This window comes from Carcharhinus amblyrhynchos, chromosome 9, assembly GCF_965287045.1.
Source record: "Carcharhinus amblyrhynchos chromosome 9, sCarAmb.v2.hapA, whole genome shotgun sequence".
Taxonomy (NCBI): domain Eukaryota; kingdom Metazoa; phylum Chordata; class Chondrichthyes; order Carcharhiniformes; family Carcharhinidae; genus Carcharhinus; species Carcharhinus amblyrhynchos.
Window position 1 is genome coordinate 112016266 of NC_137332.1, and position 72089 is coordinate 112088354.

At 45.9% G+C, this 72089-nt stretch overlaps 1 protein-coding gene and 2 pseudogenes across 1 annotated transcript; 1 reads left to right on the top strand and 2 right to left on the bottom strand.

Annotated features, from left to right (window-relative positions):
• Positions 1-13440: 13440 nt before the first annotated feature.
• Positions 13441-13607, bottom strand: LOC145348784 (U2 spliceosomal RNA; annotated as a pseudogene).
• Positions 13608-21404: 7797 nt separating this feature from the next.
• LOC145348206 (nuclear factor 7, brain-like) lies at positions 21405-38016 on the top strand. The gene is made up of 6 exons (XM_080196417.1): positions 21405-21893; positions 21982-22077; positions 22171-22404; positions 22936-22958; positions 24059-24174; positions 37466-38016. The coding sequence occupies exons 1-6, from the start codon at positions 21423-21425 to the stop codon at positions 38014-38016; spliced, it is 1491 nt and encodes a 496-aa protein (XP_080052543.1). The 5' UTR covers positions 21405-21422.
• Positions 38017-68390: 30374 nt separating this feature from the next.
• On the bottom strand, positions 68391-68567 carry LOC145348791 (U2 spliceosomal RNA; annotated as a pseudogene).
• Positions 68568-72089: the final 3522 nt, after the last annotated feature.

Genomic DNA, 72089 nt, shown 5'->3' on the forward strand with positions numbered 1-72089 from the left:
GAAAACACCGTCTCAGCATTTACCCTGTCAAGCCCCATTGGAATCCAATATATTTCAACGAGATTCCCTTTCATTCTTCGAATCTCCAATGAGTTGTTGAGTTCCAGAATAAAGGGTCTAAATTTAAATCATGATGTCCCATTGAATTGTTCAGTGTGACTCCCACCCTGATTGAAAGTCTACCCGCGCATGCGCAGTGAATGAGATGAGGCCATGGAAAGGGTGTCAGGGTTGGAAGATGATTGAAAATCCAAATGTTTGATACAAGTTTTGCCTTGCAACAAGTACTAAAGTAAAAGTAATTAAATTGTTTAAAATTGGAAAGACATAGCCAATATAAAGTTATGCGTTCATGCTCGCAGATATTCCTCATTAACGTTTTGGACATGTATGTGTAAAATCTGGTGAGCATGCTGGTTGAATAGTAAAAGGGATGATTTTGGGATCGGGTGCAATCAGTGGGGAGGATATCGCACATTCCACATGTTCACAGACATTTACAGAAAACCCAATTTTAGAAGCTATTGCATTTTCCCTTACTTAACCCTTTTAATTGCCATTATTTCTATGTTAACACCATCAGTCTCTCGAAACTCTTTATATTCCTTATTTTGCCCCTTTTCAATGTTACTTCCGAATCGCCCCACAATATTTACCTTCGTCGTCTGTAACCTTCCGGTCTGAACAAGTTTCAAATTTCCCCGGATTCTAAAGGCTACTTGCTACACTGTCTTTCCAGCCGACCATCCATCTACCCTTTGCCCTTTCCGTACTCAGTAATACACGGGGGCTATTCTGAAGATTGTTACCTTAGTGGTTCCTCGTGGCCAACTTCAGACACCAATGCACTCACACTGGGGAGGGACAATTCAACTGCTCCGTGTGTGGGAAGAGAGTCACTCGTTTTTCCGACCTGTTGATACATCAGAGAGTTCACACCGGAGTGAAACCATTCACCTGTCTGTGTTTGAGATGAAATTCACTTATTCATCCAACCTGCAGAGGTATCGCCGAATTTACAAGTGATAGTGTTTTGGATTGTGCGATTATCGCTGCTATTAAATACATCCAGGACTGGACCATGTTTATTCTGGTGGACAGGATTTGTTTGCTAATAAAGTCTGTGGACTGGGAAATAGTTTGATATTGTGGAACCATAAATCATCTGTCTTTTAAGCACAACATCTGGTCTTTGATATCTCCGTGATAGGAAAATTTGGAGGATTTATGGGGTATGTGGAATCCATCTTTGAATTCAGTTACTGGATCAGAATCTGTATTAAAACGAGAACTGGAGACAATCATATGTTGAAGGGAATTGGATAGAATGGAGACTAGAGTCATGGCTACAGAAAAAACATGGCAGGCATTAAAAAGTTCAGAGTGTAACGTGCTTAGAAAAGTTAGCTGGGGGGAAAGAGGTTGTAAGGTAGTTGTGCTGACTCAGGAGCACAATATTATCTCAATTCTGTCCATGAATCAAATTAGGAACATATTTCCATTTCCTGAGTCCTAACTATATTTTTAATTGATTAATAGGATGTGGACGTCTCGGTTTAGACCAGTATTTATTTCTAATCCCTCATACCCCTTGAGAAAGTGGTGAGCTGCCTTCTTGAACGGCTGAAGTCCCTGAAGGCTAGGTACACCCCTGTGTTGTTCGGAAGGGGGTTCCAGGATATGACTTCCATCAAGTGAAAGTGATGGAACTGCGATGCATTTCCAAGTCAGGATGTTGAGTGATTTGGAGAGGAACCTCCAGCAGGTAGTTTTCCCATGTGTCTGCTGCACTTGTCCTTCAAGATGGTAGTCGTCATGGGATTGGAAGGTGTTGCTGAAGGAGCCTTGGTGAATTTCTGCAGCGCTTCTGGTAGATGGTACACACTTGTGCGAAGGTGCACTGATGGTGGATGAGTGACTGTTTGTGGATGAGGTGCCAGTTTAGTGTCTGTTTTGTCCTGGATGGTATTATGGAGTGTTTTTGAAGCTGCATTCAACCAAGAAAGTGGAACGTATTCCATCACATTCCTGACTGGTGGACTATCTTTAATACATAATTGCATTTTGGTGACCGATGTTATCAGAGGATTTCCAGCATCACTTGAAACTGTCTCCTCTGTCTCCAAGTTAATCCGGCCCCTGCCCAATGGGCACCTTCCATCCTTTGGAAACATTGCTGATGATATGAACATGCCCAGTACCCGGAGCCAAAGGAGGGAGTGATAAATCCTGGCTGGTGCTTTGAGTTTACCTGGTGGAATGAGTTTTGTCAGCAGGTGGCAGCGGTGCAGTTCTGTAACAGTGAAAAATGGGCTTTGGGGAGGGAATACGCAATTGGATCCGGCTGCTCTACACAGACATCAGTAGCGCAGTCTCAGTCAACGGGTGGGAAACAGATAGCTTCCAAATCAGGTCTGGAGTCAGACAGGGCTGCCCTCTCTCCTCCGTCCTTTTTGTGTGTTGCATTGAACCCTTTGCCGAGGTCCTCAGAAGCGACCCAGGCATCAAAGGGGTGACAATCCCAGGCAGCGGAGGCACGCAGGTCAAAGCCTCCCTGTACATGGATGACGTGGCTGTCTTCTGCTCGGACCCATCGTCTGTTCGCAGGCTCCTCCAGGACTGCCAGCAGTTCCAGCTGGCCTCGGGAGCCAAAGTCAACCAGGGAAAGAGCGAGGCCATGTTCTTTGGGAACTGGGCCGACAAATCCTTTGTCCCCTTCACCGTCAGGGCAGAGTACCTGAAGGTGCTGGGGATATGGTTCGGAGCGGCAGGGGCATGCATCAAAAACTGGGAGGAGCGCATCGCGAAAGCCAGGCAGAAACTCGGCTTGTGGGAGCAACGCTCGCTCTCCATAACAGGGAAAAACCTGGTGATCCGGTGCGAGGTGCTGTCTGTGTTGTTGTACGTGGCGCAGGTGTGGCCTATCCCCAAATCCTGCGCTGTAGCAGTGACGCGGGCCATCTTCAAGTTTATGTGGAGATCAAAGATGGATCGCGTCCGGAGGGAGGCGATGCACAAATCTCCAGAGAACGGAGGGAAAGACGTTCCCAACGCCGCCCTCATCCTGATGGCCACCTTTGTGTGCGGCTGCATCAAGCTGTGCGTAGATCCTCGGTACACCAACAGCAAGTGCCACTACTTTTTGAGGTTCTACCTGTCCCGAGTGTTGCGACGGATGGGTCTGGCCACACTGCCGCGGAACGCTCCGAGTAGTTGGACCGTACCGCAGCACCTGTCCTTCGTAGAAAAATTTTTCCGCAAACACACCTTTGACCACACGGCGATTAAACAGTGGTCAGCGCGTAACGTCCTTGGGGCCCTGAGAGAAAAGGAGACGGTGGATCCTGTCGGATGGTTCCCTGAGCAGACTGTCAGCGTCATCTGGCAGAACGCCTCATCACCAGAACTGACAAACAAGCACCAAGATCTGGCTTGGCTGGTGGTGAGAAGGGCACTCCCTGTCAGATCCTTTATGCACGCTCGAGGTCTCAACATCACCGCACGCTGCCCTCGAAGCGGCTGCGGGGCTGACGAGACGGTCGCACACCTCCTTCTGGAATGTGCCTTTGCAAAGAAGGTCTGGAGTGAGATGCAGTGGTATTTGTCGAGGTTCGTCCGAGCAGCTCGGTGACGCAGGACTCTGTGCTCTACGGGCTGTTTCCGGGAACGCACACCGAGACAAATATCAACTGCTGCTGGAAGGTCATCAACTCGGTGAAGGACGCACTTTGGTCCGCCCGAAACTTGCTGATCTTCCAGCTGAAAGAACTGTCCTCGACCGAGTGTTGCAGACTGGCACATTCCAAGGTCCAGGACTACGTGCTAAGGGACGGGCTGAAGCTTGGGGCAGCCGCCGCAAAGGCACAATGGGGAAAGGCCACACTGTAAGGCCTTTTAACGGAGGCAGACCGAGGGCCCAGGAACTGCAGAATACCCTCGACCTGCGTAACTGTGTGCCAATCTGACCACTAACGGCACACAGGAATCTATTGAGGCATGTATATATTTTTAAGAACTGAAATGTAATTCTTATAATTAGTACAAATATGTAAATATTTGAGACATGGATATAGTTTTTTAAGTATTGAAATGTAGACACTGTAATTTGGACAGATCTGTAAAAATGTTTTGATCCCACATTGCTTTGCTATTCGAAGCCCTGTACATTTGCAATGGATTACTTGAGATTTTTATGAATAAAGTATATTTTTGAAAAAAAAAGTGAAAAATTGAATTCACGCAGAATCTCAACTCATCCCAGAAACTTACTGCACCCGCAATGAATTAATTACTGACAAGGACAGGAGCCCCGAGTTGCCACAAATGAAAGAAATTTCCAACTTTTCCTTGAGTTGAAATTAAAGTCAGTATATTCCACTGAGCACCTCAACTTGATACCCTGGAAGATCACAATATTCCCAATATCTATCCCAAGATGAGGGAGAATTCCACATTTCTCCGACACTTTGATGTGAAAAATTACTTCATGATTTGACTGCCGAAAGTCCTCGCTCAGATTTTAACGATGATGGCAGAACTCTCCGTGGTGTTGCCGAGGGTGAGGGCATTTTCCAAAATTGAGGAGAATTTAATCCGCTCAGAATGACAGAAATTCCAATTTCAACGACTTCCCAGATTTTCTCTGTGTTGAAATGAATGTTAGTAAATTCCGCTGGGCTGTGTAAGCGGTGCTCATGTCCCCCAGGACAGATTCTCTTTCCTGTGCTCCACACAGGAGCTGTTTAACACCCAGGCAGTAACAATAAAACCCAATGTTCAACACTGTCAGATATATGAAACATTTTACACCAGAATCACAGACAATATCTCTGCAATAAAACAAAACATTGATTTCCAATCCACATTGATCTCTCTGCCTCTACCTGCCTGTTAATGAATCTGATCCATCGCCAAGCTTCACAGCCTGTGGTTTTCCGTCCTGGATTAGCGCGAGGAAAGGAGAGATGTAGTTACTCCGAAGAATGAAGATAGATGGGTGACAGTGAGAGGGGCTGGGAGGAAGCAGTCAGTACAGGGATACCCTGTGGTCTTTCCCCTCGGCAACAAGTCTACTGCTTTGGATACTGTTGAAGTGGACGATCTACCAGTGGTAAACTGCGGTGACCGTATCGTCAGCACTGAGTCCGTCCCTGTGGCTCAGAAGGGAAGGGGGGTGGTGGGGGGAGGGGAGCAGGAGAGCAATAGTTCTTGGGGACTCGAAAGTTAGAGGGACAGATAGGAGGTTCTGTGGCAACGAAAGAGACTCATAGATGGTATGTTGCCTCCCGGGTGCCAGAGTCCGTGACTTCTCGGACCGTGTTTTCAGGATCCTTGACGGGGAGGGGGAACAGTTCACAACTCATGGTACATATCAGTACCAACGACTTGGTAAGAGAAGGGACGGGGATTTAAAACAGGAATTTAGGGAGCTAGGGTGGAAGCTGAGAGTCAGGACAAACCATGTTGTCATCTCTGGTTTGTTGCCAGTGCCACGTGCTACCAAGTTGAGGAACAGGGAGAGAGTGCAGATAAACACGTGGCTACAGGGATAGTGTAGGAGGGAGGGTTTCAGTTACATGGATAATTGGAGCACATTCTGGGGAAGGTGAGACCTGTACAAACAGGACGGTTTGCACCTGAACCAGTGGGGCACCAATATCCTGGGAGGGAATTTGCCACGGCTCTTTGGAGGGGATTTAAACTAATTTGTCAGGGGGATAGGAAAACGAGCTGTAGTCCAGAAGCCAGTGTTGAGTGTAGTGAGGTACTGAGGAGGGTATCAAGGTCGCACGAGTGTACAGGCAGACAGGAAGGTGGGCTGAAGTTCGTCTACTTCAATGCAAGGAGCACCCAGAATAAGATAGGTGAACTTGGAGCGTGGATTGGGACTTGGGGCTACGATGTTGTGGCTATTACGGAGACATGGTTAGAACAGGGACAGGAATGGTTGTTGGAAGTTCCGGGTATAGATGTTTCAGTAAGAGTAGGGAAGGTGGTAAAAGAGGTGGAGGAGTAGCACTGTTAATCGAGAATAGTTAAGCGGCTGCTGAAAGGCAGTTCGAGGGGAATCTGCCTCCTGAGGTAATATGGGCTGAAGTTGGAAATCGGAAATGAGCGGTCACGTTTTTAGGAGTTTTCTGTAGGCCCCCAAATATCAATAGAGAAGTGGAGGAAGAAATTGCAAAACAGATTATGGATCGGTGTGGAGGTCACGGGGTAGTTGTCGTGGGTGACTTTAACTTTCCAAATATTGATTGGAGCCTTTATAGGTCGAATAGTTCGGATGGGGCAGTTTCTGTACAGTGTGTGCAGGAGAGTTTCCTGTCACAATATGTGGGTAGGCCGACAAGTGGTGGGGCCACATTGGACTTGGTACTGGGTAACGAACCGGACCAAGTGTTAGATTTGTTTGTGGGAGAGGACGTTGGAGATAGTGACCACAATTCGGTGTCTTTCATTATTGCAATGGAGAGGGATAGGGCCATACGGCAGAACAACGTTTGTAATTGAAGGAGGGGTAATTATGATGCGATTAGGCAAGAATTAGGGAGCATAAGATGGGAACAGAAACTGTCAGGGAAAGGCACAAATGAAAAGTGGAGCTTGTTCAAGGAACAAATACTGCGTGTCCTTGACAGTTATGTCCCTGTCAGGCAGGGAGGAAATGGCCAAATGAGGGAACCATGGTTCACAAAAGAGGTTGAATGTCCTCTCAAGAGGGAAAAGGAAGCGTATGTAAGGATGAGAAAACAAAGTTCAGTTGGGTCGCTTGAGGGTGACAAGGTAGCAAAAAATGAGGTTAAAAAAGAGTTTCGGGGAGCCAGGAGGAGGCATGAGAAGTCCTTGGTGGAGCGGATCAAGGAAAACCCCAAGGCTTTTTACTCTTATGTGAGAAATAAAAGAATGACCAGGACGAGGTTAGAACTGGCCATGGAGTCAGAAGAGATAGCAGAGGCGATGAACTAATACTTTTCTTCAATGTTCACTAAGGAAAGGGACCATGTTTTTGAGGATGAGAGTATGATACAGGCTGATAGGCTGGAGGAGGTAGATGTTCTGAGGGAAGATGTATTAGCAATTCTGAAAAACCTGAGGGTCAATAAATCCCCTGGGCCAGATGGGATATATCCTAGGATTCTGTGAGAGGCAAGGGATGAGATTGCCGAGCCTTTGGCTTTGATCTCTGGGTCCTCAATATCCATGGGGATAGTGCCAGAGGACTGGAGAGTGGCGAATATTGTTCCTCTGTTCAAGAAAGTTAATAGGAATGACCCTGATAATTATAGGCCGGTTAGTCTTACTTTGGTGGTTGGTAAGTTAATGGAAAAGGTCCCGAGGGATAGGATTTATGACCATTTGGAAAGATGCAGCTTAATCTAGTATAGTCACCACGGATTCGAGAAGGGTAAGTCTTGCCTCACAAATTTGATTGAATACTTTGAGGAGGTAATTAATGTGTGGACGGAGGTAGAGCAGTTGATGTTGTATGCATGGATTTTAGTAAGGTGTTTGATAAGGTTCCCCATGGTCGGCTCATGAAGAAAGTAAGGAGGTGTGGGATAGAGGGAAATTTGGCCGTTTGGATAAATAACTGGCTATGTCATAGAAGACAGAGGGTGGTGGTGGATGGAAAAGTTTCAGACTGGAAGCCAGTTACCACCGGTATACCACATGGATCAGTGCTGAATCCTCTGCTATTTGTGATTTTTATCCATGAGTTGGAGGAGGGGGCTAAAGGTTAGGTCAGTAAATTTGCTGATGACACCAAGACTGGTGGGGTAGTGGATGAGGTGGAAGGCTGTTGTCGGCTGCAAAGAGACATTGATAGGATGCAGAGCTGGGCCGAAAAAAACGGTAGATGACGTTTAACCCTGATAAGTGCAAGGTGATTCGTTTTGGTAGATCCAATTTGAATGTGGCTTATAAGGTCAACGACATGATTCTGAGGAATGTGAATGAACAAAGAGATCTTGGGGTTCATATCCACAGATCTCTGAAGGTTGCCACTCAAGTGGATAGAGTCATAAAGAATGTCTATAGTGTGTTAGTGTTTATTAATAACGGGGGTGGGGGGCGGCGGTGTGGTTGAGTTTAAGAGTAGTGGGGTTATGCTGCAACTATACAGGACCTTGGTGAGACCACATTTGGATTATTGTGTGCAGTTCTGGTCACCTCACTATAAGAAGGATGTGGAAGCATTAGAGAGAGTGCAGAGGAGATATACCGGGATGCTGCCTGTTTTGGAGGGTAAAACTTATGAGGAAAGGTTGAGGGAGCTAGGACTTTTCTCTTCAGAGTGGAGGAGGATGAGAGGCGACTTACTCAAGATGATGAGGGAAATAGATACTGTGGACGTTCAGAGACTATTTCCTCAGGTGGATGTAGCTGTTATTAGGGGGCATGACTATAAGGTTCATGGTGGGAGATATAGGAGGGATGTCCGAGGTTTCTCTGTCATATTTCTCTTTCTGTGGTTCCTCTGGGTAAGTGTCTCAAGCCATCAGCACTGTGTGTCAAAGCAGTGAAGGGATCTGTCTCGTCTCGTCTGTCATTCTAGGAAATAGTTTTTATCATCGTTTATCAGGAAGACGTAAAGATATTAGAGAGCAAATGTTAAACGGCAGATATTCGGTTTGGTGGAATTCGACTCATTAATCAAGAGGAGGGGGCTGTAGAAACTGCGAGTCTGTGCTGGATAAAGGAGGGAGTGTGGTGATCTTACTGAAATATTCATGGTTCAGAGTCTAGATCGACGTAGGTGTAGCTTTAAATCTAGAATAGGGAGGGTGACAAGGCAGTTTGGATTGAGTGAGGTTGAGTTTTTGAGTGACTCCAGTGAAGTAGTGAACCAGTGAACCCACCGCTCAGTCTGTGAATTTGATCAGAGACCCAATCCATTTTCAGAGCTGATTTTAAGAACAATATCATAGTCCAGTTTCCCACTGGTCTGCAGTGTGGGATAATGTTCCGTGGCTCCTGAGGAGGGAACAGGAGACAAGAAGTCCTCCTCCTAATTCTGGTGACTCGGGGCCGTGGGATGCATGAATATTCAGTGGGGATGAGAGAGAGCAAGGAGAGTCGAGCAGCAGTGAGAAAGACAAGTCACCTGCTGGTCACAGAGAAATCATTAAAAACTGCCTTCATTCCCACAGTGTGACGCAAATTCCTTCAGAACCAATGAATGTGTTTGCGGAACAATCACTGCTGTAATGCAGGAAATGTAAAAAACAATTTCCAAATAGCAAGCTCCCAGAAACAGCATAATGATGAAGTTTGATGATGTTGTTTCAGTGTAAATATTGGGCAAGAAACAGAGGGAACAAACTGCTTACCGAATTTCTGATGGGAATTTCCAGTGGTCAATTAAGATCAGTGATTAGAATATTCTGTTCCTCTGAGTGGGGCATCGCAATCCAATGGAAGATCAAGTTTGCATTGAGTCTTCAGGTATGAGATTTTTGCCTATGTGAGTACACTGGCTATCTACTTTGAAGCTGCTACACAATTGCAAGGGCTGGATCTCTGCCTTTCTATACATTCTGTTCAGTCATCGGATTTGCGATTCATCTTCCCACAGTTATATGATTTTTCCTTAAATTTAATGTTCGCTTTAACTTCTTTCGTTAACCACAGATGGTGGATCATCCTTTAGGGATTTTCTTGCCTTGAATCTACCTCTGGATTTGTCACAACTACTCAAGGTTGATCCCTCTCTCTCTATGTTTAGTTTGAAGCCCTCTTTACTTCCCTTGTTAAGTGAATTGCAAGAACACTCATCTCAGCATAGTTTAGGTGTAGATCATTCAAACAATACAACCTTAGCATCCCCAAAACTGGTACAATGCCCATGATCGAGAGGCATTCCTCCCACACCAGACTTTGAACATTCATCTCTGCAATCTGCAATTCCCTCTGCCAATTTGCAGCTCAGGTAATCATCCAGAGATTATTACCTTTGAGGTCCTCCTTCTTAGTTAGGTACTTAGCCTCTCATGCTGATTATGTCATTACAGATTTCTGAAATATCCCTGTTAGCATGACCCCATTTGTCCACTTCTGTCCCCAACAGAAGCAGCCTGGAGGGACTGAATGGCCTACTCCTGTTCCTAATATTTGTGTTCCTGTAATTTAAATATTATTTGGCATCTTACAGGCTCACATTGTGTACAACCTGTGCGGTGACATCTACATGCTGCTTCATGGAAATATCGCTTCCCACCCGATCTCCCTGCAGCTTTCTCTCCTCCTTCTTTGTTCCCTCACTCCTCAACCTTGACCTTTCCCCCCTACTCTCTTTCTCACTGTCTGTCTTCCCTCTCTTAAATTCTAACTCCCCACCACCCCTCGATCCACTCGCTTTCTCTCACTTCCTTCTACTCACCTCTCTCCCTCTTCTCCACCCATCCTTCCCCACACCTATGCTGCCTTATTTTTCCCCCTGGCTCTCAACTCTCAATATGCCCTTCTCTTGCCCGATTTAGCTTCCTCTCTCTTTCTTACCTCAATCTCTCTCTCCCATTCTCCACAATCACTCCCTCACCCTAACTTGCAAGAATCTGTTCTTCCCATTCTCTATCCCGAGTCTCCACACACTCGCTCTTAGTTCCTCCCTGCTCTCTTTCTACCTTTGCATACTATCCTTTCCCCTTTCCTCATCATACAACTATACCTCTTCCCTTCACCATCCCATCTCTCTCGCTATTGTTTCCCTCTCCACCACTTTTTTCCCTGTCCTATTTCTTTCCGGTCCTCTTTTACACATTTTCTCCTCTCTCGCACTCTCTCTCTCATACACCATCATGTTGTTCCTCCCAAGGTCCTGTTCGCACCGCTTGCCCTTCTTTCTTACAGTCCTCCGCTTTTGTGTTCACCCTTCTACTCTCTCTCTTTTGCACACTCTTCCACTCTCCCTGCCATGCCAAACCCTGTACCTCCCATCTTATTATGTCACAACATCCGACACTATCTGCCACTCAGTTGCTCTGTATATACTGCCCTGTGGTTCTCACCCACTACCCCAATCTCATCTCATTGTTTCTCTTGCTTCCACAAACAAGCATTCCCAATCGCATCTGACCTCCCCCTCATCCTGCTCTCCATTTCCCTCTTTACACTCTAGCTCCCTTCACTCCCTTTCACTGCTGAGCTGTTTTCTCTTATCTCAACTGCACCATTCTACCTCCTTCTCTTTCCCCCTCCCTATAACCCTGTCAACCCCCTCTCGACACTTCCTTGCCTCTCCCTTCTGTTCTCTCCACGTTTCTCTCCCTTCCACCGCTCACCATTCCTGGCCTCATGCTCCCCTCCCTCTCATTTCCTCTCTTCTTCCCCTCAAAACCTCTCTTCCTCATTTCTCACACTTCCTCCTCTCCCCACACCCTTTTTCTAAATCACTGAGTGTGTTATTTTAACTTTCCCCCAGCTCCAGCCTTTCTCACTCTGGATCCGAAGACAGCGAAGCCCTGGCTCATCCTGACTGAGGACTGGACCAGTGTGAGACTCGGAGACAAGCTGGAAAGATTTGAACCCTCGAAGATATCCTGGAATCAGAGAGATTCACATTAGGGAGACATTAGTGGGAGGTGGAGGTGGGGGTGAAGACAGTGGATTGTGGGAGTAGCCCGAGAGACTGTGAACAGGAAAGGAGGAATCGACATGAGCCCTGAGTCCGGATTCTGGGCTGTGGGACTAGAGTATGGAAGGGGTTATTTTGTCCTCACCTCCCCCTCACCAGCGCCCCTCCTCCACCACCACCACCGCCCTCCACCTCCCCCACCTCCCCCCGCACCACCCCCCCCCCCCCCCCCCCCACCCCTCCACCACAACTTCGAATGTGAATTCCTGGAAGATCGGAGTTTTCCTGGACTGTGAGGGTGGACAGGTATCATTTTGCAATGCGGACAACGTGTCCCATCTCCACACTTTCACCCAGACTTTCAGTGAGAGATGGAACAGTCCGAGGTGGAATATCGACGGGAAAAACTCGGAGCCACTGACAATCTGCGGGATTAAAGGTCGCTAACAGATCCATCCCATAATTTCACGCCGTCTCCCTGCCTCCTGCCAGCTGTAAACTGATGGAACCTGTTCGTATTGTGGTTATTATATAGAATTATAATTTACACTGGGGGCTCCATGATTACATTTCTAAAATGATTCTTCAAACAAAACAATCTGTGAACCGCTGGAATAGAAACAGTTTTTCTCAAAGATTCCACAGTTCATCACTAAATCCAAGAAGCAGAAACTCAACACGTTGTTTGCGTCTGTCACTGAGTGAGGGAGGCGGGATTCCGGTGAATGGAATCCGGTGAACGGAGAAGCCGAATGGCCGGAGCTCCTGTCACTCTGAGTGAGGGAGGCGGGTTCCCGGGGACTCGACAAGCCGATGGGTCAGTGTGGCTATCATTTACATTGAGGGGGCGGTTCGGGGAGGGACTGTCGATTGGTCGCTATAACTGTCAATCAGAGAAGAAGCGGGTGATCTTGGCATCGGAATGGGCCCGGTTAGTGAGACTGAGGGAAGCGGGTTTCATGAAGCTTAGAAGGCGATTAGTTCGAGCTCCTATCATTCTGAGCCTGAACACCGATTTTTGGGGAATCTGAAGGGCGATTGGTCAAACTGCCTGTCAGTCATCGTGAGAGAGGCGGGATTTCAAGTGTTCCGTAAGACGAATGGTTGTTGTGTCTTTCATTCAGATTACGGGGCGGGTTTCCAAGCAGTGGGGAAGCCGATTGGTCAGAGTGACTTCAGGGAGCCGATCCGCGACATGAGGAGGTCGATTGGTCAGCGCTGCTGTCACTCAGATTAAGAAAGGCGGGATTCCAGTTATCCCGGAAGCCGAATCGCCCTACCCGCTGTCATTCAGAGTCGGGGTCGGGACCTCTGCCAATTAGAGAGGTGGAGTGACCGGAGTGCCTGTCACTCATCTGAAGGGAGAGGTGTTTGCGGAAATTGGAGGTGATTGGCTGCATCTCTTGTCCCTCTGTGAGGGAAATAGCTGTCTCCTGGTGTTCTGAACTGTAATTGGTGAAGGCCGCTGTCAGTCAGAGCTTGTGGGGCGGGTTTCTACAGGTCCCCGAAGAGAATTGGTTGACTGTGCTGTCACTCAGATGGGATTCGGGGGCGGAACTCGGCAGATCGGCAGTGAGTTTTTGATTTGATTTGGTTCATTATTGTCACATGTATTAGCATCCAATAAAAAGTATTCTTTCTTGCGCACGAAACACAAAACGCATACCGTTCACAGAGAAGGAGCGGAGAGAGTGCAGAATGTCGTGTTACATCAGATCTAGGGTGTGGAGAAAGCTCAACTTAATGCAAGGTAAGTCCCATTCAAATGTTTGATGGCATCAGGGAAGAGCTGTTCTTGAGTCGGTTGGTTGTGATCTCAGATTGTTGTATCTTTTTTCCCGACAGATAACGGTGGAAGAGCTGTTTTTGAAGTTACCGGTCGATACGTGGAGTGAACGGAGCAAGCCCCGATTCCATCTCCCTGCTCCAAAAATCAATTTAATATATGGTTCCCAGATGCGGGACGTATCAGATATTAAACTGATAAGAACAAATACTACACTTGATCTGAGCCAAAAGGCCGAGAAGCGATGCCAAAGAAAGTGTTTTACTCACAGATGATGCTTCGTTTAAGGAAGGAATGAGCAGCAGAAGGACGGGGTGGAGTGGGTCCATCTGAGAGAGGTCACAGAGTTCCTTTCCTGCCGTCCGAATGTTACTGCTGAAAAGCAGCCTGACCAGGATTCGAACCTGAATCTTCTGCTCTGGGAGCAAGTGTGCTCGTCCGCTTGGGGTCTTTTATTATGCTGGCTGCTTTTCTGAGGCAGGAGGAAGAGTCAATGGGTAGGAGGGAGATTTGCATGATGGATTGGGCTCTGTTTACAACCCTTTGTAATTACTTACAGTTTTGGTCAGAGCAGGAACCATACCAAGCTGTGATATATCGGAAAGGGTGCTTTCTAAAGTGCGGCCGTAAAAATTACTCAGAGCTGCTGCGGACATGCCAAATTTCCTTTGCCTCCTGAGAAAGTAGAGGCGTTGGGGGGTGGGGGTGAGGGGGTGGACAAAGGTCATTCAAAGGTCCGTTGACCTTGGCTGTGATTTTCTGGTTTTGGAGCTGGAAAATCCCGCCGTGTGTGTGAACACAAATCTTTCATTCTTACAAAGCGGAGCGCTGCCACCTGCTGACCGAATCTTAGTGCTGCAGGAAAGAATTCCCCTTTAAAAACGGCCCAAGAAGTGGGGACAGTTTTCGAAGATTCACAGGCAGGGTGAGCCGAATGGTCTCTTTCCATTGCGAGATCACATTATGATTTTTATATGATCTGACATTTAGATCGGATCAAATCCACATTTTCAAAGTTGACTTGAACTGAAGATTGTCATGTGAGATGAGAATAAACACACTCGGCCTCTGTTCCCCAGAGTTTCAATGAAAAGGGGGTTGACAGAGAATAGGTGCTGGAAGGATGGTTCCCCTGACTGGGGTCTCCAGAACCAGGGACTTTAGCAGTTTGATGGTGGTGTTCCTGCAGTAATAATCCAGACTGTAACCAGTGGAAAGTTTCCCCCCGATTGCCATGAGTTGTGTTTCGCTGGGGCTCCTTGATGCCTCACTGGTGAAATGCTGCCATGATGTTCAGGGCAGTCACTCTCACCCCACCTCGGGAATTCATCTCTTTGCTCCGGCTGGGGGAGATGTTCAGTTCGGCTTCTTCCAGACGCACTGGGCTCCGCATCTTACGGCAGCCTCTTTGCAAACTCTCAGGAGGCCATGGAATGGAGTGAAACTAGACATCCCATGAGAAAGTGTTGGACTCATATGAAAGGAGGAGTTGAATGAGCGCCCATGATGCGGCTCCGGGGGGAAAGCGGGCGCGCGGGAGGAAAAGCTCCGCCCAGAGCTCGAGGAGCGGCCACGCGCTGACCTCCAGCCCAACGTCAGAGCGCGGGAAGAAGCGCGGCTCTGATTGGAGGATCAGGTAGCATCAGCGGGGGCAGGGGGAGGGGCTGGACGCAGCACAGCATCACGTGGTGGGAAGCGCGAGTGGGGGAGGGGAGCCCGGGAAAGGACCCGGAGCCCCGGGCTTCAGAAAGAGACAATGTCCCAAATTCAGCTGGTTCAGCTTTCTCACCACATTCTGTGATCCTGAGAGTCACTGATTCACCAGCTCCATTCACACGTCACACACAGACTGATTGATACCCACACTGCAACATTTCATTGCGCTCTTCATCTGGTTATTCCTCTGTTCAGCTCATTCCTGCTCAAAACACAGGAAAAATCATCAAATTATCCCCAGTCTGACCTGTAAGGCATGGTTACAGTGGATTAACCAGGGTTCAATTACATACAGTCCTGATGCTGCCCACAAAATAATTATTAAAGTAATTGTCAAAAGTTGATTTGAGCCACAGAGACAAACCTATTTACCAGATATCGAAAAACGGCGTCAATCTTAATATTTAAAGAGTGTCTTAAAAGAGGGGAGAGAGGTCGGGAGGTTTTAGTGGAATCGCGGCCTTAGCGCCGGGACAGCTGAAGACACAGCCACCAATGTTGGAGCAAAGGGAATCAGGGTTTAACAAGAGGCAGAATTGGAGCAGCTCAGAGATCTTAATAAGTTATCGGGCTGGAGGAGTTTACAAAGGTAGGGAGCAGCGAGGCCAAGGGAGGTGATTTGAACGCAAAGATTTGTTGCGGGAACTGGTTACATAACCAGGCACACTTCACACCTCACGCCCACCCAAACCCGTGTCCCCATCACAAATACAGACAACATTCAGAAAACACTGAAACAGACAGGGAGATGATCCATCAATTTCACTGTCATTCAAGGTGATAACTGTGTTATTGACCGACAGAAAATTATCCAACAACAGAGTCACAGACAAGGCCGGAAGGAATAAGGGAATGGGGTAAGGATTGGGGAAGGACGCCAGAGTTAGAATAATCCCCATATCTCGTAACATAACAGAACCGACACCGGAATAGAGGAAAGTCAGGAAACTGACTAACTTGTTCCGTATTGTTCACAAGTATTAGACGAATGCTGGAAGTCTTCTTTCTCAGTAAGAAGTCTCACAACACCGGGTTAAAGTCCAACAGCTGAAGGAGCAGCGCTCCGAAAGTTCGTGATTCCAAATAAACCTGTTGGAGTTTAACCCGGTGTTCTGAGATCTCTTACTGTGTCCACCCCAGTCCAACGCCGGCATCTCCACATCTTAATAACAGCTGCCCACTCACCAAGGCCCTTTATAGGATCATTGAATAGAATCACAAAATCCCTGCACTGCAGAAGGAGGCTATTCGGCCCATCGAGCATTCACAAGCAACAATTCCACGCAGGCCCTATCCAAGTATTTACCCTGTCAATCACACACTAAGGGGCCATTTAGCATGGCCAATCAACCTAACCCGCATACGTCTGGACTGTGGGAGGAAACTGGAGCATTCCTACGCAGACACGAGGAGAACGTGCAAACTCCACACAGGCAGTTACCCGAGGCTGGAATTGAGCCCGGATCCCTGGCGCTGTGAGGCAGCAATGCTAACCACTGTGCCACCGCGCTTCTGTCTATTTACAGTGAGAATTCTTTGCTCTGGAATTCCAATTCCTTTGTAATAGACTGAAAGTCAGGAGTTAACAGTGACCCGAGTCAACGATTTAAAATATAAAGAAATATTTTAGGTGGGAAACACGAGGCTTGTGATTGATTTTTTTAGTGCAGTGTCTCTGGGACGCTCGGTTGAGTCCAAGGAAGTTTGCAGAGTGAGTTGACCCTCACATCATTTTGCCCGGCAGAGGGAATCCCATTGCGATATTGGCTGGACTACCAGACAACCCGCGAACCCAGGCGGGAGTAACTCTGGCTCTCTAGGGCGGGTTTCCCCGGAGAATGAATTCTGGCGAGCTGTCTCTGTGGAGTTTTCTCCTGTTTTATGCGACCACAGCGACAGTCGCTCCTCCTCGTTGGCTCCCGCTGGTAAACTCAGTAATCCGCTACTGAGGGACTCAACGACTAGGGAAAAGTACGAGACGGCCGCGATCTGCGTGGATCAGAGACTGAGTCTCAAGATGGTATCAAGGAATGGGAATCCCGTTGTTGATGGTTCAGAGCGGCTGGGATCCGTCCCGGATAAACAACCTTCCCCGCAGTGGCCTCTGTAGCAGCGCAATGTGCAAAATGTCAATGTCACCGCCACACATGTTCCAGCTCTCCGGAGCGAGTAACAAGATCTTCCGTAACTCCAACCCAAGAGGAGATCTTGAGATCCCCGCCATTGCTACCAGCCCTGTTGGCAGCTGAGTTCGGGTCCCAGAGCAGGAGAGGCAGCCAACCCAGTGGCGGACGACACTGTTATCGAAGAGTGGGCGGCCCATCCACCGGAAAATGCGAACTTTGTAACAACACAAATCTCCTTTTAGACGAAATATCGTGTTTCCAAGAAGGGAACAGAAACTCCGGCCAGTGGAGCGGCAATTGACACAAATGGAGAAACATCCGAGACGACCACCTTCATGGAAGGGGTCACTTTCGAGCCGACTGAAAACAGAGCATCAGTCAGAGAGGTGATCACCCATTACCCCCATTGATGGGGTTGTTCTGCAGTTCCTGTAACACCCTCCTCCGCACGATCGGCTTCTCCAACATCCACATGACCAAAGTGCCCCAGGTTCTCAACATCAGAACCAGGTGTTGACTCTGCGGTAAAACAGGAGACTATCAATCCATTGCCTGGCACTGCCCTCAGTGTAGCGGAGAAAGGTAACCTGTAACAGTCGGGGAATACCAATGCAGCGAGTGCGAGCTCAGCTTCACCACCAGGTGTGGGCTGAGCCAGCACGACAGGCAGATACATGTCGCTTTGCGCACCCAGAAGCGCCTGGAAGCTCTTCAGGTCAATTCTCAGCCGGGGATCTGTGCCTGGAAGTGAACCCCGGAGCAAGTTACACTCCTGAGGGAACTCGAGCCGAGATTTGCAGGATGCCGGTACACCAATAAGGAAATCGCAAGCATCCTTCAAACTGAAACACCCAAATAAACCTCAGACAGATAAATAAATACAGCATTCCAAATGAAACCATCTCGTCTCATTAACAACTTACTTTTTCGAAGTAAGCTCTATCCCACAAGTTCATCCCTAACAAGGGGGAGATATCAAACGCTTTCAAATCATATCAGTGATGCGAGGCAGCAAACAAAACCATCGCCCACATTTCGGTTGCTGCCCGTTTGTAAAGAACGCAAGAATTAAACACCACAGCAGGGATTCCAACAACTACACCGAGATGTCAGTAAGTACTGCTCAACATCTTACAAGGAGCCAAGACTAGTGGCCAAGGACGGCTCCTAATGGAAACCTGACACAATACTCACGTAGATCAGAGAGTTACAGTGGTGGGTGTCACAGTGCGGCACGAAGACGAATACAAGGCACTGAGTTGTGCGGGACTTAAAACGGCACAAATACATCCATCTGGGATCGGAGGTGAAGGAATTACCGGGAGGTTCTGAGCCTGAGTGCGTGGGCTTTGTGCTGAGCGCCAGAGGGAAATGGCTGGAAATGAACAACACCTTACTAACATTCCTGTTTTACAGAGTAAACAATTTCTCAGCAAGAACAGTGTCAGGGAGAAGGGCGGAGAGTAACAATGGGGAAAGCTCTATGAAATGGTGGAAGACAAGAGAGGTTAAATGTCTGAAGGTGTAACGGTACAAAGTATAAGAGAATGGGGAATGGGACTGGTGAAGAAGCATAAGGTGGTTCCAGAGCAGTGTTAATGGTTACAGCAGAATGGTAACGGTGGTTAGAATCTGAAGTTCCTGAATTCAATGCTGTGGCTGAAAGGCTGGAAAGGACAGAATGGGAATATTCCTAATTCCTGTCAGGAACAAATCACACTGCATTACCAGAGCTGTGTATAAGCGGCTGTTGGAAAGAGAGACGTGTCGATGTCCTTTTGGAAACAGTTCATCAGTTAACAGTGATCTCAGTGAATGAGGGATAATTATTATATCAGAACGAGCCTTAGATGGAACATATCGAGATCATAGTTGATTTTATTGTGTTCAGTGACTCTGTGATCCTCTGGGGTGTCTGAATGAAATCCTTGGAGAGCTCAGTGTCCAACATTTCATCCGGCAGAATGAATCCCATTGCGATCTTCACCAGGTGAACAGACAAACCGAGAGTGCAGCAGATTGGAGTTGACTTACACAAGGCAGGGTCTTGATACCAGGCCTGCAGCGATCCTATTCAGTTCCTTAGTTCTCTAAACACTTGTGCTCCACGATTACTGTTGTTCAATCCCGCTGTCAGCTCAACAATTTATACTTAAATAGTTTTCGTTGCGGGTTTCTAAGCCAACTAAATATAGCAGCATGTATTGAGTTTTTGCAGAATTTTAATGCGTAAATCCTTCTCGCAGAAGGATGAATATTAATGTGACGTTCTCCTGATAATCTTTCTGACTAATAGTCAGGGAACATCTCATCAAACAATGGGATTTACTGAATGGGATTTGTTAATCTGGATTTGATCAGATCCAAGATAAATAACAATGCCAGTCTGATACAACACAGAAAGAGATTATTCGGTCCATTGAATCTGTGAACCTTCAGAGACAGTCCCCATTTCTTGGGCCGTTTTCATGGGGACTTCTTCCCTGCAGCACTGTGATTCCGTCAGCAGGTGGCAGCGGTGCGCTTTGTAACAATGAAAGACTTGAGTTCACAGAGTCTCAACCCATCCCAAAAACTGACTGCACCCGCAATGAATTATTAACAAGAACAGGTCCAGCCGTCAAGTCGAGAGATTGTCACAAATGACAGAAACTTCCCAGATTTTTCTTGGGTGGAAATGGTTGTCAGTAAGTTCCACTGGGCTCCGCACCTTGTCACCCTGGAAATTTACAATGTTCCCGAATATCTATCCCCAGAGAGAATTCACACTTTCCGACACTTTAATTTAAAATTGCTGCATGATTTCACTCCTGAATGTCTCCGATCAGATTTTAACGATGAAAACAGAACTCCCCGCAATGCTGATAATGGGTGAGAGAGTTTCCCAAAATCGAGAATTCCATCCAGCGGGAGGATTGTCGCCAATGGCTCAAATATCCCAGATTTTCCACGTGTTGAAATGACTGTCAGTAAATTCCGCTGAGCTGTGTAAGGGGTGTCCAGGTCCCCCAGGACAGATTGTCTTTCTTGTTCTCCACACACGAGCTGTTTAACGTCCAGGCAGTAACAATAAAACCCAATGTTCAACACTGTTAGATATATGAAACATTTCACACCAGAATCCCAGACAATGTATCTGCAATAAAACAAGACATTGATTTCCAATCCGCATTGATCTCTCTACCTCTATCTGCCATTTTCCCAACTTTACAAAAAAGCCTCTTAACGAATCTGATCCATCGGAAAACTTCACAGCCTGTGGTTTTTCTTGCTGGAATAGTGCGAGTGTTGGGGGAAACTCTCCAAATTCAATCCCAGTAGGAAGTCGTTTTACCCTCTCCCATTTCCCATGTCCCACAGTCCTGCCCCCACACCCTGTGATGTGCTTCCACTTTATCAGGGACTGGGAGAGCAGAACTGTCAATGTGTCAACTCTCTCCTTCACCTACTCCATGTGACAGCGAGTTCCACATTCTCCCCACTCTGTGTGAAGAAACTCCGCCCAATATTGGAGGGGAGATTCCACTTCAAATGTTCCCTCATCAGTTAAAAGCAAATTGCTGCGGATGCTGGAACCTGACGAAGAGACATCCAGACTGGAAACGTTAGCTCTGTTCTCTCTCCACGGATGCTGTCAGACCTGCTGAGATTTTCCAGCATTCCCTGTTTTCGCTCCGTCATCAGTTGATGTTTCTCTGGGTCAGGGTCCCCGGGAGGGATTCATAAACATTTATAAAACCGCAAGTTTCTCTTTCTAGAAAACAAACCAAACTTCACAGGTGGAACCCTCGAAATATCTTCCCGATACCTGCTGTGTAAAATCTCTCCTTGACATTTACAGTACTTGATGTTTTAATGTGAGCGGCTGCAGTCATGAACACAATTCAATTTCTGGACCTGGATCTCACACCGAGTTTCACCAGAGTGGTTTTAATCGGCACTGGGTTCAGGCTGAAGAGAAATGTAATGGAATCTCCATCCCTCCCATCTCCACCTCTTCTCCCCATTCTATCTCTCCATCTCTCTCTCTCTCTTTCCACTGTCAACATCCCTGGGAGCCCAACCTGCCCCCGACTGAGTTCAATGATTTCCCTCCTTTATCCTTGAGACCGCGCCAGTTGTTATCTCCAGTGTGAAAGTGGCGAAGACAGGGCCCACTCTGTAATAATAATTCCCTGAGTGCTGCAGTGAACTTTATCAGTAAATAGCTGAACTGAGGATGTGCGGCAGTAACACCGAAAGTAAAAGCGGTTTGAATCAGGAAGTGCTGAGTGTGAGCATGGCTTCCAGACAACAAGCAGAGAGCTGGACCGAGGAGACAATTTGTCCCATTTGTCTCGATTTCTTCACTGATCCGGTAATGCTGGAATGTGACCACAACTTCTGCCGCTCCTGTATCACCCAATGTTGGGAAATGAGGGAGATAAACTCCTGCCCGGAATGTAGAGAGGAGTTTCCGGAAAGAAACCTCAGAGTAAATCGGGCCTTAGCGAATCTGGCCGAGAAAGCTCGACAATTAAAGCAGAGTCCGAAAGAGAAGAAAAGTAAACTTCACTGTGAGAAACATCAGGAAGAACTGAAGCTGTTTTGTGAAACTGACAAGAAATTGATCTGTCTGATTTGTAGAGATTCGCGGGAACACAGAGAGCACCGCTTCCTGCCCACCGATGAAGCTGTTGAAATCTACAAGGTAAAAGGGGAATATTATTTACCTGATAGTTTTATCACATTTTCAACATCCAGCACTTTCATTCTGTGATTTTCTCTCCCAATCCCAGGATCAGCTCAAATCTTATTCAGTTTCTCTCACAGAGAAGAAATTGGCGGTTCTAAAAACGGAAAAGAAACAGAAACGGAAGATTTCTGAAGTGAGGGTAAGGTGCCCCTGTGCTGATTTTCTGGGATCTCGGTTAATTTTGTTCCCTTTATCGTGGACCATTAATTATGTTTCACATTTCATTGGGTAGGAACAGTCGAGCAGCCTGCGGACCCACATCACATCCGAGTTCACTAAAATGCACCAGTTTCTCACTGAGAAAGAGCAGCGATTACTTAGAGATCTCAGGAAAGAAGAGGAGAGGATTCTAGAACCGATGGAGAGAAACCTTCGAGAGATTCAGGAGAATTTAAATTCTATTGAGGAGAAACTCTCCAAGTTGCGGAAACAGATGGAGCAAAAAGACCAGCTGATATTTCTGAAGGTGAGGGAATATATTGTGTCTCAGTTCAGGGAAACTTCACACAGTCACTAAATAACTGATGGTGATGGTGAAATTTGTATAAAATTTACTGAAAAACAGTAACCGAATTCACAAATTTCTGTCTATTCCGTGGAAATTCTGCTGTGACTCTGAACTAATGGCTCCCACACTGAATAAGATTCCCGGGAATACTGTAATAAGTTTTCTAGATTTTCACTGTTGGTTTGTGATTATTTTCGTGTTTCCCGAGTTTCAATTACTCCTGGAACTCCCATTGTAACCCGGTTCCAGTTCCATGTTGTGAGTGTGTGGGTGTGCCTGGTACGGTGTGTGAGAGTCACTGTGTCTGTGAGCGGGACTGATGTTCAATTCCAGTTTATTTGACTCTCCACAATCTTCCTTCCAAAATGCATCACTTTACATTTCGTATGAAATCTCATCTGCTCTGAGTCTGCTCATTTCACCAGCCTGTCGAACTGCTCCTGAAATCTGTTACTGTCACACTCACTGTTCCTGATTCATTTCTTTCAGGAGGAAGCTTGTCGGGAGAGAAGGTAGGACATGTTCTTTACGGAAACTCTGCAGTTTGGTAAAATAAACTCAGTGAAGTGTTATTTTGTATTTGTTGTCATAACTTTCAATGTTCGGTCATTAGTTACTAAGGCATCACACACTGCAGGAAATGATCAGCTCCGCGTATACACACTGACGAGAACTTAATGATAACTCACCTCATTACAGTGATTTTACATAACTGTTCTCCAACATTGTAATAAATAACAGGGAAGTGTAAATAATACAACCAGGCCGGAAGTGATCACTTGCCCGATGTTGACTGTTCGTGTCTGTGACCTTCCCACTGAACCGGAGAGAACCGCGCGGTCCATGTTTCCAAGGAATGGGCCACCCATGTCCCTGCATGGAGCCTGACCAACCCGAGAAAGTCTCAGGTTAAAGGGAGAATGGATTCTAAGTTTATACTAAATAAAAATTGGCTCTGCGTCCTGAACAACACAACGCTTGTTTTCATATAGAACTTTTATTGGAAATGAATATTGCAAGGAGTTTCACAGCAGCATGATAAAGTAAATTGACACAGAGCCAAATAAGGACATATTAATTTGGGTGATCGAGGTAGATTTCAGAGAGCGTCCTCAAGGAAGAAAAAAGAAAGAAAGATAGAGAGGATCAGGGAGAGAATTCCACAGTTCAGGACCTCCACAGCTGAAGGTCCAGCTCCCATTGGGGGAGTGACTGAAATCAGAGATGTTCAAGGTGTCGGAAGTAGAGAAGAGCAGCATTCTGGGAGCCCAGGGATTGCAGAATTGGAGATTCAGCTTTGGGATGTTTTCAGCCTTTGTTTTTGTTCTACAAACTTTGTTTATCATACAGCAAGTGGACAGGCTAAATATTCATCACTTCCTGCAGCCTGTGATGTCTATTATCAGGTTTTGAACCTTTTTCAAGGCATGGCCGTTTCCATTCCCTGCCCTTGAATTTAAAAGTCATTTCTTTCTCATTTCGAGAAACAAGATTAACATTTCACTTTGTACATTTTCTCTGTCATCAGAAATGCTGTAAACTTGACCATTTAAATAAGTTCTAAATTCTTCTAACAATTACAAATTCATAGCATCATTTTTATCATTTACAGGATTAGTGAGGAGTATATCAAACTCTCAGTATCTGCTGCCGCCCTGCCTATGAGAAAGTACAAAGACCTGTTACAGTACAGAACATGGAGAGAAATGATAAACTTCATTAACCCCGGTAAGTCTCATATTAATTGTCCTGCTTATCACTCCAGTTGTAAATATATTGAATGGACTCCAAAGATCCATCTTAAATACTCACATTTCCAGTTGTTAATACCTGCAGTCTCCCCATTCTCATATTTCTCTTTCTGAGGTTCCTCTGGGTTAGTGTCTGAAGACATCAGCACTGTGTGTCAAAGCAGTGAAGGGATCTGTATAACCAGAGGAAAAGAGCACCAATCTCAGGATGTGAAATGGAATTGCTCCAGGAGACTGGACTGGTCTCGTCTGCCATTGGGGGAAACATTTTTTTATCATCATTTATCTGGAAGACACACAGACATTAGAGAGCAGGTGTTAAACGGCAGATAATCTCTTTGGTGGAATTCGACACCTTAATCAAGAGGATGGATGTAGAAAGTGCGAGTCTGCAGTGGATAAGGGAGGGAATGTGGTGATCTTGTTGAAATGTTCAAGATCTGGAATAAAAGGGTGGTTATAAACGTCCACAGGTTTCACACAGTCACAGAGTCTAGATCAAAGCTTTACATGTGGAATAGGGAGGATGACAGGGCAGTTTGGATTGAGTGAGGTTGAGTTTTTGAGTGACTCCATTGAGGTAGTGAACCAGTGAACCCATCGCTCACTCGATGAATTTGATCAGAGGCCCAATCCATTCTGAGGGCTGATCTTCAGAACAAAATCTCTGTCCAGTTTCCCGCGGGTTTGCAGTGTGGGAAAATGGTCTGTCGTTCCTGAGGAGGGAACAGGGGACAAGAAATCCTCATGAATACACAGCAGGAGTGAGAGAGAAAGAACATAAGAACATAAGAAATAGGAGCAGGAGTAGGCCATCTAGCCCCTCGAGCCTGCCCCGCCATTCAATAAGATCATGGCTGATCTGTCGTGTCTCAGTTCCACATTTCCGCCCTCTCCCCATAACCCTTAATCCCCTTGCCTATCAAAAATCTATCAACCCGCGTCATAAATATATTCAGTGAGGCAGCCTCCACCACTTCAACGGACAGAGAATTCCAGAGATTCACCACCCTTTGAGTGAAGAAGTTCCTCCTCAACTCTGTTCTAAACCACCCCCCCTTTATCTTGAGGCTGTGCCCTCTAGTGCTACTGTCCTTTCTGAGCGGGAAGAGCCCCTCCACCTCTATCCTATCCATCCCATTCATCATCTTATATGTCTCAATGAGATCTCCCCTCATTCTTCTAAACTCTAACGAGTACAAGCTGAGTTTATTCCGCCTCTCCTCATAGTTCAACCACCTCAACTCCGGTATCTGCCGAGTAAACCTCCTCTGCACTCCCTCCAAGGCCAAAATATCCTTGCGTAAGTGCGGTGACCAAAACTGCACACAGTACTCCAGCTGCGGCCTCACCAATGCCCTGTACAGTTGCAGCAAGACCTCCCTACTTTTATATTTAATCCCACTCGCTATGAAGGCCAGCATTCCATTCGCCTTCCTGACCACCTGCTGCACCTGCAGGCTGGGTTTTCGCGACTCATGCACAAGGACCCCGAGGTCCCTCTGCAACGTCTCATGCTGCAGCTTTTCGCCATGTAAGTAATAGTCCTTCCTACCATTATTCCTACCAAAGTGGAGAACTTCACACTTGCCAACATGAAATTCCATTTGCCAGTTCCTGGCCCATTCGCCCAGACTATCTAGATCCTTCTGCAGACTCTCCACACCCTCCGCACTATTTGCCGTTCCACCAATCTTGGTGTCATCAGCAAATTTCGACGCCATACACTCGGTTCCCTCCTCCAGATCATCTATATACATGGTAAATAGCTGAGGCCCCAGCACCGACCCCTGGGGCACTCCACCAGTCACCAACTGCCAATCCGAATAGCACCCATTGACCCCCACTCTCTGCCTCCTATTTGACAGCCAATCCCCTATCCACGCTAACACCCTGCCCCCAACTCCATGCCCCCGACCTTCTGTAATAACCTCTTGTGAGGTACCTTATCAAACGCCTTCTGAAAATCAAGAAAGACCACATCCACCGGCTCTCCTCTATCCACCGCACTAGATACATCCTCATAGAACTCCAATAAATTCGTTAGACACGACTTCCCCTTAACGAAACGGTGCTGCATCTGCTCTGTCAAACAATTCCTCAAGATGCCTCGCTATTTTCTCCTTGATCACGGATTCTAACATTTTACCTACAACAGACGTTAAACTAACCAGCCTATAATTCCCTGCCTTTTGCCTGCCACCCTTCTTAAACAACGGCGTAACATTAGCCGTTTTCCAATCTTCCGGCACTTCCCCGGAATCCAGCGACGTCTGGAAAATAATCACCAAGGCATCCACTATCACCTCTGTCATTTCTTTCAGGACCCTTGGATGCATTCCATCCGGTCCTGGGGACTTGTCCACAATCAGTCCCTCCAGTCTGTCGAGCACTGCCTCTCTAGTAACAATAATGTCATTCAGGCCCTCCACTCCTACCATCTTTCCATCGCTAACACCCGGCAAATTATTCACGTCCTCCTCCGTGAACACCGAAACAAAAAAGTTATTCAAGGCCTCAGCCATTTCCCCATCCCCTACCACTAAGTCCCCCCTCTCATCCTCTAAGGGTCCAACGTTCACCCTAGCCAGCCTCTTCCTTTTTATATATTTATAAAAACTCTTACTATCCTTTTTTATATTAAGCGCTAGCCCAGCTTCATAGTTTATCCTCCCCTTCTTTATCAACTTCTTTGTCATTCTTTGTTGACATTTAAACCTCTCCCAATCCTCTTCTCGCCCACTACTCTTAGCTACTTTAAACGCATCCGCTTTAATTTAACACTTTCCTTTACCTCTAGCAAGCAGGAGTAAGAAAAATAACTCACCTCCTGGTCACAGAGAATTCATCAAAAGCTCCCTTCATGACTGCAGTGTGAGCCTAAACACTTTAGAACCAGTGGAATTATTTTGAGGAACAGTCAGTGTTTGAATGTAGAAAATGAGAAAACCAATGTCCAAGCAAGATCACAGGAACAGCATTGTGATGATGATGAAGTCTTCTGTTTTGATGTTGTCGTTTCCGGTATAAATATTACAAAGGAAACAGAGCAAATAACTCCTTATATCATTTCTATTAGGGTTTCCAGTGGTCCCTTTAAGACCAGGGATTAATTGTATAGATTGTTCCTCTGGGTGGGGCATCACCATCCAATGGAAGATCAAGATTGTATTGAGTCTCCAGTTCTATCAAATGTCTCCAGTTTGTCCAGACAATGTGACTTCTCCTTATGTTTAGCGTGGAAACACTGGATACCTAGTTTGCTGCTGCTACATTATTGTGGGGGTTTGATCTCTGCCATTCTTTACATTCTCATCAGTCATCTGTCCTGCCATTCATCTTTGCTCAGTTATATGTTTTTCCATGAATCTGAGCCTTTCCTTAACTTCTTCTGTGAGCCTCCCATTGGGAATTTTCTTTACAGTAGGAATATATTTATTCTGAATATTCTGAAATATCATCTTAAATATCTGCCTTTGCTTCTGTATCGATATATCCCCAAGTCTGGGGACCCAGTTCACTACAACTAGCTCAGCTTTCATGACCAGATAGTTGCCCCTATTTAAGTTTAAAATACCGAACTTCGACCCTCTCTTTTCCCTTTCAAACTGGATTTCAAATTAACTCATATTGTAGTTGAGGCGACCAAGTGCTGCCTTCACTCAGAATTCACTAATTATTCCTGTCACATTACATAAAGACAAGTCTAATATAACCTACTCTCTGGTTAATTCCAGAACGTTCCGCTATGAGAAACTTCCTCGAAAGAATTCTGTGAACTCCCCATCCAGGCAACTACAGCCTGATTTTTCTGGTTCATATTTAGATGAAAATCACCCATGATTATTACTGTCCCTTTATCTGTGACCCACATTGTGGCTACTGTTGCAAGGGTTGTTGATGACTCGCACTATTGACTTCTTTCCCCTCCTATTCCTCATCTCCAAACCGATTTTATATCTGGATCTCCTGAACCAGGGTCATCTCCAGCTATTGCACCAATGAGGTCCTTGATAAACAGTGCTCCCACTCGACTTTTACCTAGCTTTCTATTCTTCTTGGATGTTAGTAAATGTTATCCTTTCCTCCTGCAGCAATGTCTCTGTAATCACATCATATTCATTTACTTCAATATGTGTTATCAATTTGTCAACTTTATTATGAATGTTGTCTGCATTCAGGTACAGAGACTTTAGTTTCATCTTTTTATTATCTTTGTACTAATTAGTCTTGACTCTTGGTGTATTCGTAGGTTTTATCTGTTTGTCCATTCCCGTTATTCTCTGATCCCCATTTCCCATATTATTTTGATGGTTTCTTGCCTTGAATCTCCCCCTGGATTTGCCACATATATTCAAGGTAGCTTACCCTCTGAGTTTAGTTTGAAGCCCTTTTTACTTCCCGTGTTATGCAATTTCCTGGAACACTCATTCTAGCAGTTCAGGTGTAGACCGTCCCAACAATGAGGCAGCATGGGGTGGGGTGGGGGGGGGGAGGTGGGGAAGGGGTGGGGGGGGGAGTGGGGGAGGTGGCAAGATCGCACAGTGGTTAGCAGGGACTTGGGTTCGATTCCCAGCTTGAGTCACTGTCTGTGTGTAGTTTGCATGTTCTCCCTGTGCTAGCTTGGGTTTCCTCTGGGTGCTCCGGATTCCTCCCATATTCTGAAAGACATGCTGGTTAGGTGCATTGACTGGAACAGGGGCCAGAGTGTGGCGACTAGGGGAATTTCACAGTAACTTCATTGCAGTGTTAATGTAAGCCTTACTTGTGACTAATAAATAAACTTTAACTTGACTACCGTCCGGTGGTTCTAACATCCGCCATTATGAAATGCTTTGAAAGGTTAGTCATGGCACGAATCAATTCCAGCCTCCCAGATTGACTGGATCCACGACAGTTGGCCTATCACCGCAAAAGGTCCACAGCAGACGCCATTTCCCCGACCCGACACTCAAACCTGGATCACCTAGTTAACAAGAACACCTGTGTCAGACTCCGATTTATTGACTACAGCTCAGCCTTCAACACCATTATTCCTACAAAACTCATCTTGAAATTCCCTGGCCTATGGCTTGGCTCATCCCTTTGCAACTGGATCCTAGATTTCTTTTCTACAGACCGCAATCAGTAAGGACAGGTGACAACATCTCCTCTGTGATCACCCTCAACTCCAGTGCTCCACAAGGCTATTTCCTCAGTCCCTGACGATACTCCTCAAACACCCAAGACCATGTGGCCAAATTCCCCTCCAGCCCAATATTCAAATTTGCTGATGATACAACCGTAGTGGGTCAAATCTCATACAATGATGAGATGGGCTACAGGAAAGAGATAGAGAATCTGGCAAAATGATGTGAGGACAATCTCCCCCAATGTCGTAAAATGAACGAGAGTCATCAACTTCAGGAAATGTATTGGAGGACATGCTCCGGTCTACAAAAACAGGGAGGAAGTGGAAATGGTCGAGAGCTTCAGATTTCAAAGTGTTCAGATCACTAATGGCCTGTCCTGGTCCCTCCATGCCAATACGATAGTTAAGAAAGATCAACAGTGCCTGTACTTTCTCAGGAGGCTTAGGAAATTTAGCATGACCACCACGACTCTCACCAACTTTTACAGATGCACCATAGAAAGCATTGATAAGGCTCCTGCTTTGACCAAGACCGCAACAAACTACGAAGTGTAGCCTAATCCATCATGCAAACCAGCCCCCCATCCATTGACTCCGCCTACACTTCCTGCTGCCTCAGGGAAGGCAGCCAGCATAATCAAGTGCCCCGTGCACCCTGGACATATTCTCTTCCAACTTCTTGTATCTGTCAGGAAAAAGATACAAAAGTCTGAGAATACGTACAAACCAACTCAAGAACAGCTTCTTCCTTGCTGCCATCAGACTTTTGATTGGTGTTATCATATATTAAGCTGAGCTTTCTCTTCACCCCATCTGTCACTGTAACACTATATTCGGCATCCTATACTTTCCTTCTGTCATATGTACTCTATGAATAGTATTTTTCATCTGTATAGCCTGCAAGAAACAATATTTTTCACAGTATAAATGTGACAATAATAAATCAAACCAAAACAACCCACTATCTCCAATACTGGTGCCAATGCCCATGATCCAGACACCAACCTTTGAACATTCATCTTTGCCATCTCATTTTCCCTCTGCCAGTTTACATGTAGCTCAGGTAATGATCCAGAGATCATTACCTTTGAGGTCCTGTTCCTTAATTTGTACCGAACCCCTCATGGAGACTATGCCCTTTACAGACATCCCAAATACCCATGCTTGTGTGACCACTTCCCTCCAACCTCAGTGTCCCAGCCCACAATATCACCCTGATGGACCATTAGTGGAGTGGACCAGGACAATATTCTTTGCTTGTCCTGTCTATGTCTTTGGTATCTAAATAGTCCATGCCAACTGGATCCTCCCACTTACAGTGAAAATTCCTCTCCAGCACAGAACTCTGGTACAATCAAGCAACTGAGTTGTCTGGGCTCTCACTTTTGCTGCAGAGATCAGTATCTGTGTTCCACACTATATTGTCCGTTACTGCAATCACATTCCTGTTTGTTATCCCCCACTTAATAGTCTTCCTGTATCACAGTGCCATGGTTCGACTGCTCACTCACTTTTCAGCCTTTGTTTTCATCCACACAGATTATAAGCACCTCAAATCTTTTCAACAACTGCAAAGTCTGAGGTTCCTCCATTATTGTCTGCTCAGTCCCTTTCCTTGTCTCAGTCTCGATCACATCTTCCTGTCACTCACTGCTGACCAAAACAGATGACCCTATTCTAAGAGGTGTGACCATATTCCAGATCAAATTACCCAGGGATTTCTCCCATTCCCTTTCATTGTGCAGTGTCTGCAGTTCAGCCTCTAACTCACTAATTCTGATCTGGATGTCCTCCAGCTGCTTACACTTTCTGCAGATGTGTTAGTCATGGATTACCTGGGCATCCAAAATCACACATTCCTCAACTGCAACATAACACCTATCTTGCATTGTTCCTCATGTTATCTACTTAAATTTAATTAAATTATTCACTTAACTTAGAATAATTCCAATGATAACCACATTTCTTTCCCCTGTGCATTTCATTCCCGCATGAACCTGATTCGCCCCTCATTCAGTCTCCATCCCAGTCCAGCGCAGTCACCTGTCTCATGCACCTATTACTGGCCATGCATTTTGAAAGGTGTGTCTTATTTATAGACCGTCTGCTGAGTCGCTTGCTTGTTTTAATTCCTGCTGCACTGATTAACACTCATGAACCAACTGCTTTCAGGTAATTGACAGACAACTACCACTCCATAAAGTTCTCCAGTTAACATAGAAATTAGAAGCAGGAGTAGGCCATTTGGCCCTTCAAACATGCCTGGTAATCCTTCGCTGTATTCCTTCTATAGCAAGGACATCGTTCCTCAGATAAGGAGGTCAAAACTGCACACAGTAGTCCAGGTGTGCCCTCACGAATGTGCTATATAATTGCAGCAAAACATCCCTATTCCAATACTCAAATCCTCTCACGATGAAGGTCAACATATTAAAGAACAGAGAAAATTACAGCACAGGAACACGCCCATTGGCCCTCCAATCCTGCATCGACCATGCTGTCCAACTGAACTAAAACCCCGTACCCATACAGGAACCATATCCCTCCATTCCCACCCTATTCATGTATTTGGCAAGGCTCCCCTTAAAAGCCACTATCGTATCTCCTTCCACCTCTCTCGGCAGAGAGTCCCAGACACCTATCACCCTCTGTGTAAAAAAGACTTGCCTCGTACATCTCCTATAAACCTTGTCCCTCGCAACTTAAGCTTATGCTCACTAGTAATTGACTCTTCCACCTTGGGAGAAAGCTTCTGAATATCAACTCTGTCCATGCCGCTCATAATCTATCAATTCGCCCCTCAACCTCCATCGTTCCAGTGAGAACAAAACAAGCTTCTCCAACCTCTCGTCGTATTTAATGCCCTCCATGTCCCCAGGGCCTGATGGGATATAGCCCAGAATACTAAGAGAGGCAAGGGAGGAAATTGCTGGGGCCTTGAGAGAAATCTTTGCATCCTCACTAGATGCAGAGAAGGTCCCAGAGGATTGGAGAATACTTAATGTTGTTCCTACGTTTAAGAAGGGTAGCAAGAATAATCCAGGTGATTCCAATCCGATGAGCCTTACTTCAGTAGTAGGGAAATTATTGGAGAGGATTCTTCGAGTCAGGATATGTTCCCACTTGGAAATAAGTGGACGTATTAGTGAGAGCCAACATGGTTTTGTGAAGGGGAGGTCGTGTCTCACGAATTTGATTGAGTTTTTCGAGGAAGTGACAAAGATGTTTGATGAGAGTAGGGCAGTGGATGTTGTCTCCATGGACTTCAGTAAGGCCTTTGACAAGGTCCCTCATGACTGATTGGTGCAGAAGCTAAAGTTGTATGGGATCAGAGGTGAACTAGCAAAGTGGATAAATGCAAAGAAGACAGAGCGTAGGAGTGAAAGGGTGAGTTTCTGAATGGAGGACTGTGGCAAGTGGTGATCCTCAGGGATCAGTACTGGGATCTTTGCTGTTTGCAATATATATAAATGATTTGGAGGAAAATGTAACGGGATGGATTCGTATGATTGCGGATGACGAAAAGGTTGGTGGATTTGTGGATAGCGATGAGGACCATCATGGGATACAGCAGTTGGAGGCTTGGGTGGAGAGATGGCAGATGGAAATTGATCTGGACAAATTTTTTACTCAGAGAGTGGGTCCCTGGAACTGGGTTGCCGGGGAAGGTAGTGGAAGCGGATACCGTAGTGACTTTAAGGGGCGTCTTGACAAGGACATGAATTGGAGGGAACAGAGGGATATGGTCCCCAAAAGGGTAAAGGGTTTTAGTTAAGTTGGGCAGCATGGTCGGTGCAGGATTGGAAGGCCGAAGGGCCTGTTCCTATGCAGTTTGTGAAACTGATACTTTTTCAGAAATCCAGACTATGCCCAAGTTCACCATTATTTTCTCAGTGTTCCGTTATTCCATCATTTGTTACAGATCCTAGCATTTTCCTTCGGACTAATGTCAGGCTAACAAGATTTTCATTCTCCATATTCTCTCTCCCTTCTTTCTTAAACATCGGAGTTACATTTGCACCTTCCGATCTGCAGGAACAATTGCAGGGTCTGTAGAATTTTGAAAGATAACCACCAATGCATCAACTTTCTTGACAGTCACTACTTTCAGTACCTGAGATAGAGACCACCAAGTCTGGGGAAATTTATCTACTTCAAATCTCATTCATTTTTCCATTCCTACTATTCTTATGAGCATGAAAGCATGTTGTTGTTCCTCATTAATGCTAGTCACCTGATCCTCCATTATTTATGGAAGGTTTTTAATGAATGGTGATCATTGACATGTGGACAGATTATTGAGAAAGTCTGTGTGTTCTGCCTTGGTCATGTCATCTAACATGAGGTTTGAGGTGTGTGTGAGACCAGTGGCTGGAGCTGTGAGGCAGCAGCCGAACCAATGCACCACTGTGCGTTGTGTTTCTTTCAAATTATGGAATCTTATGGCTTTATCCTCTTAGTGAATAATTAGGATTTCCTTTTAATTCATGCTTATCTCGTTCATTATTCATGTATAAGATACATAGTATTAACTGTTGGCTTTGTTGACTCTTTAATAGAAAAAATTATTCCTCACTTCCCCACTTACTCTAATTCAGGGTCCTGGCGAGTCAGAGACAATGCCGACAGGCACAGGGTGTTAAGACACCAATCCATCACAGGGCACACACTCACACACAAAAATTAAAGGGGCAATTTAACATTGCCAATCCACCTAATCCACACATCATTGATGTGGGGAGGAAACGGGAGCACCCGGAGGAAACCCATGCAAACACAGGGAGAACGTACAAACCTCAACACAGGCAGTGACCCAAGGTTGGAATTGAACCCATGTCAGGCAGCATTGCCAACCTGACGGAGTCTCAAAAATTATTGTATTTCTTTCAAATTATTGAATCTCATGGCTTTATGCCCTTCTTCAGCAACTGGGATTTCAAAGTTGCTCTGTGCACCAAAAAAAACGTTGATTGCTCCTATTCTGAACATAACCAAATATGGAGCTTCATCCAATATTGTAACAAATTTGCGGTGTGGTCTGATATCGCACTGAGAAACTCAGAACTTTAGTGTAGAGAGGGATCTGGATGTCCTGGTGTAAAAATCACAAAACGTTAGTCTGCAATTACAGGAAATAATTAGGAATATACATGGAATGTTAGTGTTTCTTGTAAGGACAATCACATTTAAAAAATTGTGCCTGCAAGCATACAGGGACTTAGTGAGGCTGCATTTGGAGTTATGTGCAATATTTTGATCTCTTTACGTAAGATCATGAGATCATAAGACAAAGGTAGGCCATTTGGCTCATTGAGTCTGCTCTGCCATTCAATGAGATCAGGACTGGTCTGATGTGATAACCCTCCAACTCCATTTTCCCACCTTATTTCCATAACCCTGATTCCATTCCTGATTAAAAATCTGTCTCTCTGAGCCCCGAAGATATGTTCCAGTCTTTACACCTCTCTGCCTTGAAGAGTTCCAAGAATTCACTACCTCTGAGAGACGAAATTCCTCCTCATCTCTGTCTTAAATGGATAAGCCTTTGCTCTGAGAATATGCCCTTTGGTTGTGGACTCTCCCACAAGGCGAAACAAACTATCAGCATCCAAGCTGTCAAGCCCCCTGAGAACCCTGTATGTATCAATAAGGTCACCTCTCATTCTTCTCAACTCCAATGAGTACAGGCCCAACCTACTTAGCCTCGATTGATAACAATATCCCGCCATATTTGGAATCAATCAAATTAACTTTCTCTGGACTGCTTTTAATGGTGGCACGTCTTTTCTGAGTTGAGGGGATGAAAACAGTATTCCAGGTGTGGTCGAACTAGTCACTTGTACAGTTCTAGCAAGACCTCCCTATTTTCATACTCCATTCCCTTTTCAATTAAGGCCAATATTCCATTTGTCTTCCCTAACACTTGTGCAGCTTGCATGCCAGCTTTTTTGTGATTTATGCACAAGGATCCCAAATCCCTCTGTGCTGCAGCTTTCTGCAGTCTTTCTCTATTTAAATAATATCCAGCTCCTTTATTCTTCCCACCAATCTGCATAACTTCACATTTTCCTGCATTATTTTTCATCTGCCAAGCTTTCACCCACACACCTAATTTTTTTTATCCCTCTGCAGACCCTGTCATCCTCAGCACTTGCCTTCCCACCTATTTTTGTGTCATCTCAAATTTAGCAGTAGTACATTCACTTCCCTTATTCAAATTATTAATATACACAATGTAAGAAATGACCATTGAATTAGAGACTGATTCCTGGGATGAAGGCAGTTATATTATCATGAAAGCCTGAGCAGATTTGGCCTATATTCATTGGAGTTTAGGAGAATGAGAGGTGATCTTATTGAAACATAGAAGACACTGAGGGGACTCGACAGGATTGATGCCGAGTGGATGTTTCCCTTGCGACGGCGTCTTGTATAATGCACGTTTTGAAAATTAGCAATCTCCCATTTACTACAGAAATGAGATCTTGTTTTCTATCAGAGGGTCATTTGTGTTGGAATTCTCTGCCCCAGTGAGCAGTGGAGGCCGGATCACTGACAATATTCAATCAGATCAGTCATGATGTTGTTCATAACAGGCTCGAGGGGCCGAATGGCCTACTCCTGTTCCGAATTCTTTTGTTCTTGGAATTGAGGTTTTGTGTGATATCTTACAGACTTGGATTGTGAACAATCTGTACAGTGACATTTACACAATGTTTCACAGAGATATCACCTCCCACCCGCTGTCTCCAGCTTTCTCTCCTCTACCTCTGCCCCCTCTCCCTCTCTCCTCAAACTTGACCATCACCCCTCCCCCCCATTCTTCTTCTCACAGCCTGTCTTCCCTCTCTCAAATTCTCCTTCCCCAACCCTGCAATCTCGCTCTCCTTCCACTCCCTGTCACTTATGCACTCCTCTGCTCACATACTCCCCACTTCTCCCCACTAACTTCTTTCCACCTACATTCTCTCCCTCCCCTTTCTCCCTCTCTCACTCACCTCCCATTCTTCCTTTGCCTCTCCCTCTTTAATTCATCTCTTCTTCCTACTTTGTGTGGCGTGGTGGCTCAGTGGTTCGCATTGCTGCCCCACAGAGCCAGGGAGCCGCTTTCGATTCCTGGTTTGGGTCATGTCTGTGCAGAATCTACACGTTCTCCCTCACGTCTGAGTGGGTTTCCTTCCACAGTTCGAAAGACATGCTGGTTCGCGATGCTAAATTCTCCCTCAGTGTACCCGAACAGGCACTGAAGTGTGTTGACTAGAGGGTTTTCACACTAACTTCATTACAGTGTTAATGTAAGCCTGCTTGTGATATTAATTAACTTGGAAATCAATCTGTCCCGCAATCTCTCTCCCATTTCCCACAACCATCCCATCTCCCTGCCAGCCACTCATTTGTCCCTCCTGCTCCCTGACCCTGCTCCTCACCCACTCTCTCTCAGCACCTTCCTATACTCCCCCATCAACACATAATCTCTCTCCACCTCACCTCCTATCCCCTTCCCTCATCATTCTGGTGTCCTTCTCCCCCTCACTCTCTTCTCTTCAGACTCTCTCCCCTTTCCCTCTCTCTCACATTCTTCCCTGCCCCTCCTGCTTTATTTCCCATCCTGTCTTTACACGGAAGGATCTGTTTATTTCTTCCTCCCACACTATCTGCCTTCCAGATGCTCTCTCCACTCTGCTCTTTCTTTCTCACCCACTATCCCAATCCCTGTCATCTGCTCTGCTGTTCTCTCTCCTGCTTCCACACTCAAAACATCCCACTCTGAATCTCCCACATCCCTCTCAATCTCCCTCTTCACACTCCGGCTGCCTCCAGTCCCTCTCATTCCTGCCTCTTTTCTGTCTTCCCAACTGCACGCCTCCACCTATCTTCTCATCGCCCCTCCCTATCTCTCTGTCACTCACTATCTTCTCTCTGCTCTTCCCTGCCTCTCCTTTCTGGTCTATTCCCCCTCCTCTCCCCTCCCTCTGGCTCCATGTTGCCATCCCATTCCTGCTCCCACTCCCTCCTCCCCCTCATTCTCCCTTACCCCTCACAAACCTCTCTCCTCTCCTCCTCACTCCTCACCCTCTCCCTCCTCCCCACCCCCTCTCTCTAAATCACTGACTGTGTTATCTTCACTTTCCCCCAGTTCCAGCCTCTCTGACTCTGGATCCGAACACAGCGCATCCCCAGCTCATCCTGTCTGAGGACCGGACCAGTGTGAGACTCGGAGACAAACGGCAGCCGCTCCCTGACACCCCGGAGAGGTTTGATCCCGGTCTCTGTGTCCTGGGATCAGAGGGATTCACATCAGGGAGACATTACTGGGAGGTGGAGGTGGAGGACAAGTCATGGTGGTTTCTGGGGGTGGCCCGAGAGTCTGTGAACAGGAAAGGGGGAATCTTCCTGAGCCCTGAGACTGGATTCTGGATTGTGGAGCTAATACCCGGAAGTGGTTATTTTGCCTTCACCTCCCCCTCACCGGCCCGCGTCACCTCGAGTGTGAATCACCGGAAGATCGGGGTTTTCCTGGACTATGAGGGTGGACAGGTGTCATTTTACAATGCGGACAACATGTCCCATCTCCACACTTTCACCCACACTTTCACTGAGAGAATCTTTCCCATCTTCAGCCCGGGATGGAATATCGATGGGAAAAACTCGGCGCCGCTGACAATCTGCGGGATTAAAGGTCTCTAACAGATCCATCCCATAATTTCACACCGTCTCCCTGCCTCCTGCCAGCTGTAAACTGATGGAACCTGTTCATATTGTGGTTATTATATAGAATTATAATTTACACTGGGGGCTCCGTGATTACATTTGTAAAATGATTCTTCAAACAAAACAATCTGTGAACCGCTGGAATCGAAACAGTTTTTCTCAAAGGTTCCACAGTTCATCATTAAATCCAAGAAGCAGAAACTCAACATGTTGTTTGTGTCTGTCACTGAGTGAGGGAGGCGGGATTCCGGGGAATGGAGAAGCCGATTGGTCAGGGTGGATGTCATTTACATTGAGGGGGGCGGTACGGAGTGGGACTGTCGATTGGTCGCTATAACTGTCAATCAGAGAAGAAGCGGGTGCTCTTGACACCGGGAAGACTCCGGTCACAGAGACTGAGGAGGCGGGGTTCATGAAGCTTAGAAGGCGGTTGGTTCGCGCCCCTGTCGCTCTGCGCCTGAACGCCGATTTTTGGAGAGTCTGAAAGGTGATTGGTTCAACCGCCTGTCAGTCATCATGAGAGAGGCGGGTTTTCGAGTGGCCCGTAAGTCAATTGGTTGTTGTGTCATTCATTCAGATTAAGAGGCGGATTTCCGAGCATTAGGGAAGCCGATTGGTTAGTATGACTTATTGACATAAAAGGAGGCCGTCCCCTGAACGTGGAGGGCAATTGGTCAGTGCCGCTGTCACTCAGACTGAGAGAGGCGAGGTTTCAGGGAAGCCGGAAACGGATTGGCCCTATCCGCTGACACGCAGCGTTCCAGGGGCGTTGCCAATTGGGGAGCAGGATTGGCCGGAGCGCTTGTCACTCATCTGAAGGGAAGTCGGATTGCGGAACCTTGGAGGTGATTGGCTGCATCTCTTGTCCCTCAGTGCCGGGGAGCCCTCTCGCCCCGTTCCCCCTCCGCTTCATTGCGTTCCCCCTCCCCCTCGCCCCATTCCTCTCACCATCTGCCCCTTCCCTCTACGCCCCGCCTCTATCGCTGCCCTCCCTGCAGTGTAGGTACACCCACCAGTGTGGAACTCCCACCCACCTGACGAAGGAACAGCCTATTCTGAAAGCTTGTTGCATTTGCTCCAAATAAACCTGTTGGACTTTAAGCTGGTGTTGTGAGACTTCTTTCTGTGTACGTACATCCACAGCGCTGTTAGGGAGGGAGCTACAGGATTTTGACTTCTCGGGCAGTGAAGGAACATTGATATATTTCCAAATCTGGATGGTGGGTGGCTTGGAGGGGAACTTTCAAGTGTTGGTGTTCCCATGCAGCCTTATCCTTCTGGGGAGTGCTTTCGGGTTATAACCGAGCAGAGTATACACCTTTCTCAACCCCTTGCCAACAGCCTGCTTTAGCGATTTTGATATTGATTTGATTTATTTTTGTCACATGTGTTAGTATACAAAGAAAAGTATTGTTTATTGTGCGCTCTTCAGGCAAGCAGACTGCTCGTAGAGAAGGAAAGGAGCGAGTGCACAATGTAGTGTTACAGTCATAGCTAGGATGTGGAGCGCAAGTTTATAAGGTAAGTCCTTTCAAATGTCTGACGGCAGCAGGGAAGAAGTTGTTCTTGAGTCCGTTGGTATGCGACCTCAGACTTTTGTATCTGTTTCCTGACAGATAAAGGTGAAAGAGAGAATGTCTGGGTTCCGTAATTATGCTGGCTGCTTTTCTGAGGTAGGGGAAGAGTCAATGGATAGGAGGGTGGTTTGCACGATGGACTGGGCTACGTTCGCAACCCTTTGTAGTTACTTGCAGTCTCGGTCAGAGCAGGAGCCCTACCAAGCTGTGATATATCAGGAAAAGGTGCTTTCTATGGTGCATCTGTAAAAATTGCTGAGAATTGCAGCAGATGTGCCAAATTTCCTTCACCTCCTGAGAAAGTAGCGGTGTTGATGGGTTTCCTAAACCATAGCGCAACATGGAGGGACCAGGACAAGTTGTTGATAATCTGGATACCTGGAAACTTCAAACTCTTGACCATGGCGGCATGGTGATACAGTGGCGAGCATTGCTGTCTCATAGCGCCGGGGACCCGGGTTCGATTCTGGCCTCATTCTCCCCACATCGGCATGGAGTTGCTCCGGGTGCTCCTGTTTTCTCCCACGGTCCAAACGATAAGGAACAAAGAAAATTACCACGCAGGAACAGGCCCTTCGGCCCTCCAAGGCTGTCCAACTTAACTAAAACCCCGACTTTCTGGGGACCATATCCCTCTATTCATGTACTTGTCAAAACACCCCTCAAAAGTCACTATCATATTCGCTTCCGCTACCTCCCCCAGCAACAAGTTCCAGGTACCCACTACGCTGTAAAAAATCTGCCTCGTATATCTCCTTCAAACCTTTCCCCTCGCAACATCAACCTATGCCCCCCAGTAATTGACTCCACCACCCTGGGAAACAGCTTCACACTATCCACTCTGTCCATGCCTCTCATAATTTTGTAGACTTCTATCAGGTCTCCTCTCAACCTCTGTTGCTCCAGTGAGAACAAACGAAGTTTCTCCAACCTCTCCTCATAACTAATGTTCTCCATACCAGGCAACATCCTGGTAAATCTTTTCTGTACCCTCTCCAAAGACTCCACAACCTTCTGACAGTGTGGCAAACAGAATTGAAAACTGTATTCCAAGTGCAGCCTAACTAAGGTTCTATAAAGCTGCAACATGACTTGCCAGTTTTTAAACTCAGTGCCCCGGCCGATGAAGGCAAGCATGCTGTACGCCTTCTTGACTACCTTCTCCACCGCATTGCCACTTTCAGTGACCTGTGTACCTGTACACCCAGATCCCTTTGCCTATCAATACTCTTAAGGGTTCTGCCATTTACTGTATATTTCCTATCTGTATTACACCTTCCAAAATGCATTATCTGACATTTGTCCAGATTAAATTCCACCTGCTATCTCTCTGCCCAAGCCTCCAACTGATCTATATTCTGCTGTATCGTCTGATGGTCCTATCGCTATCCACAAATCCACTAACTTTGTGTCATGTTAAACTTGTTAATCAATCCAGTTACATTTTCCTCCAAATCATTTATATATATTGCAGACAGCAAAGGTCCCAGCACCAATTCCTAAAGAACAGCACTTGTCACAGCCCTCCATTCAGAAATACACCTTCCACTGCTACCCTCTGTCTTCTTTAACCGAGCCAGTTTTGTATCCACCTTGCTAGCTCACCTCTGATCCCGCGCGACTTCACCTTCTGCACCAGTCTGCCATGAGGGACCTTGTCAAAGGCCTTACTCAAGTCCATGTCGACAATATCCACTGCCCTACACTCATCAATCATCTTTGTCACTTTCTCCAAAAATTCGATCAAGTTCGTGAGATGTGACTTCTCCTTCACAAAACCATGTTGCGTCTCACTAATATAACCACTTATTTCCAAGTGGGAATAAATCCTGTCTCGAAGAATCCTCTCCAATAATTTCCGTACCACTGATGTAAGGCTCACCAGCCTGTAATTACCTGGATTATTCTTGCTACCCTTCTTAAACAAAGGAACTGCATTGGCTCATCTCCAATCCACTGGAACCTCCCCTGTAGCCACTGAGGATACAAAGATTTCTCTCAAGGCCCCAGCAATTTCCTCTCTTGCCTCTCTCAGTATTCTGGGAAATATCCCATCAGGCCCTGGGGATTTGTCTCCTTTACTGTTTCTCAAGAACCCCAATATCTCCTCGTTTTTGATCTCAACATGACTCAAATTATCTACACATCCTTTCCCAGACTGAACTTCCACCAAGTCCTTCTCTTTGTTGAATACTGATGCAAAGTATTCATTTAATATCTTGCCCATTTCCACTGGCTCCATGCATAGATATCCCCCTTGTCCTTCAGTGGGCCAACTCTCTCCCTGGCTACCCTTTTGCACTTTATATATGTATAAAAAGCCTTGGGATTTTTCTTAATCCTGCTGGCCAATGCTTTTTCATGACCCGTTTTTGCCCTTCTTACTCCTTGCTTAAGTTTCTTTCTACTTTCCTTGTATTCCAGACTTGTTTTGTGTGTTCTCAGCTTCCTAGCTTTGACAAATGCTTCCTTTTTCTCTTTGACTAGGCTCACAGTATCTCTCGTTATCAAAGGTTCCCAAAACGTATCATATTTATCCTTCATCCTTACAAGAATGTGTCAGTCCTGAATACATATCAACTTACACTTGAAAGATTCACACATGTCAGATGTTGACTTGCCCTCAAACATCTGCCCCCAGTCTACATTCTTCAGTTCCTGCCTAATATTATTGTAATTAGTCTTCCTCCAATTTAGCTCCTTAGCTTAGAACATAGAACATAAAACATAGAAAAACTACAGCACAAACAGGCCTTTCGGCCCACAAGTTGCAACGAACACATCTCTACCTACTCGGCTTACCTATAACCCTCAATCTTACTAAGTTCCATGTACTCATCCAGAAGTCTCTTAAAAGACCCTATTGAATCCACCTCCACCACCACTGTTGGCAGCCGATTCCATGCACCCACCACCCTCCTGAGTGAAAACTTACCCCTGACATCTCCTCTGTACCTACTCCCCAGCACGCTAAACCTGTGTCCTCTTGTGGCAGCCAATTCAGCCCTCGGAAAAAGCTTCTGAGAATCCACGCGATGAATACCTCTCAACATCTTATAAAACTCTATCGGGTCACCTCTCATCCTTCGTCTCTCCAACTATTCTCATAAGGCATGCCACCCAATCCAGGCAACGTCCTTGTAAATCTCCTCTGCACCCTTTCAATGGCTTCCACATCCTTCCTGTAATGCCGCGGCTCGAACAGAGCACAGTGCTCCAAGTGGGATCTGACCAGGGTCTTATACAGCTGCAGCATTATCTCCTAACTCCGAAACTCAATTCCTCGATTGATGAAGGCCAGAACACCATACGCCTTCTTAACACATCCCCTACCTGCGACGCCGATTTGAGAGTCCGATGAACCCGGACCCCAGGGTTCTTCTGATCTTCCACACTTCTAAGAGTCTTACCCTTAATATTATATTCCTTCATCCCATTTGACCTGTCAAAATGAACCACCACACACTTATTTGGGTTGCAGTCCATCTGCCAGGAGACTTGAGGAGACTACACTTATCTTTATCCAGCAGTACCTTAAAGCTTACTGAATTGTGGTCACTGTTCACGAACTGCTCCCCTTCTGAAACATCGACCACCTGGCTGGGCTCATTCCCCAATACCAAGTCCAGTATGGACCCTTCCCTAGTTAGACTATCTATGCACTGTTTCGGGAAGCCCCCCGGATGCTCCTTACAAACTCTGCCCCATCCACGCCCCTAGCACGAAGTGAGTCCCAGTCAATTTAGGGGAAATGAAAATCTCCCACCACAACAACCCTGTTATTTTTACACTTCGCCAAAATCTGCCCACATATCTGTTCCTCAATCTTCCACTGGCAGTCGGGCAGTCTATAGTAAACCCCCAATATTGTGATTATACCTTTCCTGTTCCTGAACTCTCCCCATATTGCCTCACTGTATGAGCCCTCTGAGGTATCCTCCTGGAGTACAAATATGATATTCTCCTTAACCAGGAATGCAACTCCCCCACCCCTTTTACATCTCCCTCTATCCCGCCTGAAACATCTGTATGCTGGAATGTTAAGCTGTCAATCACGTCCTTCCCTTAACCAAGTCTCTGTAATGGCAAGAACATCGAAGTTTCTAGTACTAATCCAAGCTCGAAGTTCATCTGTCTTACCTGTTACACTTCTCACATTGAAACAAATGCACCTCAGTCCACCAGACTCTGATTAGCAATCCCTCCCTGCCTGCTATTTCTCTGAGTTTTACTGGCCCTACTCTCAGGTTTCCCTTCAGCGAATTCACCTTTGCTTTGGTTGCCACCCTGCCTGCCAAACTAGTCTAAATCCTTTCGTGTGACACTAGCAAACCTCCCGGCCAGAATATTTATTATGCCTTTCCAGTTTAGATGCAACCCATCCTTCCTCTACAAGTTCCACCTGCCCCGGAAGAGACCTCAATGGTCCAGATATCGGAAACCCTCCATCCTCCACCAGCTGCTTAGCCACGTGTTCAGCAGCATGGTCTTCTTATTCCCAACCTCACTAGCACATTGTACAGAGAGTAATCCTGAGATTACAACCCAGAAGCCCTGCTTTTTAACTTTCTACCTAACTCCCTAAACTGCTGCTGCAGGACTTCATCACTCTTCCTGCCTATGTCACTCGTACCAATATGTGTCAGGATCTCTGACTGTTCGCCCTCTCCCTTCAGAATGCTTTCTGTCCATTCACAGACATCCTAGACCCTGGCATCAGGGAGGCAACATACTATCCTGGAGTCTCTTTCACATCCACAGAAACGCCCATCTCCACCTCTAATTACAGAGTCCCTGATACCTATTGCTCTAGTCCTCTTTATCCCTCCCAGCTTAACAACAGAGCCAGCTGCGGTGCCACTGTTTTGGCTGCTGCTGCTGCCGGTATCCCCTGATAGTCATGATGTGGAGATGTTGGCGTTGGACAGGGGTAAACACAGTAAGAAGTCTCACAACACCAGGTTAAAGTCCAACCGGTTTATTATTAGCAAACGCCATGAACTTTTGGAACTGGTTGTTCCTTCCACCCACCTGACGAAGGAATAGGCAGTTCCGAAAGCTAGCTGCGTTTGCTATAAATAAACCTGTTGGACTTTAACCTGCTGTTGTGAGACTTCTTACTCTGTTTACCCCAGTCCAAAGCCAGCATCTCCACATCACATCTCGACAAGCACCAACAACATGTTGAGTTTCTGCTTCTTGGATTGAATGGTGAACTGTGGAATCGTTGAGAAAAACTGTTTCTATTCCACTGGTTCTCAGATCGTTTTGTTTGGAAAATAATTTTACAAATGCAATGTTAAAATGGGTGTTAAATATAATTCAATATAATAACAGGAAATGGTTCCATTTACAGAGAACATTAAAGATGTTAGTAAAACAAGTAATTACATATTAGTGATTAAAAGATTATTTCGGATGTGGACAATGATGAGACAGGTCAGACAAACCAGAAATTAACAGTAACTGTGACTCCACTAACACATTAGTGCAGCAACTGAACTGCCTTTCATTTGGTTAAACATTAATGTCCTATAAATTCGATTCGTTCACACATCGTGATCAATACAGACAGAATTTCAAATCCATATTCATAGCAGCGTGACATCATTTACAATCTGATTTGATTCATCATTGTCACATGTATTAACATACAGTGAAAAGTATTGTTTCTTGCGCGATATAAAGACAAAACATACCGTTCATAGAGACGGAAACGAGAGTGCAGAATGTACTGTTACAGTTATAGCTAAGGAGTAGAGAAAGATCAACTTCATGCAAGGTAAGTTCATTCAAAAGTCTGACAGCAGCAGGGAAGAAGCTGTTCTTGAGCCAGTTGGTACGTGACCTCAGACTTTTGTAACATTTTCCTGTCGGAAGAAGGTGGAAGACAGGATATCCGGGGTGCATGGGGTCCTTAATTATGCTGGCTGTTTTGCCGAGGCAGCAGCTAGTGCAGTCAGAGTCAATGGATGGGAGGCTGTTTTGTGTGATGGACTGGCTGCATTCAAACTATATCTTCAAACTGCCTCAAGGCAGGCTGCGACTTTAATGTTAAATAAAACACAGAAGTTTACTTCCTTTCAGTTTTATTACAGATGTTCCCTTGATCATGGCATTCTGGGCAATATTTACAGAGCTGTGCAAACCCATTCCAGTTCATCATTGTTATTGAATCATTAAGGGAACTTATTGAACCATGCTGAGAGTTTGAAGTCAGTTAGGCAGACAGTTTTATCACAATTACTAGAAACAAACCAACTGGAGATTAATATAAATAGAAAATGATGGATACATTTAACAGACCAGGCAGCACGGTAATGGCTCTTGTTCACTGCTTGAACCCAAAATGGAGATGGCCAAGTATCACAGCAACAGCTGCTCTCCCGCCTTCCTCACCACCACCCTCCCCTGCCCCCCACCCCCGCCTCCATCTCCGCAAAATAAATGTCCAGCTCACCGCTGAAAACTTTGACAGCCAAAATGTTCATCATTGTGAAGTAGGGAAAGAATTCTGGAAGATTGGGGTGGAAATCCTGACAGCTGCTCTTGCAGATCTAGCATTCACTCCTGGGAATTTATACAAAGCGGGGTGCTTGTTATTGTTTTACAACTTTTCTTCCCATCTTCTTTGTGTTTTTCTCCTTTTTTTCCCTAAATATAAATTACTTTATTGAAAGCATCCCTGGAGATCTCTGCCCTGATTCATCTCAAACATGGCGATGTCCCACTACCTTCTGCCTTTGGAGAAACACTACAGGCAGGAAGGTCACTGGGTTCCTGCAGTTCACAGCTCTACCCGGAAAGTTCCTCCCCACAAATAAACTTTTATTTGTTTCTTCTCTCCCCGTCCTTCTTTCTCCCAGCCCTACAGAAGTCATTGCTGATCTTTCAGTTCCCAGGGTTTATTCCAGGAATGTTAACCTGGCTTCTCTCCCCACCTGTGACTGAGACCCACACTCATCATCTTACATGGAGAGAGGATTGGTTGAACGGCAGGGGAGGATTGCAACAGACGCCCATAGATGCTAAAAGACGCCCTCGTAAAATAGGATATGGCGTTTGACTCATCGATCGACAGTTCTGACGCACCACTGCGGAAAACCGCACCGATCTCCTCAGAAGACAAGCATGGGACACGGCGGACAGAGTATCATTCATTGACCAGTACTTCTCCGAAGCGGAGAAGTTACGACATCTTCTCTGGAGCCTTCAACATGTCATAGATGAAGATGTACATCTCGCCAAGGCCATCCCCTCACCCCCACTTCTTGTCATCAAACAACTGCACAACCTCAAACACACCATTGTCCGCAGCAAAATACCCCAGCCTTCAGGAGAACAGTGACCACAACACCACAGAACCTTGCCACAGTACCCCGTGCAAGATGTGCAGGATCATTGACATGGATGTCATCATCTCACGTGAGAACACCATCCACCAGGTACACGATACATACTCTTGCCACTTCTTCGCCCACTCTCCGAACCTGTCCAAGTCCTTCTGCAGCCACCCCGCACCACGCTTCCTCAATATTATCAGTCCCTCTGCACATCTTTGTATTATCTGCAAACTTAGCAACAGTGCCTTCAGTTTCTTCCTACAAATCGCTAGTGTATATGGTGAAAAGTTGTGGTTCCAGCATTGACCCCTGAAGCACACCACTAATTACCGGCTGCCAACTTTGCTGACCTGATACACTGCAAGAAAGGGTGTCCCAAGGCATGGTTCATTGGGGAGACCATGCAGACGCTATGGCAACGGATGAATGAACTCCACTCGACAATCACCAGGCAGGAGCGTTCTCTTCCTGTCAGGGGCAGCAGTCATGGGCATTCAGCCTCTGATCTTCGGGTAAGCATTCTCCAAGGTAGCCTTCGTGACACTCGACAATGCAGAATCGCCGAGCAAAAACTGATAGCTGAGTTCCACACAGATGAGGATGACCCCTCCAGGGATTTTGTGTTCATGTCACACTATCTGTAACCCCCACGACTTGCCTAGGCTTGCAAAATCTCACTAACTGTCCTGGCTGGAGACAATTTACACATCTCTTTAGCCTGTGCTTAACCCTCTCTCCACTCACATTGTCTGTACCTTGAAGACTTGATGACCTGTAAAGACTCGCATTCCAACCATGATCTTGTAAACTGAGTCTGTATCTATGTATGCCCTGTTTGTGAACACAACTCTTCACTCACCGAAGGAAGGAGCAACACTCTGAAAGCTTGTGCTGCCAAATAAACCTGTTGGACTTTAACCTGGTGTTTGAGATTTCTTACTGACTGGCAGAAGGCAGAGAGTGTGGATAAAGGGGTCTTTCTCAGGATGGCAGCCAGTAACTATGGTGTGCCTCAGGGGTCAATGCTGGAACCACAACTTTTCACAATATACATTAACGATTTGTAGGAAGGAACTGAAGGCACTGTTGCTAAGTTTGAAGATGATACAAAGATATGCAGAGGGATAGGTAATATTGAGGAAGCAGGGGGGAGGGGGGCGCTGCAGAAGGACTTGATCAGGTTAGGAGAGTGGGCAAAGAAGTGGCAGATGGAATACAATGTGGAAAAGTGTGAGGTTATGCACTTTGGAAGGAAGAATTGAGGCACAGACTATTTTCTAAATGGGAAAATGCTTAGGAAATCAGATATACAAAGGGATTTGGAAGTCATTGTTGACGATTCTCTTCAGGTTAATATGCAGATTCAGTCGGCAGTTAGGAAGGCAAATGCAATGTTAGCATTCATGTCGAGAGGGCGAGAATACAAGTGCAGGGATGTACTTCTCAGACTGTACAAGGCTCTGGTCAAACTCCATTTGGAGTTTTGTGAGCAGTTTTGGACCCCATATCTAAGGAAGGATGTTCTGACCTTGCAAAGGGTCCAGAGGAGGTTCACAAGAATGATGCCTGGAATGAAGAGGTTGCCATATGAGGAACTGTTGAGGACGCTGGGTCTGTACTCGTTGGAGCTTAGGAGGGTGAGGGGGCATCTCATTGAAACTTACAGGATACTGCGAGGCCTGGATAGAGTGTACATGGAGAGGATGTTTCCACTTGTCGGAAAAACTAGAAACAGAGGGAACAACCTCAGGCTGAAGGGAAGATCCTTTAAAACGGAGATGAGGAGGAATTCTTTCAGCCAGAAAGTGGTGAACCTCAGGAACTCTTTGCCGCAGAAAGCTGTAGAGGGCAGGTCATTTTGTGTCTTTAAGTCAGAGATAGATAGGTTCTTGATTGATAAGGGGATCGGGGTTATGGGGAAAAGGCAGGAGAATGGGGATGAGAAAAACATCAGCCATGATCGAATGGTGGAACAGGTTTCAAGTGGCCTAATTCTGCTCCTATATCTTATGGTCTGACAGCTGGCAGGGCGCAGAGAGGCGGTGTGAAGTTATGGGATGGATTTGTTAATGATCTTTAATCCAGCAGATTGTCAGTGGTGCAGGGTTTTCCCCATTGTCATTCCATCCCGGACTGTAAAAGGGAAAGATTCGCTCTGTGAAACTGTGGGTAAAAGTGTGGAAATGGGACATGTTATCTGCATTGTAAAATGACACGTGTCCACAATAATAGTCCAGGTAAATTCCGATCTTCTGGGATTTCACTCTTGGGGTGAAGGAGGTGCATGATGGGGAAGTAAGGTCAAAACAACTGCTTCTGGGATTCAGCCCCACAGCCCAGTACCCAAACTCTGGGCTCAGGTCGAAAAAGCCACCAAGTCTTTTGCCCCACTTCCACCTCCCAGTAATGTCTCCCTGATGTGAATCCCTCTGATCCCAGAGCGAAGGGCCAAGAATCAAACCTCTCCAGAGTGTCAGGGAGCGGCTACCATTTCTCTCCAAATCTCACACTGGTCCGGTCCTCAGGCAGGATGAGGCGGGGTTGGGCTGTGTTTGGATCCAGAGTCGGAGAGACTGGAGCTGGGGGCAAGTTAAAATAACACACTCAGTGATTTAGTCAGATGAAGAGAGGAGAGTGTGAGAAGAGGGGTAGAATCCCATAGGGAGAAACAGATGGAGTGAGGAGAAGTGAGCACAGTGAGGTAAAGAAGTGAAGGGAGAGGACAATGAGGTGTAGGGGAGATATGAGCCTCAAGGAAAGAAATGAGATAGGAAGCAAATCCAGGAGGTGAGAGAGAGGGGAGAGGAGAGAGATGAAAGCTGTGAATGAGGTTGAGAAGAGAGAAAACGGAGCAAAGAGGGGGGAATAGAGAAGTGGAGAGAGCTGGAGTCAAGAGATGGAGAGTGGGATTGGAGAGAGATCGGGTGTCTGGAGGGCATGGAAGCAGAAGAGAGTGAGAGAGAGAGCAGTGTGACAAGGAAATCAGGAGGGTGGATAAAAAAGAGAGGGGAGGACAGAGAGAGCGGGAAGGTGGCAGGAAGTGTCTTGGAAGCTCTCTAACAATGAGATTAGGGGAGTAGAGAATGCAGGATTCAGGGAGAAAGACACAGTGTGAGTGAGAGAGTGAGCACGAGGGTGAATGTAAAAGTAGAAGAGTGTAAGAAAGATGGAGGGGTGTTAGCAAAAACAGGAGGATGGGAAAAAGAATGAGTGCATGAGAGAGAGTGGGAGAGGGGAGGCAATGTGCAAGACTGGAGTGAGAGATGGGGGAGAATGTGCAAGACGGGAGTGGGAGAGGGGGAAGAACGTGGGAGAGGGGGGTGAATGTTCAAGCTGATGTGGGGAAAGAAAGCAGAGCAGGAGAGAAATTGCTGGAAAGAGGAAGGAGAGAGGGGCAGAAGGGGAGTGCTCGGGGAGAGATAAAGCAGAATGATGAGGGAAGGGAGAAGGAGAGGAAGTGGAGAGAGTATGTGCTGGCAGAATCGAGAATGCACAAACCTCAATGGTAATCATTTCTGAATTATTGCCCGAGATGTGCAAATATGCATGGAGCAATAAAAATTGGAGAAATGAATGCATGGCTGAAAGACTGAAGGGGGAGAAGTGCATTCCGGTTCATGAGCACTGACATCAGTACTGGGGAATCTGTACCATTGGGACAGCCTGCATCTGAACTGTGCTGGGAATAATCTTCCAGCAGGCACTCAACTAGAAAAATAGAGAGTTTCAATTTAGATGTTTGGGCGAGGCATCAAACTTGGGATGATGTGATTTACCAAAGTGAAGAGACAAGGCAAAGGAAAAAGGTACTAATATTGGTAATGGTAAACAGAGCATGACAGGAAGGGACAAAGAATACCCGTCGAAGAGTAAACCAGCGGATGGTACTGAGAGAGAGGAAAAGGAGTGTGGTAGAGGTAAAGGAGATGGGTTAGTCAGGATTGAGTTTCATATCAATTGCAGCGAGGGGGTGCGGATCGTGCAGGGGGAGAGACTCGGTGAAGTAAAAAAACAGATATGTTAGAAGAACCATTGTCGAAGGTGGCATCATCAAAACAGATATTACAGAGATGGAGAAGCTGGGAGAATAGGATTGGGTTCTTACAGGGAGCCGGGTGTGAGGAGCTGTAGTCAAAATAATTGTGGTAATCAGTGGGTTTATAATGAACATCGGGGTCAGTCTATCACCAGAAATGGAGACAGAAGTCAAGGAAGGGAAATGAAGTGTTGGAGATGGATCCTGTGAAAGCGAGAGGTGAAAATTGGAAGCAAAGCCGACTTTTTTCCCTGTTCCAGATGAAAGTACAAAGTGACACTGATACTGTCATTGATGCAATAGAAAAAGGAGTTGCAGAGTGTTCCAGAGTAGAATGGAACCAGGAGTCTTCCACACACCCCACAAAAAGATAAACACAACTGGGGCCCTTACTGGTCCTCATAGCCACACCTTTTAGTTGCAGGAAACGAAACAAAGGAGAAATTGTTGTGACAAATTGAGTCTGGTGGAGGAGAGTGGTGAATGGGAACTGTTCACGTCCCTGCTCAAGGAAGCAGTGCAAGACTCAACCCCTCCTGGTGAGGGATAGAGCTGGAGAGGCATTGGAGAGTTAATGCACTGGCCGGTTCCTCCCAGCCATCTCTACAACACAAGCCTCTGTGTTCAGTGGATACCTCCCAGGGACAATGGCCCAGAAAATAACATCAGCTGATGTTGTTTGGAAGGACTTGGAATCTCACTTTTCCCCCAGTATTCGGAGGAATTTCTATGCGCAGAGTGGAGTGAGAATGTGGAACTCACTGTCACTTGGAGTGGTTGAAATAGAGAGAGTTGATACATTGACAGGGAGGCTTGAATTACAAGATCATCACAGCATGTTTATGGAGCTTGTTTTCTGTCTGTTTGGGCAAATAAGGCTCATTTTCTAAAATATAAATAAAATACAGACACATTTAAAGACTGGACCAAGGGCTTTATTTTATATGGATTCATATCTCAAACAGTGCCGACCCTCTCACTCATTGGGAAAGAGGAAAAATATCATAGGGATGGGGGTAACACTGTGGGACTAACCAATGTAAAGTGGGAGAGGGTGAAATCTCATCCAATTGGGAGTCTAAAAGCAAAATACTGCAGATGCTGGAACCTGAAACAAAAACAGAAAATGCTGGAAAATCTCAGCCGGCCTGGTAGGCTCAGTGGAGAGAGGAAATAGTTAAAAAGAAGTGACACGGACTCGAAACATGAACTCTATTTCTCTCTCCACACAGGCTGTCAGAACTGCTGAGCATTTCCAGCATTGTCTCATGGAAGTGATCTTAAAGCGCCTCCCGCTACTGGAAGAACACTTGTGCTGTCCAGCAAGGTAGGAAACACAAACAGGGACAACTCACAGGCTGTGACATTTTGGCATATTTCCCGCATCGGAGTGAGTGATAAACTGTAATGTAGAGAGTGAAGGAGGAGGGAGCGGGTTGCAACGTTGATTAAAAATAATTGCATCTTTAATTGCAGAGATATTCTCCGTGATTCTATTCTGTAAAATGCTCCATCTCTGCCACAATTTCTAACACTCAGGTATATTTTCATTTTTACTCCCCGGGCGTCAAGCAGAGACTGTGTGGGAAGCTGGAACGAAAGTCTGGCGGGTGATCCGTGAACTCCTTATTCATCCCAGTGGAATTCACTCACATTCCCCTTCATGGAAAGACAGTCTGGGAAGTTTCTATCATCGGCAGCAATCTTCCCGCCGGCAGAGACCCTCTTTTTTTTTGGAAACTGCTCTCACCCATTACCAGCATTGAGAACTTCTGTCATCAGCTTTAACATTGGAGTGAGGTGTTTCACCACTGAAAACATCAATCACATTTTCACTTCAAAATCTGATTGTCCCAATATTGTCCCACAATATTCTGTGGATATCGGAAAAATCTGGACTTTCCAGAGTGTCAACCGATTTCTATCAAAGGCTGTAAATGGAATTGAGAAACAGATCGGTCATGATCTCATTGAAATGCGGAAGGGATTCCAGGATCTGAATGGTTTACTCCTGTTACTCTCTTTTCACTTCCAGCTCAGTCAGTCCGGTGGAGATATTGAACCGAGATCGCATCTGTCTCAAGTGGATGTTTCAGATCCCTCAGTCAAGAGGATCAGGGGAATTCCCCCAGTGTCCTGGACAATTTTCCTCACTGAAACAGCAACAGCAAAAAGAAGCTAACTGCTAATCCATCTCATTTATTCTGCTCATGTGTCATACCATATATCATATAGCTACTGTATTTCCCTACATAACGGCTGCTCCTGTTCTTCTGAGTCATTCATTGCGGGTGCAGTCAGTTTCTGGGATGGGTTGAGAATCTGTGTGAACTCAAGTCTTTCATTGTTACAAAGCGCACCGCTGCCACCTGCTGACGGAATCACAGTGTTGCAGGGAAGAATTCCCCATTCAAAACGGCCCAAGACATGGGGACTGTTTTTGAAGATTCACAGTCACGATCGGCCGAATGGACTCTGCTGGGTCATATTATGATTCTTACGTGCTCCTTCTGTTCTTAGATTGTATCACATCTGCATTCTGACAATTGATTTCACTCAATGCCATTGTCTGATGATGCATTCCGCAGCCATCATTGAGAAAACTTAGGGCGAGAATGCTCGTCAGATCCACAATTGGGTGGGAAATATACACACATAAGGATTTTCCAGTCGTCTTTAAGTTTGATTTATATTGCGGTATTTGTATGACGCTGAATCGATCCATAGAACTGAAGAGGATTATCAACAGGTGATCGTTGGACGGTAATGGTGCAGAGTCAATGATTGGTGAACTCACGAAGTGAACAGGATCGCTGTCAGCCTTGGTGTCAAAACCCAGACTTGGACAAATCCGCTCCAATCTGCTGCGCTCACACTGGGGAACAAATCTCTCACCGCACCTCTTCAGACTCGGCAGAGGGTCACTGGGACACGGAGGCTGAAAAAAATCCCCTGTGAAAGCCATGAATCCAACTTCAGTGTGTCCTTCAGTGTATATTTCACTCTCCTCTTTACTGAGTTTACTGTGAACTCCTGTCTTGTTTCTATTCCGAACGGATTGCAGTGTAAGAGTAAAAACAAATGTGGTTGCTGTTTTCTTAGGACGTTGTGAGTTCACACCTGGTGGAATGTGCACACTTCTTGTTTCTTTATCTAAGGAGTGATTTACTGACCTCAGAGGGAGAACAGACAGGATTGCCTAGATTGATTTCTGGGCGGGCAGTGGTGTGAGGAGAGACTGAATATACTGGGTAAATATTCTGTAGGGTCGGGAAGAACGAGAAGCAATCTTATTGAAACGTGTACAATTCTTACGAAGATTGATAGGATGTCACTGACAAGTCAGAATGAGCCGAAGTGGTGGCGCTATCATAGAATCCCCACAGTGCAGAAGGAGGCCATTCAGCCCATTGAGTCTGCACCAACTCTCCGACAGAGATTCCCACCCAGTACCAACCTGCCCGATGCCGCTATGGTAACATTGCAGAGCGACTGGCTCTGGGAGTCATTCATATTGAATGTAGAGCATGTGGACTGGAGAGGATCTTACAGGTGATGATGTGCTCGTCTATCTGCTGTAGGTGGGAGAGGTGATGGATTTGGAATGTGCTGTGGAAGGGGACCTGGTGAGTTGGTGAATTATATCTTTATATTGCTGTTTGTTCTTCTGTCCAATTCACTTCTCCCCATAACATCAGGAAGATCTTCATCTTCTCCTTCAGTTTCAGTGTCAGGCGAGCTTTGAGCTTTCTAACCAGGGGAGTCTGCTCACCAGGATCATCATAAAACAACAGTTTGGATTGGCTGAAATGAGGGGGATGAGCAATGCTGTTCCTGCTTCCACAGATACTTGTCCCGGCACCGGTTGCAAATCCCCGAAATACCGGAAAACTCAACAACAATAACTGTAACTTGCATTTACATAGCACCTTTCACGTTGTAAACTTCAAAAGATTCTTCGCATGTGGATTATGGGCCAAAGTTAATATAGTGAAATGGTTCGGGTGAGCAAACTGTTAGTCAAACAGGAAGGATTGAGGGAATGTTGTTAAAGGAAACACGGAATGGTTGGGGGTAGGGGGAAATGGGGGCGAGGGGTGAGGAGGGGAGAGATAATCCCAGAGTTTAAGATCTGGCCACGTGAACATAGAGCCGCCAGTGATGAAGCGACAAAAATCAGAGTTTACACAAGAGATCAGAATTCGAATGGCACAGATATGGTAAGATTTGTAAAGCTGCAGATATTTACAGAGATATGGAGGAATGAGGTCATGGAGACATTGATAAACAAAGCCGACAATATTATAATCTAGCCGTGGAGTGCATTCTGGAGTGATGCGTGAACAAGTCTTGCTGTGAGTTAGGATATATGAAGAAGAATTTTGAACAAGTCGACTCACATTAGAATGTGTCCAGAAAACCGATGTAATTCCAAGAGATCTATATTTGTATTGTTTAATATTAGGAATCAGGTATAGTTATAAGTGGGTTAATTTAGTGTCGCCATGTGAGGCAGGATACAATTATAGTTGGACCAATGATCGACAATGGTGTTTGTATGTGTGGAGACTTGGTTTTTTGCTCAAATTTGCTTCTGTTGTGCTTACAGAGGTTACCAAATGAAACGTAAGCAAGCTGATGTGATGAAAGTAGTTATAGACATATAATGTTTAAGGGGAATGTTTTTAACGTCAGTATTTTTCTCCGGACAGTTGGTATGCCTGGTGGGAAAGCAGCTCAGATGCTGGGAGAGCAGCAGCATAATTACTCATTATAGCCATGTGGTGTTTACTTCAGAGAGAGCTAATTGACTGGGATTTTTGATGAAAGGAATGGCAGGTGGGTTTTGGTACACAGAGTCATGTGATAATGTGCTTCATTGAAGGAGCTTGGTATGTCGCAGAGAGAAATAAAAAAAAGCTTCCAACTCTGGCTGGGATTTTGTTTCAAGACAGAGATCTGTAAGATGTTCTCTCCACAAAATTTCTGAAAGCTTCAAGGCTGTTGACACTCACTATAGAAAGTATATTTATAGTTGCTAACTGCACTTAAACTGGTTTTGGAGTCTGTAAAAAAAAGTTGCTTATTTGGAACTGAAGCAGTGATAAGATAGAAATTAGAGTTGTTTCTTTCCATCTTTAAATATTGTTCAATGAGTTACAGTTAAGCTGCTGCATTTGGTCGAGTTATAATTAAACTGTGTTATTAAATAAAGATTGTTTTACTATTAATGATCCCTAATTTGTCAGTGGAATTATACCTGGTGTGAATGATCCTATCCTCACATTGATGCAACAATAGAAAAAATGTTGGGGTTTTGTCTGTCTTCCGAATTTAATTTGGGATTCAGGTCCAGGACTCTAAGACTGGAGAAGTAGAACTCATTGCTTAGTAACTGGTCCACCTTTAGATAGGAGCGTTTTTTGAGTGTGGTTTTAACTGAGTTCATTGGCAGGTGGCTACAGAAGGATAGAGAGCGGGACATCTCTCTCACCATTGCTCGAAGAAAATCCATACCATGGGCTAATGGTAAAGAACACAAATACAGGAAACATAAAGAACAGTTGGTTAAGGAAAGTAGAGAAATGGATTGAAGTTTCTAAGACGTCCGTAGTTAATGGAATAAGGAGGAACTGCCTTGAACGCAGTGGAAGTAAACGTCAGGCCTGGGCAAAGAAGAGTTAATAAGGTTTGCTACGAACAAGCAACATGTCTGAAGTAATGGTAAGATTGGATATCCTTGCTTCCATTGTGTGAAGCAACAGTACTCTGCTGGGGGCTGATTTTGTGTCAATTTAAGTCAAGGGAAATCTGAAAGGAGAAGTGGGAAACCGTTGTTAAGAAGTGGAGCGGAAGCTTTGTTTGAAAGGATAGATAGAAAACCAGAAATGGATCCTTGATGAAAACAGCTGATGGAAAGCATTGTTTGAAAGAAGATTTTAAAACGTGTTTGTTTGGGAGTGGAGTTTGGAAACTCATCTTGAGATTGCCATCGAACTTGACGGAAGATGGGCCATATGGTTTCAGAGTGGGGTGTTAATGTTGAAGACTGTAGACATTTGTGAAGATAACTGGGGAGTCATGCAACATTGTAAGACAATCAAGCTTTTCACTTTAATTAATGTATTTTTCCAGTTGTTAAAACTAATTAGTGGCTTTGTGACTCTGTTCATCCAGGTTTTTTTATATAAAAAATGAAAAAGTTAGGATCCTATGAGACAGACTTCCATTCTGCAAACTTCCAATCCAGTCGTGACACGAATTGGGATTGGCACACAAGAGCTGCCAGTGAATTGGGGCGATCAAGAGTAGCGGTAACAAAAGCACGGAATACAGTTTCAGCAACAGGTGGTGAGCTGAGGCCCCACAGACACAAGCGATGTTAGAACTGGAATTTCCTTGGGTAAGGGAATGAATGTGAGGTCAGAAGTTCACCTCGGTTGCAGAACAGTTTGGATCAGTATAAGAAATTGTTGGACAGAGGATTGGAGTTTTTGGTGGAGATTAAAATCGGATTTGGCCGCCTCATTTTTCAATTGTAGAAATTTCTGCTGAACTAGCATCAGATGTTAGACATATGTTGTGACAATTCAGAGCCACTGGAGAAGTCAGGGAGGTACTGGTGAGGTAAAGAGGGCTGCTGTCAGCGTCCATGTGGTGGAATCTGATTCTGGATTCTTGGTTTTGTTCTTGAACTTCGGCCCCTCCAACTCTGGATCCGAACTCAGCGCATCCCCGGCTCATCCTGTCTGAGGACAGGACCAGTGTGAGAATCAGAGACAATCTGCAGCCGCTCCCTGACGAGGTTTGATATCTGGCCCCGTGACGTAACAGGTTTAAATCAAGTCCAGAGGAAGGGAAATAGAGGATAGGACAAAACGGAAGGTCTGTGATAGGGTGGAAAACGGTAGTGATTAAATGACAAAAGGGATGACGGTGAGAAATAAAAGGGGCTGGAAATGGGGCAAGTGCAATTAGTGTCTGGAGGAAGTATAAATGATGTAGAGATTCTGGCGTTGGACTCGGGTCAATACAGTAAGAAGTCTCAAAACACCAGGTTAAAGTCCAACAGGTTTATTTGGTAGCAAACGCCACTAGCTTTCAGAGCGCTGCACCTTCGTCAGGTGACTGGGAGATCATATAAAGACACAAAGTCAATTTACAGAATTACATGGTACCAAATTACGAGACATGGCAGATGTTACGACAACGGATGAATGAACACCGCTCAGCAATCATCAGGCAAGACAGTTCCCTTCCTGTTGGGGAAACTTCAGCCGTCACGGGCATTCGGCCTCTGATCTTTGGGGAAGTGTTCTCCAAGGCGGCCTTCACGACACATGACAACGCAGAGCCTCTGAGCAGAGGCTGATAGCTAAGTTCAGCACACATGAGGACGGCCTCAACCGGGATCTTGGGTTCATGTTCAACCCCCACGACTTGCCTGGATTTGCAAAATCTCACTAACTGTCCTGGCTGGACACAATACACATCTCTTTAACCTGTGCTTCATGTTCTCTCCACTCACATTGTCTGTACTTTTAAGACTTGATTACCTGTAAAGACTCGCATTCCAATCATTATTCTGTAAACTGACTTTGTGTCTTTATATGCCCTGTTTGTGAACAGAACTCCCACTCACCTGACCAAGGAGCAGCGCTCCAAAAGCCAGTGGCGTTTGCTACCAAAAAAAATGTTGGACTTTAACCTGGTGTTGTGAGACTTCTTCCGGAGGTATAAATGAGCAGAGCTGAATCATCACCAACAGCTGCCGTCTGAAAACAAAGCCAATAAAAATGCAAAACAAAACGGAAACTGAGATTTTAATCTGAAATTGATTAACACAAAGCTGAATTCAGAAGGTGTAACATGTCCAATGGAAATATCAGAAGCTATTTCTCCAGCTTAGGTTGGGCTTTATTGGAACAGAGCAGGATGCCGAGGGCAGAAAGGTGAGAGAGGGAATGGGGCGGACAATTAAGATAACAGGCACTGGAAACTCCGGGTCAGGACGAAGGTGTTCTGCAAAGATATCACCCAATTTGTGTTTAGTCTCTCCAATGTCGCCAACCTTTCCACCACCGACAACATCATGATTCTGTACAGACAATGCAAACTTGATTTAAATAGTCGCAAGGACTCGAGAGGCTGGATATCCAACTCTATTCCCCGACTGTTAATTCCGTGTGCTAATCAACACATGTGCTGCTCTTTCGGTGAGATGTTGACCAAGGTCTTGTCTGCTTTGAATTATGTTTAAATGCGACGGTAAAGAGAAGCAGGAGAGTTAAAGCTGTGTCCTGACCAAGATTCCTCTCTCAAACAGCACCGATTCAAAGGGGTTAACTAGCAATTCATTTTATTTGTTTTTATCTGCGAGAACTTGCTCTGTGTGAAGTAACTGCTTTATCTTCCAACATTCCTCCCAGAGTGGTGTCGCTATGTAATGCAGGTGCAGTAAGTTTCTGGGACGGGTTGAGACACTGTGTGAACTCAAGTCTTTCATTGTTACAAAGCGCACCGCTGCCACCTGCTGACGGAACCTCGGTGCTGCAGGAACTAATTCGACCACAACAAATAGAAACAGGAGTCGGCTGTTCAGTTCCTTGAGCTTGCTCCGCCACTCAATAGGATCATAGTTGGCCCGACATTCCTCAGTGTCCACTTTCCCGCCCTTTCCCCATCACCCATGATTACTTTACTGATCAAGAATCTATCTTAGCCTTAAATATAAGCAACGACTCTGGCCCCACAGCTTTCTGTGGCAAGGAGTATCAAAGAGTATCAGAGGAAAAAATCCTCACCTTAGTCTGAAATTCGCACCGCTTTATTCTGAGACAATTCCCTCTGGTCCTGGACTCTCCCTTGAGAGAAAACACCGTCTCAGCATTTACCCTGTCAAGCCCCATTGGAATCCGATATATTCCAACGAGATTCCCTTTCATTCTTCCAATCTCCAATGAGTTGTTGAGTTCCAGGATAAAGGGTCTAAATTTAAATCATGATGGCTCATTGAATTGTTCAGTGTGACTCCCGCCCTGATTGAAAGTCTACCCGCACATGCGCAGTGAATGTGATGACACCATGGAAAGGGTGTCAGAGTTGGAAGATGATTGAAAATCCAAATGTTTGATACAATTTTTGCCTTGCAACAAGTACTAAAATACAAGTAATGAAATTGTTTAAAACTGGAAAGACATAGCCAATAAAAAGTTATGCGTTGATGTTCGCAGATATTCCTTATTTACGTTTTGGAGATGTATTAGTAAAATCTGGTGAGCATGCTGGTTGAATAGTAAAAGGGGTGATTTTGGGATCGGGTGCAATCAGTGGGGAGGATATCTCACATTCCACATGTTCACAGACATTTACTGAAAACCCAATTTTAGAAGCTATTGCATTTTCCCTTACTTAACCCTTTTAATTGCCATTATTTCTATGTTAACACCATCAGTCTCTCGAAACTCTTTATATTCCTTATTTTGCCCCTCTTCAATGTTACTTCCGAATCGCCCCACAATATTTACCTTCGTCGTCTGTAACCTTTCGGTCTGAACAAGTTTCAAATTTCCCCGTATTCTAAAGGCTACTTGCTACACTGTCTTTACAGCCGACCATCCATCTACCCTGTGCCCTTTCCGTACTCAGAAATACACGGGGGCTATTCTGGAGATTGTTACCTTAGTGGTTCCTTGTGGCCAACTTCAGACACCAATGCACTCACACTGGGGAGGGACCATTCAACTGCTCCGTGTGTGGGAAGAGATTCACTCCTTTTTCCGACCTGTTGATACGTCAGAGAGTTCACACCGGAGAGAAGCCGTTCACCTGTCTGTGTTTGAGATGAAATTCACTTATTCACCCAAACTGCAGAGGTGTCACCGAATTTACAAGTGATTGTGTTTTGCATTGTGCGATTATCGCTGCTGTTAATTACATCCAGGACTGGACCATGTTTCTTCGGGTGGATAGGATTTGTTTGCTGAAAAAGTCTGTGTACTGGGATATAGTTTGATATTTTGGAAGCATAAATTATCTTTCTTTGAAGCACAGCATCTGGTCTTTGATATCTCGGTGACAGGACAATTTGGAGGATTTATGGGGTATGTGGAATCCATCTTTGAATTCAGTTACTGGATCAGAATCTGTATTAAAACGAGAACTGGAGACAATCATGTGGGAATTGGATAGAATGGAGACCAGAGTCATGGCTACAGAAAAACATGGCAGGCATTAAAAAGTTCAGAGTGTAACGTACTTAGAAAAGTTAGTTGGGGGGAAAGAGGTTGTAAGGTAGTTGTGCTGACTCAGGAGCACAACATTATCTCAATTCTGTCTATGAATCAAATTAGGAACATATTTCCATTTCCTGAGTCCTAGCTATATTTTTAATTGATTAATAGGATGTGGACGTCTCTGTTTAGACCAGTAGTTATTTCTAATCCCTCATGCCCCTTGAGAAAGTGGTGAGCTGCCTTCTTGAACGGCTGAAGTCCCTGAAGGCTAGGTACACCCCTGTGTTGTTCGGGAGGGGGTTCCAGGATATGATTTCCATCAAGTGAAAGTGAAGGAACTGCGAAGCATTTCCAAGTCAGGATGTTGCGTGATTTGGAGCGGAACCTCCAGCAGGTAGTTTTCCCATGTGTTTGCTGCACTTGTCCTTCAAGATGATAGTCGTCATGGGATTGGAAGGTGTTGCTGAAGGAGCCTTGGTGAATTTCTGCCGCGCTTCTTGTAGACGGTACACACTGCTGCGACTGCGCACTGATAGTGGATAGAGTGACTGTTTGTGGATGAGGTGCCATTCTAGTGTCTGTTTTGTCCTGGATGGTATATGGGGTGTTTTTGGAGCTGCATTCAACCAAGAAAGTGGAGCGTATTCCATCACATTCCTGACTGGTGGACTATCTTTAATACATAATTGCATTTGGTGATCGATGTTGTCAGAGGATTTTCAGCATCACTTGAAACTGTCTCCTCTGTCTCCAAGTTAATCCGGCCCCTGCCGAACGAAAGTTCCCAATGGGCACCTTCCATCCTTTGGAAACATTGCTGATGATATGAACATGCCCAGTACCCGGAGCCAAAGGAGGGAGTGATAAATCCTGGCTGTTGTTTTGAGTTTACCTGGCGGAATGAGTTTTGATGTGGGTATGCCGGCGTTGGACTGGCGTAAACACAGTAAAAAGTCTGACAACACCAGGTTTTAGTCCAACCTATTTATTTGATAATATACTCACTCGCTTTCGGGGTTAGTCCCTTCGTCAGGTGAATGGAGAGTTCTGGCCTCAGACAGAGCATATAAAGCACAGACAGTTTAGAGATTACTGATTAGATCTATTACTGATCTAATCAGTAATCTCTAAACTGTCTGTGCTTTATATGCTCTGTCTGAGGCCAGAACTCTCCATTCACCTGACGAAGGGACTAACCCCGAAAGCTAGTGAGTATATTATCAAATAAATAGGTTGGACTAAAACCTGGTGTTGTCAGACTTTTTACTGTATTTGGAATGAGTTTTGTCAGCAGGTGGCAGCGGTGCACTTTTGTAACAGTGAAAAATTGAATTCACACAAAATCTCAACTCATCCCAGAAACTTACTGCACCCGCAATGAATTAATTACTGACAAGGACAGGAGCCCCGAGTTGCCACAAATGACAGAAAATTCCAGCTTTTCCTTGAGTTGAAATTAAAGTCAGTATATTCCACTGAACACCTCAACTTGATACCCTGGAAGATCACAATATTCCCAATATCTATCCCTAGATGAGGAGAATTCCACACTTCTCCGACACTTAGATGTGAAAAATTACTTCATGTTTTGACTGCCGAAAGTCCTCGCTCACATGTTAACGACGATGGCAGAAGTCTCCACGGTGCTGCCGAGGGTGAGGGCATTTTCCAAAATTGAGGAGAATTTAATCCGCTCAGAATGACAGAAATTCCAATTTCAATAACTTCCCAGATTTTCCATGTGTTGAAATTAATGTTAGTAAATTCCGCTGGGCTGTGTAAGCGGTGCTCATGTCCCCCAGGACAGATTATCTTTCCTGTGCTCCACACAGGAGCTGTTTGACACCCAGGCAGGAACAATAAAACCCAATGTTCAACACTGTCAGATATATGAAACATTTTACGCCAGAATCACAGACAATATCTCTGCTATAAAACAAGACATTGATTTCGAATCCACATTGATCTCTCTACCTCTACGTGCCTGTTAATGAATCTGATCCATCGCCAAACTTCACAGCCTGTGGTTTTCCGTGCTGGATTAGCGCGAGGATAGGAGAGATGGAGTTACTCCGAAGAATGAAGATAGATGGGTGACAGTGAGAGGGGCTGGGAGGAAGCAGTCAGTACAGGGATACCCTGTGGTCTTTCCCCTTGGCAACAAGTCTACTGCTTTGGATACTGCTGAGGGGGACGATCTACCAGTGGTAAGCCGCGGTGACCGGATCTTCAGCACTGAGTCCGTCCCTGTGGCTCAGAAGGGAAGAGGGGTTGGTGGGGGGGGCGGTGCGGGGAGCAGGAGAGCAATAGTTATTGGGGACTCGAAAGTTAGAGGGACAGGTAGGAGGTTGTGTGGCAACGAAAGAGACTCATGGGTGGTATGTTGCCTCCCGGGTGCCAGGGTCCGTGACTTCTCGGACCGTGTTTTCAAGATCCTGAAGGGGGAGGGGGAACAGTTCACAACTCATGGTACATATCAGTACCAACGACTTGGTAAGAGAAAGGACGGGGATTTAAAATAGGAATTTAGGGAGCTAGGGTGGAAGCTGAGAGTCAGGACAAACCATGTTGTCATCTGTGGTTTGTTGCCAGTGCCACGTGCTACCAAGTTGAGGAACAGGAAGAGAGTGCAGATAAACACGTGGCTACAGGGATGGTGTAGGGGGGAGGGTTTCAGTTACATGGATAATTGGAGCACATCCTGGGGAAGGTGAGACCTGTGCAAACAGGACGGTTTGCACCTGAACCAGAGGGGCACCAATATCCTGGGAGGGAATTTGCCACGGCTCTTCGGAAGGGATTAAACTAATTTGTCAGGGGGATGGGAAAACGAGCTGTCGTCCAGAAGCCAGTGTTGAGTGTAGTGAGGTACTGAGGAGGGTATCAAGGTCGCACGAGTCTACAGGCAGACAAGAAGGTGGGTTGAAGTGTGTCTACTTCATTGCAAGGAGCACCCGGAATAAGATAGGTGAACTTGAAGCGGGGGTTGGGACTTGGGACTACGATTTTGTGGCTATTACAGAGACATGGTAAGAACAGGGAAGGAATGGTTGTTGGAAGTTCCGGGTATAGATGTTTCAGTAAGAGTAGGGAAGGTGGTAAAAGTGGTGGAGGAATAGCATTGTTAATCGAGTATAGTTTAGCGACTGCTGAAGGCAGTTCGAGGGGAATCTGCCTCCTGAGGTAATATGGGCTGAAGTTGGAAATAGGAAATGAGTGGTCAAGTCTTCAGGAGTTTTCTATAGGCCGCCAAATATCAATAGAGACGTGGAGGAAGAAATTTCAAAACAGATTATGGATAGATATGGAGGTCACAGGGGAGTTGTCGTGGGTGACTTTAACTTTCCAAATATTGATCGGAACCTTTATGGGTCGAATAGTTCGGATGGGGCAGTTTTTGGACAGTGTGTGCAGGAGAGTTTCCTGACACAATATATGGATAGGCCGACAAGAGGTGGGGCCACATTGGACTTGGAACTGGGTAACGAACCGGGCCAAGTGTTAGATTTGTTTGTGGGGGAGGACTTTGGAGATAGTGACTACAATTCGGTGTCTTTCATGATTGCAGTGGAGAGGGATAGTGACATACGGCAGAACAACGTTTATAATTGAAGGAGGGGTAATTATGATGCGATTAGGCAAGAATTAGGGAGCATAAGATGGGAACAGAAACTGTCAGGGAAAGGCACAAATGAAAAGTGGAGCTTGTTCAAGGAACAAATACTGTGTGTCCTTGATAGTTATGTCCCTGTCAGGCAGGGAGGAAATGGCCGAATGAGGGAACCATGGTTCACAAAAGAGGTTGAATGTCCTCTCAAGATGAAAGAGGAAGCGGATGTAAAGATGAGAAAACAAGGTTCAGTTGGGTCGCTTCAGCGTTACAAGGTAGCAAGGAATGAGCTTTAAAAAAGGGCTTAGGAGAGCCAGGAGGAGGCATGAGAAGTCCTTGGTGGAGCGGATCAAGGAAAACCCCAAGGCTTTTTACTCTTATGTGAGAAATAAAAGAATGACCAGGATGAGGTTAGGGCGGGTCATGGAGTCAGAAGAGATAACAGAGGCGATGAATGAATACTTTTCTTCAATGTTCACCAAGGAGAGGGACCATGTTTTTGAGGATGAGAGTATGAGACAGGCTGACAGGCTGGAGGAGGTAGATGTTCTGAGGGAAGATGTATTAGCAATTCTGAAAAACCTGAGGGTCACAAAATCCCCTGGGCCAGATGGGATATGTCCTAGGCTGCTTGGAGAGGCAAGGGATGAGATTGCAGAGCCTTTGGTTTTGATCTCTGGGTCCTCAATATCCATGGGGATAGTGCCAGAGGACTGGAGAGTGGCGAATATTGTTCCTCTGTTCAAGAAAGGTAATAGGAATGACCCTGATAATTATAGGCCGGTTAGTCTTACTTTGGTGGTTGGTAAGTTAATCGAAAAGGTCCCGAGGGATAGGATTTATGACCATTTGGAAAGATGCAGCTTAATCCGGTATCGTCACCACGGATTCGTGAGCGGTAAGTCTTGCCTCACAAATTTGATTGAGTTCTTTGAGGTGGTACCTAAGTGTGTAGATGAAGGTAGAGCAGCTGATGTTGTATACATGGATTTTAGTAAGGTGTTTGATAAGGCTCCGCATGGTCGGCTCATGAAGAAAGTAAGGAGGTGTGGGATAGAGGGAAATTTGGCCGTTAGGATAAGTAACTGTCTAAGGCATAGAAGACAGAAGGTGGTGGTGGATGGAAAAGTGTCAGACTGAAGGCCAGTTACCAGCGGTATACCACATGGATCAGTGCTGAATCCTCTGCTATTTGTGATTTTTATCAATGACTTGGAGGAGGGGGCTAAAGGTTGGGTCAGTAAGTTTGCTGATGACACCAAGATTGGTGGAGTAGTGGATGAGGTGGAAGGCTGTTGTCGGCTGCAAAGAGACATTGATAGGATGCAGAGCTGGGCCGAAAAAAAACGGCAGATGACGTTTAACCCTGATAAGTGCAAGGTGATTCGTTTTGGTCGATCAAATTTGAATGCGGTTTATAAGGCCAACGACATGGTTCTGAGGAATGTGAATGAACAAAGAGATCTTGGGGTTCATATCCACAGATCTCTGAAGGTTGCCACTCAAGTGGATAGAGTCATAAAGAAGATCTATAGTGTGTTAGTGTATATTAATAGCAGGGGGGAGGGGGTGTTGAGTTTAAGAGCAGTGGGGTTATGCTGCAACTATACAAGACCTTGGTGAGACCACATTTGGATCATTGTGTGCAGTTCTGGTCACCTCACTATAAGAAGGATGTGGAAGCATTGGAGGGAGTGCAGAGGAGATATACCGGGATGCTGCCTGGTTTGGAGGGTAAAACTTGTGAGGAGAGGTTGAGGGAGCTAGGACTTTTCTCTTTAGAGTGGAGGAGGATGAGAGGCGACTTACTAAAGGTTTATAAGATGATGAGGGGAATAGATAGAGTGGACGTTCAGAGACTATTTCCTCAGGTGGATGGAGCTGTTACTAGGGGGCATAACTACAAGTATCATGGTGGGAGATATAGGAGGGATGTCCGAGGTTTCTCTTTCATATTTCTCTTCTTGTGGTTCCTCTGGGTAAGTGTCTCAAGCCATCAGCACTGTGTGTCAAAGCAGTGAAGGGATCTGTCTCGTCTCGTCTGTCATTCTAGGAAGTAGTTTTTATCATCGTTTATCAGGAAGACGTAAAGATATTGGAGAGCAAATGTTAAACGGCAGATATTCTGTTTGGTGGAATTCGACTCATTAATCAAGAGGAGGGGGCTGTAGAAACTGCGAGTCTGTGCTGGATAAAGGAGGGAGTGTGGTGATCTTACTGAAATATTCATGGTTCAGAATGAAAGGGAGATTGCAAACATCCAGAGTCTAGATCGAAGTAGGTGTAGCTTTAAATCTAGAATCGGGAGGGTGACAAGGCAGTTTGGATTGAGTGAGGTTGAGTTTTTGAGTGACTCCAGTGAGGCAGTGAACCAGTGAACCCACCGCTCACTCTGTGAATTTGATCAGAGACCCAATCCAGTCTCAGAGCTGATTTTAAGAACAATATCATCGTCCAGTTTCCCACTGGTTTGCAGTGTGGGAAAACGTTCCGTGGCTCCTGAGGAGGGAACAGGAGACAAGAAGTCCTCCTCCCAACTCTGGTGACTCGGGGCCGTGGGACGCGTGAATATTCAGTGGGGATGAGAGAGAGCAAGGAGAGTCGAGCAGCAGTGAGAAAGACAAGTCACCTGCAGGTCACAGAGAAATCATTAAAAACTGCCTTCATTCCCACAGTGTGACGCAAATTCCTTCAGAACCAGTGAGTATGTTTGCGGAACAGTAACGGCTGTAATGCAGGAAATGTACAACCAATTTCCAAATAGCAAGCTCCCAGAAACAGCATAATGATGAAGTTTGATGATGTTGTTTCAGTGTAAATATTGGGCAAGAAACAGAGGGAACACACTGCTTACCTAATTTCTGATGGGAATTTCCAGTGGTCAATTAAGATCACCGATTAGACCATTCCGTTCCTCTGAGTGGGGCATCGCAATCCAATGGAAGATCAAGTTTGCATTGAGTCTTCAGGTATGAGATTTCTCCCTGTGTGAGTACACTGGCTATCTATTTTGAAGCTCCTGCACAATCGCAAGGGCTGGATCTCTGCTGGTTCTGCTGATCAGCGCTGCTGTCACTCAGACTGGGAGAGGCGGGGTTCCGGTAATCCAGGAAGCCGATTGGTCGCACCCACTGTCATTCAGTGTCACGGGATCGGGACTTCTGCCAATTGGGGAGGTGGAGTGACCGGAGCGCCTGTCACTCATCTGAAGGGCGATGGGTTTGCGGAAAGTTGGAGGTGATTGGCTGCATCTCTTCTGTGCGGCACATCGGCAGTGAGTTTTTGATTTGATTTGGTTCATTATTGTCACACGTATTAGCATCCAGTAAAAAGTATTCTTTCTTGCGCACTATACACAAAACGCATACCGTCCACAGAAAAGGAGCGGAGAGAGTGCAGAATGTCGTGTTACATCAGAGCTGGGAAGTGGAGAAAGCTCAACTCAATGCAAAGTCAAATGTTTGATGGCATCAGGGAAGAAGCTGTTCTTGAGTCGGTTGGTTGTGATCTCCGATTGTTGTATCTTTTTATCCCGACACATAAAGGTGGAAGAGTTGTTTCTGAAGTTACCGTTCGATACGTGGCGTGAACGGAGCAAGCCCCTATTCCATCTCCCTGTTCCAAAAATCAATTTAATATATGGTTCCCAGATACGGGACGTATCAGATATTAAACTGATCAGAACAAATACGACACTTGATCTTCGCCAAAAGGCCGAGAAGCGATGCCAAAGAAAGTGTTTTTCTCACAGATGTTGCCTCTTTTAAGGAAGGAATGAGCAGCAGAAGGAGGGGGTGGGGTGGGTCCACCTGAGAGGGCTCACAGAGTTTCTTTCATGCAGTGCGAATGTTACTGCTGAAAAGCAGCCTGACCAGGATTCGAACCTGAATCTCCTGCTCTGGAAGCAAGTGTGCTCGTCCGCTTGGGGTCTTTAATTATGCTGGCTGCTTTTCTGAGGCAGGGGGAAGAGTCAATGGATAGGAGGGAGATTTGCATGATGGACTGGGCTACGTTCACAACCCTTTGTAATTACTTGCAGTTTTGGTCAGAGCAGGAACCATACCAAGCTGTGATATATGGGAAAGGGTGCTTTCTCTGGTGCATCTGTAAAAAATACTGAGAGTTGCTGCGGTCATGCCAAATTTCCTTTGCCTCCTGAGAAAGTAGAGGCGTTGGCGGTTGGGGGTGAGGGGGTGGACAAAGGTCATTCAGAGGTCCGTTGACCTTGGGTGTGATTTTTCTGGTTTTGGGGCTGGAAAATCCCGCCGTGTGTGTGAACTCAAATCTTTCATTCTTACAAAGCGCAGCCCTGACACCTGCTGACAGAATCTCAGTGCTGCAGGAAAGAATTCTCCATGAAAAACGGCCCAAGAAGTGGGACAGTCTTCGAAGATTCACAGGCAGGATGGGCCGAATGGCCTCTTTCCATTGCGAGATGACATTATGATTTTTATATGATCTGACATTTAGATCGGATCAAATCCACATTTTCAAAGTTAACCTGAACTGAAGATTGTCATGTGAGATGAGAACAAATACACTCGGCCTCTGTTCCCCAGAGTTTCAATGAGAAGGGGGTTGACACAGGGTAGGTGCTGGAAGGATGGTTCCCCTGACTGGGGTCTCCAGAGCCAGGGACTTTAGCAGCTTGATGGTGATGTTCCTGCAGTAATAATCCAGACTGTAATCAGTGGAGAGTTTCCCCCCGATTGCCATTGAGTTGTGTTTCGCTGGGGCTCCTTGATGCCACACTGGGTGAAATGCTGCCATGATGTTCAGGGCAGTCACTCTCACTCCACCTCTGGAATTCAGCTCTTTGCTCTGGCTGGGGGAGATGCTCAGTTCGGCTTCTTCCAGACGCACTGGGCTCCGCATCTCACGGCAGCCTCTTTGCAAACTCTCAGGAGGCCATGGAATGGAGTGAAACTAGACATCCCATGAGAAAGTGTTGGCCTCATATGAAAGGAGGAGTTGAATGAGCTCCCATGATGCGGCTCCGGGCGGCTGAGGGGGGAAAGCGGGCGCGCGAGAGGAAAAGCTCCGCCCAGAGCGCGAGGAGCAGTCGCGCTCTGACCTCCCACCCAAGGTCAGAGTGCGGGAAGAGGCGCGGCTCTGATTGGAAGATCAGGCAGCGTCAGCGGGGGCAGGGGGTGGGGCTGAACGCAGCACAGCATCACGTGATGGGAAGCGCGTGTTGGGGAGGGGAGCCCGGGAAAGGACCCGGAGCCCCGGATTTGGAAAGAGACAACGTACCAAATTCAGCTGATTCAGCTTTCTCACCACATTCTGTGATCCTGAGTGTCACTGATTCACCAGCTCCATTCACACGTCACACACACTGATTGACACCCAAACTGCAACGTCACATTGCGCTCTTCACCTGGTTATTCCTCTGTTCAGATCATTCCTGCTCAAAACACAGGAAAAATCATCAGATTATCCCCAGTCTGACGTGTAAGGCATGGTTACAGTGGATTAACCAGGGTTCAACTAAATACAGTCCTGATGCTGCCCACAAAATAGTTATTAAAGTAATTGTCAAAAGTTGATTTGAGCCACCGAAACAAACCTATTTACTAGATATCGAAAAACGGCGTCAATCTTAATATTTAAAGAGCATCTTAAAGGAGGGGAGAGAGGTCGGGAGGTTTTAGTGGAACCGCGGCCTTAGCGCCGGGACAGCTGAAGACACAGCCACCAATGTTGGAGCAAAGGGAATCAGGGTTTAACAAGAGGCAGAATTGGAGCAGCTCAGAGATCTTATGTCAGTTATCGGGCTGGAGGAGTTTACAAAGTTATGGAACAGCGAGGCCAAGGGAGGTGATTTGAACGCAAAGATTTGTTGCGGGAACACTTCAGGCGCACCCAAGCCCGTGTCCCCATCACAAATACAGACAACATTCAGAAAACACTGAAACAGGCACGGAGGTGATTCTTTAATTTCACTGTCTTTCAAGGTGAAAACTGTGTTATTGACCAACAGAAAATTATCCAAAAACAGAATCACAGACAAGGCCGGAAGGAATAAGGGAATGGGGTAAGGATTGGGGAAGGACGCCAGAGTTAGAATAATCCCCATATCTCGTAACATAACAGAACCGCCACCGGAATAGAGGAAAGTCAGGAAACCGACTAACTTGTTCCGTTCTGTTCACAAATATTAGACAATGCCGGAACTCTTATTTCTCAGTAAGAAGTCTCACAACACCGGATTAAAGTCCAACAGCTGAAGGAGCAGCGCTCCGAAAGCTCGTGATTCCAAATAAACCTGTTGGAGTTTAACCCGGTGTTCTGAGACGTCTCACTGTATCCACCCCAGTCCAACGCCGGCATCTCCACATCTTAATAACAGCTGCCCACTCACCAAGGCCCTTTATAGGATCATTGAATAGAATCACAGAATCCCTGCAGTGCAGAAGGAGGCTTTTCGGCCCATCGAGCATTCGCCAGCAACAATTCCACGCAGGCCCTATCCAAGTATTTACCCTGTCAATCACACATTAAGAGGCTATTTAGCATGGCCAATCAACCTAACCCGCACACGTCTGGACTGTGGGAGGAAACTGGAGCATTCCCACGCAGATACGAGGAGAACGTGCAAACGCCACACAGGCAGTTACCCGAGGCTGGAATTCAACCCGGATCCCTGGCGCTGTGAGGCAGCAATGCTAACCACTGTGCCACCGCGCTTCTGTCTATTTACAGTGAGAATTCTTTGCTCTGAAATTCCAATTCCTTTGTAATAGACCGAAAGTCAGGAGTTAACAGTGACCCGAGTCAACGGTTTAAAATATAAAGAAATATTTTAGGTGGGAAACACGAGGCTTGTGATTGATTTTTTTTAGTGCAGTGTCTCTGAGACGCTCTGTTGAGTCCAAGGAAGTTTGCAGAGTGAGTTGACCCTCACATTATTTTGCCTGGCAGAGGGAATCCCATTGCGATATTGGCTGGAATACCAGACAACCCGCGAACCCAGGCGGGAGTAACTCTGGCTCTCTTGGGCGGGTTTCCCCGGAGAATGAATTCTGGCGAGCTGTCTCTGTGGCGTTTTCTCCTGTTTTTAGCGACCACAGCGACAGTCGCTCCTCCTCGTTGGCTCCCGCTGGTAAACTCAGTAATCCGCTACTGAGGGACTCAACGACTAGGGAAAAGTACGAGGCGGCCGCGATCTGCGTGGATCAGAGACTGAGTCTCAAGATGGTATCAAGGAATGGGAATCCCGTTGTTGATGGTTCAGAGCGGCTGGGA

Bases quoted from the DNA above. Each gene is read 5' to 3' on its own strand.
- LOC145348206 (XM_080196417.1), top strand. From the start codon at position 21,423: ATGTGCGGCAGTAACACCGAAAGTAAAAGCGGTTTGAATCAGGAAGTG. The intron at 21,894-21,981 runs GTAAAAGGGGAA...TCCCAATCCCAG, and splicing joins AAGCTGTTGAAATCTACAAG to GATCAGCTCAAATCTTATTC. The intron at 22,959-24,058 runs GTAGGACATGTT...TATCATTTACAG, and splicing joins GAAGCTTGTCGGGAGAGAAG to GATTAGTGAGGAGTATATCA.